Source organism: Quercus lobata, chromosome 11 (assembly GCF_001633185.2).
Source record: "Quercus lobata isolate SW786 chromosome 11, ValleyOak3.0 Primary Assembly, whole genome shotgun sequence".
NCBI lineage: Eukaryota > Viridiplantae > Streptophyta > Magnoliopsida > Fagales > Fagaceae > Quercus > Quercus lobata.
In genome coordinates this window covers 56,675,871-56,747,959 of record NC_044914.1, presented here as the reverse complement: position 1 = coordinate 56,747,959, position 72,089 = coordinate 56,675,871, and the positions used below count along the sequence as shown (strand labels likewise).

The 72,089-nt window shown below is 34.7% G+C and overlaps 5 protein-coding genes and 1 long non-coding RNA gene across 7 annotated transcripts in view; all 6 read left to right on the top strand.

The window, feature by feature from the left end:
* The window catches only part of LOC115968776 (aminoacylase-1-like), a 4,193-nt gene extending 2,056 nt beyond the window's left edge, over positions 1-2,137 (top strand). Inside the window, exons 3-5 of the mRNA XM_031088274.1 lie at positions 162-299; positions 1,121-1,360; positions 1,716-2,137. Of these exons, the coding sequence (XP_030944134.1) occupies positions 162-299; positions 1,121-1,360; positions 1,716-1,829 (492 nt within the window). The 3' untranslated portion in view covers positions 1,830-2,137. The remainder of the gene's footprint in view (positions 1-161; positions 300-1,120; positions 1,361-1,715) is intronic.
* Positions 2,138-19,206: 17,069 nt separating this feature from the next.
* LOC115967813 lies at positions 19,207-36,136 on the top strand. The gene is made up of 2 exons (XM_031086966.1): positions 19,207-19,809; positions 35,757-36,136. The coding sequence occupies exons 1-2, from the start codon at positions 19,517-19,519 to the stop codon at positions 36,010-36,012; spliced, it is 549 nt and encodes a 182-aa protein (XP_030942826.1). The 5' UTR covers positions 19,207-19,516; the 3' UTR covers positions 36,013-36,136.
* On the top strand, positions 33,700-35,746 carry LOC115967814. Its single transcript, XR_004086560.1, has 3 exons — positions 33,700-34,568; positions 34,659-35,042; positions 35,206-35,746. It is a non-coding gene; the product is annotated as an uncharacterized LOC115967814 (long non-coding RNA).
* Positions 36,137-47,039: 10,903 nt separating the features above from the next.
* On the top strand, positions 47,040-48,300 carry LOC115967226. The gene is made up of 3 exons (XM_031086283.1): positions 47,040-47,526; positions 47,675-47,907; positions 47,950-48,300. Exons 1-3 carry the CDS (start codon positions 47,040-47,042, stop codon positions 48,298-48,300), a joined length of 1,071 nt encoding a protein of 356 aa, XP_030942143.1.
* Positions 48,301-62,872: 14,572 nt separating this feature from the next.
* On the top strand, positions 62,873-66,828 carry LOC115969489 (aminoacylase-1-like). Of its 2 annotated transcripts, none has more exons than XM_031089147.1 (5): positions 62,873-63,541; positions 64,171-64,433; positions 65,087-65,224; positions 66,037-66,285; positions 66,651-66,828. In XM_031089147.1, the coding sequence occupies exons 1-5, from the start codon at positions 62,947-62,949 to the stop codon at positions 66,762-66,764; spliced, it is 1,359 nt and encodes a 452-aa protein (XP_030945007.1). In that variant the 5' UTR covers positions 62,873-62,946; the 3' UTR covers positions 66,765-66,828. The 2 variants fall into 2 exon arrangements, with proteins under 2 accessions (XP_030945007.1, XP_030945008.1); XM_031089148.1 differs by having other exon boundaries at positions 62,874-63,541; positions 66,046-66,285.
* A 2,840-nt stretch (positions 66,829-69,668) lies between these two features.
* On the top strand, positions 69,669-70,719 carry LOC115967225 (multiple organellar RNA editing factor 8, chloroplastic/mitochondrial-like; the record flags this gene model as incomplete). The annotated part of the gene is made up of 1 exon (XM_031086282.1): positions 69,669-70,719. A coding segment is annotated over one exon (705 nt), but the record flags the coding sequence as incomplete, so codon positions are not given.
* Positions 70,720-72,089: the final 1,370 nt, after the last annotated feature.

The following is a 72,089-nucleotide window of genomic DNA, read 5'->3' as shown; positions in this document are numbered from 1 at the left end:
AATTCTCACTAATTTACAAAAATATTGTTGGAATTATCCGTAATATAAATGGTTTAGAATATTGGTTGAACATATTTCTTTTCCCTTACTCTTATCATCATGACAGTGATGTATCTTATTTACAATCTAAAACATGCAAGTTTCCCCTTTTTGTCTATCAGGGTTTTGTCATGAATTTGCAGCCATCTGAAGCACAAGCAGGTTTTGATATTCGGGTGCCACCAACTGCTGATCCAGAATCTATGGAGAGACGAATTGCTGAAGAATGGGCTCCTGCCTCACGTAATATGACATTTGAGGTCGTACTTCACTCATTAAAACTTTATAGTTCTGATCCATATTAGTATGGGAAGAAAGAGACAGTTTTTGGTAATCACTTGCAAGCTTAAATAAATTTTGGCATAAGAGTGTAGGAAATGACAAATTATTTAAGACTATGTTTACAGGATATGACCGATTACTTTGTCTTCTATTTTCATTTCTTCTTTGGAATTTGTTTTGGTTACAAGATCTTTAGAAAAAGAAATAAGAAATTAAGTGTGAACTCCTAAAGAGAATCCATATCATTTACTTAACCTTGCATGAAAATAGATCTACAATAATTGGCATCTCAAGGAAAACAGAAAAATGAAAGGGAAGAAAATACAGTAATATTTTGATACTTAGTATATGGTAGGCAACAGCCATGGATCTTTTTCTGAATATTTTGACATGTACTCTGTAAAATTAGGATATGGATTAGGGATCATTGGTTGCAAGGGGTGGAATTTAAACAAAACAAATATGGTGTCAGTCGTAACATAGAATAAGTTTTATGCTGTAGTGTATGGTTGCTTCAATCAAATAAGAGACACAACCACTCTGGTTACCTATGGTATTTAAGTGGGACACTTGCGGACATTTTGAATTTTAAGCTTTCACCAGTGCTTTTTATGGGTCTTCTGTAGATGCTGAACTGCGTTTGATTGCTGGTTCTTGCTGCATGATATAATGTGTGCGGACATCAACATGATAATGAGGGTCATTAATTTAGGAAGTTAGGGATTGTTGTTGTGTATCCCCCCTCCCCCCAAGTGCACATCTATATCAGTTTCTCTAAATGTATTTGTAACTTGGGCAGTTCAAGCAGAAGGCTAATGTGCATGATAAGTTTGGGAAGCCACTTCTCTCTGTGACTGACAGTTCTAACCCCTGGTGGGACCTACTAGAAGAAGCTGTCAAAAATTCTAATGGAAAACTTGGTAAACCAGAGATCCTTCCTGGTGCAACAGATTCTCGCTACTTCCGGGAACTAGGCTTTCCAGCCATTGGCTTCTCCCCTATGGCAAACACTCCTATCCTTCTCCATGATCATAACGAGGTGAGTTTCTTATTCAATCTACCTATTCATCATATGAATATAAAATACTTGCTTAGTGCATGTTTACGTGGGCCATGGGTCTTCCTTTTCAATATGCTCGCATATATGTAAAATGTTTCATGATCATATTAATATTTGTGTGTGTGTATGAACACTCCATCTTTAAATCTGCATGAACCGAGCCAAACCATGTTGTGAGTATTCGAGATTTGTTCTTTTGATTTTAATTTTCAATACTGAGTGGACTCTGGAGCTTGAGTTTATCACCAACAGATTAAATATGTAAGCTTGTTCTTTAATCTTTCAATATGCAAAATACAAGCATGTAACTATCATATTTTCCATCCTATTGCAGTTTCTAAACCAAGATGAGTACTTGAAAGGAGTTGATGTCTATGTGTCAATAATCAAAGCTTATGCATCTTATGTTGAGCATACAAGAAAGGAAGGCTCCAAAGATGAGTTGTAAGGGAACAGCAGGGAGTCATTCCCTATTCTCAAAACAAAAATATTTGATATGAGTTTCTGCTTCATTTTATATAATGGGAGCTGAGATGTCCCAGTGATGCATTAATAAGCAGAGAAGCAGAGAGTTTGACTACCATTTATGCTCAAAAATGCTGATTGGTAACATTACACGCTTGATGTTTTGGCAAATGAATGCGATTTTAGTGCAATTTATCATTGTATACCTTTGTCATATTGCATTTAGCATTCTTTCTATTGAATTGAACAAAACATGTCCAATTAATACATGTACATCTGATTGCTCCTGAACACAGCTTTAGAAAGTTGCATTGTTGCTGGTCCACATCTGTACCCAAAATTAATTGTGATCATATCGTTGTGCTGCTGTGCTGCAGTGCTGCTTATTGTTTCTCACATTTGTGATTTAAGGTCTTATGCAGCTTTTGCAAAATGACTGTCTTTATTATGCAGTTAGCCTGGGAGCTGAGCAATTTTCTGGTCTCTTTACCCCTCCTTCTATTGACACCCAGCAGATGCAAGCAGCAAAAGCTATACTCTTCATATTCTATTACCAATAATCCCCACAAGAGCATACTCCATCCTGAAAATGATGGTACCGAATGGGATCTCTAATCACTATACTCCGCTGTTCCATCTTTGTTAACAGTTTTGCAAAGATATGACAGTCTCCGCAAATCCGAATGCTTTTCCTGATCCTGATAGTATTACCCCTTGACATGCTGATCATACCAAAGACACTTGCCAGTTTCTCACTGTGGTATCGAAGTGAGGTCTTCACTCTGTTCACCCTTGAGATCTTGCAAGACAAAATTAGTGTCTGGAACATAACCCGGCCCCATCAATCTATGAATCAACTGGTTTAGGTGACTATTGATCTCATCTATTTGTGGATGTGAGTTATCTCCTAAAATAAAAGCATGTATCTTTTTGTTCACTTCAATCCAGCTACACCCTGGTTCTTTCCTGACTCCTTTAGCTTTCATGGTCCTCCTAACTTCTGCAACCTCATCCCACCTTTGAGAATTGGCATATATACTAGATAACAATATATAGGTTCCTGCATCTTCAGGGTCCAGTTTTAAAATTTGTTTGGCAGCAAATATAGCTAGATCCACATTTCAGTGAACCCTGCATGCACCCAGCAAAGCTCTCCATGTCACAGCATCTGGTTCAAATCCCATTTCATGAATTAACTTAATTGCTCGATCAAGCTTCCCAGCCCTTCCAAGTAGATCAATAATGCAACCATAATGCTTTCTTCCTAGATTGATCCCAAAAAATTTCTTCATCGATTGAAAGTAGTACCACCCATCTTCTACAAGCCCAGCATGGCTATGGACATCATACTTGGCAAAGAAAAATATCGTCTCTCTTAGAAGAAAGGTTGAAATGAGATGAGAAATCGAGTTGAGATTAGATGCGACGAGAGTTAAATTTGATTAGGGTTCTGGAAATTGGGAATGAGAGCAACAAGTGGCAGATTCCTAAATTATATCCTTATATATGGGTTATGGTTAAAGTTAACGACAACGACTAAATTGACATAACACTGAAAATATTAAGGATTGAATTGACACAATTGAAAGATTAATGATTAAATTGAAATATGATGTAAAAGATAAGGCCAACTTTATAATTTATCTTAAATTTAAACAATCAAATGTATTATACAAAGATTTTACATTTCTTAGTGTTTTTGTCAGAGACATTCATAGTTTAATTTATTTACACTTCTTAGTGTTTTCAATTGATGTAGAGTTATATAAAGTTTTTTTGTTTCACCCAACAACCAAACTTTTTTTTTTTTTCACCCAAAATCATTCCCTATTATTAGTTCTTCATTCCAAACAGGATTAAGGCAACTATAGATAACCTTGGTCTTTGCAGTCTGATACAGTTAACCAAATAAGTTAATTTAAAAACATACGAGAGTCAAACAACAGAATGCAATATGAAGGAAGTCATTAACAAGCCCAGTGCCCTAAGCATTCAAATAGGTGCCTAAAAGAAGTTATCAAGTGATATTCTATGATTCTTTCAAAAAATTTCAAACCAGAGAAATTTGTTTACTATTGACAACAGAATACTTGGAAAAAAAAATTATAGAAACAAAGTAAGTAAAAAAGCCTGGAAGATAAATACGAGTCCAATCTTGGTTTATAAATAATTTACAACAACTCTGCCTGCTTCATTTTTTTTATTCGAACCATTAACTCAACCCATTAGATCTATCAATTCAATAGCTTCATCTCTCATACATTGATTAAGGAAACATACATGAGCTTTGAAATCATATGGTGTATACATTGCATAATAAGTGACAGCAAAGAATGTGTATCATCACTGATAATGAATTAAGTGAAAAGATAATATACTAACGAATATCAATAAACAAGCTTAGAGATCAGCAACGTAATTTCCAATAAGAGTAAAGTTAGAAATGCAAGTGCTATCAGATGAGCTAGCAGCTTTGATTTTAAAAAATCTCATTCACCTGGCAATTATTCGTCTCTAACTGTGATAAATATACAATCTTATTTGCATTTTTGGCAGATAAAGGTGTTGGATTGAAAGTTTCAACTACCACAAGGTTAGAAAGATTACAAATATTTGCTTAAAACTACTTTTGCCCAAGAGAGATATGGCTGTAAACCTCATAAATTTATAAATGATAAAATATACGTGTAGGTGTGCAGGGTTTCAATGGAGTTGAGCCAAGTTGAATGGCGAATGAGAGTTTGGCTTGAGACAAATAATAAAATGTTAATATTCTACTTGAGCTGGAGTTGAGCACGCATAAATGTTTCGTAGTTGAGCTTGCCAAAACTTTGAGTAGCTTGAGCTGGGGTTGATTTATTTAGTCAAGCCACGCTCCAGTTGAATCTCAAATCCAAGTTTTTGAGATTGAGCTCATGCCAAGAACCAACATATACCAAGTTTTAAAGATAAATATATCAAGCACATAATCAAAAAAACCTTAGAAATCGAGATTTAGTACCCGTTTGGATTCAACGTCCCACGTTCACGTTTTGCTGAAATCCGCGTTTTCCCTTTTTTTTTTTTTTTTTTTTTTTTGGTAAGCCCGCATTTGTTGACTTTTCCATGGTGAACAGTGTATCCATGCACTGTTTACGGACCCACAAATTACACTTTTTAACAATTTTTTCATTGAAAATGGGTTTCACGGTACTATTCATACATTTAAAAATTATTTTGCTACAGTGTTTTCAGTTTCAGTTTTCAATTTCAGTAAAAATAAGCTCAATCCAAATAGACCCTTAGTGGTTAGTGAGAAATACGTGATCTTATTACCACTTTTTGTAACAAGTCCACCCTAGTTCCTAGTGGTGCAGTGTTTACTTTAGAACCAATGGTGGTCCAGAATTTTTTTGAGAATGATCATTAAGAAACTTAAATTATACAATATTTAATAAAAAAGATAGCTATATCTCATTATCAATGTTCCAAACTATATCTTTTTCAAAATTTTAGTTAAATAAATTTTTTTTTTGGATTTTTATTTTTGTTAGTAAAGGCCTAATATATTGTCAAAAGGACCAAAGTTTGACTACAAATTTATTGTAGTCTAAGAGTACAACTTTTACTAAACAAATTAACATGATTACATATTTTGAAAATCTAACTGTTGAATTATATGTTTTTTTATGTTCTTAAAACACATGTTAAGTTTCATGTCAATTAGAAATTATTTACTATTTGATTCATAAACTTATTTTTTGCGTATAATTTTAGACTACAAAAACTCGAAAATTAAACATTTGATTGATGATATAAGCTTTTTATCTTTAATCTTCTTAAAGTTTTGTGAGTATAATAGATATAAGAAAAAAAAAATGTAATCAAATTGTGGAATTGTTAAAATTCATATCAAATAAAAAAAATATTTAATGGAGTTGTAGCCTTAATTTACAACCAAGTTTGTTGCTAAACTTTGTCCAAAGTTTAATTATATTGGACCTAAAAAACATTTAGGTTGGTCACACATTTTTTTTGAGGTAAAAAAATCATAAATTTTTAAATTATCTATATAATGATTTTTTTTTTTCCAGGCCAAGGTGGTCTTGTGACCACCCTGACTCTAACGTGGAGCCTCTAGTGCTTAGAACTACTTGCCCAAGAGGGTAGTTTGCATAACTCTAAGTTGAGCTTAGTTAGCAAATAATAGTGAATGATAGAGTTTGACTCATAAAGAAGAATGAAAAGTTCATGTCCTACTCAAGCTTGTCAAAAATTCAAGTATCTTGCACTTAGATTGATTTATTAGTCAAGCTAAGTTTGATTTATGTAATACAATTCTTGGTTGAATCTTTGACTGATAGGTTTGCTACTTAGAGCATTCGCATCCGCAACTTCCATCCTATTCTATTTTATCATCTCAAAAAGCTATTTTATCAATTATACCATACCATTTTACAACACAACCAACATCCTAACTTTTATTTTCCTATTCTACTTATTAAAATAATATATATTACCCACTAAAATAATTTAATATATAATTTTTGTGCTGCTGCTACAGTGCTATAGTGATCTTTTGGAATTAAAATATATTATAATTTTTACAATTGTGCTACAATGCCATCCTACTTTAGGATGGCACTCTAGCACAATTACAAAAAAATTTGCAATTCTCAAATTTTACAAGTCCCACTGCTGGGTTCTTTTTGTGCCTTAATGCTAAATTTTCCCTATATTTCCCTTTTACAATTGCCAATGGGAATGCTCTTATTATATTGCTTGAAGTAATTTGGGTAAAGCTAAAAGAAAATAAACTTATACCATTTTGGGAACATAATTTGAGCTTAGTTGACTAAAGTAGATGGAAGGATCAATCAATAATAATATTGAAAAAAAAAAGAAAAAGAAGAAGGTAAAAGCCAATAATATAAAGGGTGATTAAGAATCTAATAGCTCAATTAGTTAATACACTACCTAGGTTCAAATTTCCCTCCCCTAATTATTGATGTGTGTGTGTGTGAGTGTGTGTGTGTGTGTATACACGGTGCCCGTTAACTACAGCCCTTTGTACTTTTTTTTTTCAACTTTATGTTATATTTTTGCAGCTTTTAAATTGTGGGACCAGCTTTATAAAGAGAAAAAAATATTAAAATAAATTGTGGGATCGAATTTATGTCTTTTTTTTCTTTTTGTTTAAAATTTTTTATTAGATAGGACCCACGTTAGTGCAGCATTAATATGCACCACACGGTGCTTGTTAATATATGCATACTTATTAGGTGGTGTTTGGTATACCCACTCAAATACACATTTTTAATTTTTAAACAACATTACACGTATTTCTATACAATTTTTCACCTACATATATTTTTACGCATAGTTTTAAATAACAGAACACATATTTTTAAACACATGTACCAAACACCCTCTCTTATATTATGCCCAATACATGCCCAATAAAACGATGAATCTATGAGTTCTGCATAAGAAATAGTTGAGGGCTTGTTTGGTTAGTCAATTTTTATCACTCAGTTTTCGTCACTCAGTTTTCATTACTCATTACTTAAAATATCCCAATTTTCACTACTCACCTTTTGGACACTATTTTCACTTCACATAACTCAAATATTTCAACCTTTTTGTGGGACCCATAGCTGATCACCAAGTTAGACCCTTCTGTTAGCCTACCCGCGGAACCCATTTCTCATTTCCTTCACTTCTCATTTCCCCTTCACCCCTTCAACAGAGTGCCTCTTCCAAAACCCAAACCCATAAAAATTTCAGAAGCTCCCTTGCCTCATTAGGACTGTCCAGCTCCGGCCATCTCTTCCTCCACTCGCCATCGATCTCCCCTATACTCTTCTCCCTTTAATTTTCTTTCTTTCTTTTCGTTTCTTTTTTTCTTTTTAGATCAGCGTGTTGGTGTGTGGGTTGTGGGTATGGATTGGTTTACTGGGTTTTATGGGTCAAATCGGTTTGCTAGGTTTCATGGGTTAGATCGGCGTGTTGGTGTGTGGGTTGTGGGTATAGATCGGTTTGCTAGGTTTTATGGGTCAGATCAGTTTGCTGGGTTTCATGGGTCAGATTGGCGTGTTGGTGTATGGGTATAGATCAGTTTGCTGGGTTTTATGAGTCAAATTGGTTTGCTGGGTTTCATGGGTTAGATCGGCCTGTGGTTTGTGGCTAGTTATGGCTTGTGATGTGTTGATTGTGGCCTGTGATGGGTGTTGTGGATGAACGTTGTTGAGGTGGGTTTGTGGTGGTGATAATTATTTTATTTTATTTTAATTTAAGTCGTAGTAGGCTGGTTGTGGTTGCGGCAGTGGGTGGTGGGTGGTTGTGATTGGGTTAGTTGTGCTGATGGTATTGGCTGGGGTTGCTGGGTCTGTGTTTGGCTGATTTGGGGTTGTTGGGTTCGGTGCTGGAGCTAGCTCGTTGGGAATGAAGAGGGAAGTGAAAATGAGAAGAGGTTGGGAAGAGAGAAGTGAGAAGAGGGAAAATTTTCAGCAAAAAATTTAGGGAGAACTGAAATGGAACAGAGCTCCAATGATAATAAGCGCAAGCCTATTCCGGATGTGACAATGCACTGGCGAAGGGGCCCACAACTTCATCTAATTTACCGACTTGCCACTGAAACTCAGTTTTTGAGTTTTGAAAATAGGTGAAACCTATTTTCAGTTTTGGTCACTCATATCCATTTTATTGAGTCGAGTGATGAAAACCGTGATTCAAAACTAATCCAAACAAGTGCTAAGTGGTGGGACCCACACGATTTGGATGATAAAAATAGAAAACTGAGTGAAATCACTCAAAACTCTCTTCATCCAAACAAGCTCTGAATAGCTGAGAATCAATTATTACAAATAAGGCTTTCTTGATGTTTTTATGTTTTTTTTGGTAAACGGCTTTCTTGATTTTTGGGTTCACCTTTGTTGCTTTGCAAGGTTTAATTAGACTTACTGTGAAAGCAACCTTTCCCCTCTCAACGGTCAAATCAAAGTTCAAACCCATATCTTTTCCTCTATCTCATGTGATACGCGGATCTTCTTTGCTTGCGTTTGGGATTCTGCTTTTTCGTAAGGTAAGCAGTGCTGGAGAGAGTCAATTCAAAGGCTCTCTCACTCACCCTGTGACCCTGCATCCTCAGCCACTTCAAGTCTTCAATGCACTTTTGCATTCAACAAATTTGGACTCAAATTCTCTCATGCCCAAATGAATAGTTCTTATGTACTTTCGGGAGAGTACGCAGAATGATATTTTTTCTTCTTATATTCATGGTGTGGTCTATTAATTAAATTTATATAAATATTAAAAGATAAAGCACAATTTCTCTATATATAAGAGGTGCCTAAGAATTTTCCAACCCACGTTATCTTTTGCTTTCTACCTTCACGTCTATGTGAATCTTAATTGGCAGAGAGAATCAATTCCCCTGAATGCTCTCTCTCACACCCTTTTTCACTTTTATTTACAATATTTTTAACCAAAAAAAAAAAAAAGATAAAATGTTCTAAAGGTAAACTAAAGATTTTGTAAAAATTAAAAGTTTTTAAAAATAAAATTTACAACTATCATTTTCCTTTAAATAAAGAGTCTTGTTAACCAATCTCTTCTAACAATTAATAGATATCCAATCATTAGTTGTAAAGCGTATGTGGCGGGATAAAATAAGTCAAAATTTTTTTTTCTCACACTATTAATTTATAGAGATGAGATGTAAATCAACCTTTGATACTCTTATTTGAGTGAACTAAGCTATAAATGAAAGGATAAATGCTAAGTACAAGTATGAGACATGAGAATTGGTCAACAATATCCTCAGGTTGCTTATATTATGTCCTTCGAAATTGGTTCGAGATACAAATTACACTTGTTCTAAGAGTACAATGATGATTCTCTATTTCTATCTTTTCTTAGATCTTTTTTCTCCTCTCTTCACAGTGGCCTCTTTACCTTATATAGTCTTTTAGGTTGTATCTTGGCCTTCCACTTGTAGGGTTAAGGTTCATTTCCCTTGATACTTGTTCCATTAGAGAAGGTTTCTACACCAGGCTATAAGTTGTAATGACACTATTCAGGGGTCAGTTCCTCATTAATGCGGTCATCTAAGTGAGTTCAGAGTATTGAATGCAGAGGTGATAGATGTTTTATCTACATTCTTCTCTTTCTTACTTGACGACAAATCTTCCTCCTCTTCCTCGGTTTGTGCCCGATGGTCTTCAGAACTAGTCCTCGGTCCTTCTGAGGACACTTCAATATCCTTCGGGTCCTCAGGTATTGTAGTCTCCTTGTGCTTGTGATGAGTTGTCTATATTTTCCTGAGGATTTGCTGTCAGTGCTTTCTAGGGTCCATTTTTCTGACATTGGCCTTCCTTTACTTGTCCCTGTTCTCGGATTCTCATCCTCCCACAGCACATTTTTCAAAGGATAAAATATACTTGATAATTATTTATTGGCTTAAAAGCACAAATTATATATATAAATATATATATAACATAATATAATATAATATAATTGGAATCAAGTTATACCTAGTGTAACTCTAAGCAATATTACACCACCTAATAACTTTTATTATTTTAATATTTCAAAAATTACACCGTCGGATTATATGTTCTTCATGTTTTTAACACGCATATCAAGTTTTATACTAATTAGATGTCATTTACTATTTGATCTAAAAGCCTATATTTTATGCACAATTTTAAATTAAAAAACTCATGATTTAAACATATGTTTAATGACATAGTTATCAATTTTGGATCATTGTGAAATTTTGCAAGCATATAGAGTATAAGAAGAGAATCTAATCCATTGGTGGATTTATTAAAATTTGCATCCAATAAAGAAATACAAAGTGATGTAACATTATTACATCAAATATAACTTGAATTCCATTGGTGGATTTATTAAAATTTGCATCCAATAAAGAAATACAAAGTGATGTAACATTATTACATCAAATATAACTTGAATTCACTCTCTCTCTCTCTCTCTCTCTCTCTCTCTCTCTCTCTCTCTCTCTCTCTCTCTATATATATATATATATATATATATTGTAAGGACCAAAAAATCTAATAGCCCAAGCCCACTTAGAATAATGAGTTACACAGTTAAACTTTGGCCCAAATCAATAGAATTTGTAAGAAAGGGAAAAGAACAACAAGAGGGGACTTTGCTCGAGGATCAAGATGGAAAAGACCAGGTTCATCTTATAAAATAAAGGGATAAATCTCCCTCTACTAGCTCGCTCGAGAAGGCTAAGTTTGTACAAATAGTTATACTGTTCACTCTCATTTTTCTCCTTTTTCCTTCTCTTTTATGCTTCTCTCTTTTTGATACCTGTGCCTCGATCCCTTTTTTAATGCTCCTCCTTTTCCTTATATACTCATACCTCTATCATATCTTAGCCATCCATTCTCACCTAGCCCCTCTACTTTCATGACACTTGTTGCTTTTAACATTTGAAGAAGATGGTAGAAGGGATCTGTTTAGCTGTGACTTACACTGTTCAGGTCACTTCCTCATTAATATGGCTGATAAAGCTGTTGCTTGCCATTTAATGTGGATGCAACAGGCTGTCCCAGACTGGAAGCTTCCCTAATGTCCACTGACTTTCTTTCTCTTCAAATTCTAGCTCCCACTTAGAATACTATAGAGGATATTGACTCATTACTTCCTTTCCTCAGGCAGTTTTCTTCCTCAGGCTCGTGACCCGTGGCATTCCCACACCAATGCTGCAACTCTTTAACTTCATCCTCGGTCCTTGGGCACTCACAAATATATTAGGGGTGTCCACAGGTCGGGCCAGGTCAAGTTTGTGCCTAACCTGGAATCGACCCGAATTATTCGAGTGGAGGAAAATGTGGCCCGAAACCGACTCAGATGATCTTGTTGGATTTTCCAGTTTGGGTCTTGTTGGTTTTGGGTTGTATCGGTTCAGGTATCGGGTTTATCGCTTGGAACGATTTTTGGCCGGATCCGGTGAGATCTAGTCGGATCCGTCGAGATCTGGCTTAGATTTCGTCGGATAACAGCGAGATCTTGTCGGATTTGGTCTAGGATGCTTAATATTTCGTCGGAAACATTAAAGGTATCGGATATTTGGTCTGGGATGCTTAATATTTCGCCGGAAACGTTAAAGGTATCGGTTTAGGTTAGGCTTCACGGGTTTTGAAATGCAAAATTGACAATGGACCCGCTGGGGTCGTGTTTGATAGTTTGGAACCCGTGTTCGACCGCCGGAGTCATCGAATCGAGTTGCGGCGGGTCGGACTCGGGTGGGTTGGTCGGGTTGAGCGGTTCGGCGATTCTCCTGGACAACCCTAATATATATATATATATATATATAATGGTGATGCTACACTCTATTATGGTATTACTCACATGTGTGCTTATATATATATATATATATATATATGGGTGATGCTACACTCTATTATTGTATTACTTACGTGCGTGCGTAGAGGTGTAGACACCCAATTTTACAACTTGCGTTTAACCAACCGGTAGATCTTTAGATTTTTTTTTTATACAAAACAAATCTTGATACTCTAACGATTCTAATGGTATGTCATGGGTTTTGATTGGACCACTTGATCAAAAGTTATCATACAAACAATTTTCAATGATCATGGCTCACCTGCACAATGGGCCTGATCACGTTCTATTTTAAACACTTAATTTTGATTGGTTCTCACAAGAATTAATTTAAAATTAATTAAGTGTGATTTTTGATTGGATTTCATTTTATAAGAAATAATAAAAAATGTTTTCCTTTATGGCATCTTATTTGCTCTTTTGAAAAAATTTGGAGATAGAAAAGGATATGATCCATGAAAAATTCAAAAAATGCTCGAAAAAGATTATTATTTTCAGCAGCAATTTGAAATGCATTTTTGGCTTGGAAAACGTTGAAATTTGGTTTTCTCTATTTCTGAAAGGTTGTAGATAATTGAATTTCCTTTCAAAAAACATCAATCTTGAATCAATTGGAATTCTGAGCAGAAATTTAGAGCCAAAATACAAAGCAGGTGCAGCATCATCATCAACTTCCTTTCAAAATTCAAATGGAAATCAACACCAAATCCGTTCTAGCTCATTTAAACAGGTTATCTCCTCCCTTATCTTCAAAAGAAAGCTAATAACTTAGCTTTAAAGCTAAGCCATCTCTTCCCCTATACATAGAGAAGACCTTTTTCATTATCTGGACCCTTATTCCCTCTAAAGAGCTAGTGAGAAATCAAAAAAGAAAAACTGTTGTGCAACCATTGTTCTTACTTTGGTTGTAGTTTAGTACTTCCGTGCTTTCTCCCTAGCCCTTTAAGTGATCACTTCCCCTTTTTAATTTATGCTCTATGTTGGTAAGTAGTTAATTATGTTCTTAACTTTCTACACATGCTTGAATAAATGCTTAACAAGTTGTTATTTGTTTCTTTCATGATATGCTTGGATGAACATGCCTATATGTCTCATTGATATTCATTTTACATGCTTAGATGAACACTTCTAGGCTAATACACAATTTTCTCCTGAATGCTTAGATAAGTACTTCTAGGCTAAAACACGACTTTCTCTTCAATACTTAGATGAACATGTCTAGGTAGTTGTTTTACTTTTTTTAAATGCTTGAACAAACATGTCAAAGTATTTTAATTTTCTCTAGATAAACATGTCTAGGGATTTCCTTTACTTCTTTTCATAATTGCTTGGATGATCAAATATGCTCAAATGTTTTATTTTTATTTGTTCCTCTTTGCAATTATGTTGATGACAAATAACATGACAACTTTGTTTTTTCTTCACATGCTTAGATGAACATGTCTAGGCTAGGAATTCTTTGTTTACATTGATTTCTTGGATGAACATGCCATTACCTTAATACTTTCTTTACATTAAAATTGTTATCTAACAAGTTTCACTTTTCGTTTCTTTTTATATCTATTTCCCCTAACACATATTTGTTTACAATTCCTGCAAATTAATATGATTATATGACATATTGTTTGACATGACATGATATTGGCAACCTTAACTTAGGAGACCGGTTTTACCAGGCGAGATGGGTGCTTAATCCCTTCCCATCTAGTAAATTAGCCTCCGAATCAAGATCAAGGGTTCTAGACTATGCTCTTTGAAAGTTCAAAAACGTGTACAAAAACACGTTTGAACGTTTAGACCCCCAAATAACAACTTAATCAATTCAAGCAATATGTCAAACAACTAGTGTGCGGAAACTTAACATATGCTATCAAACGAAATTGATTAAATACTATCTAAGCCATAACAGATTAATATCCAAAGCAGATAAATATAAAGGCAAAGATAGAGAGGAAGGAAGATGCAAACACAAAGACAACACGCGATGTGTTATCGAAGAGGAAACCGAAGCCCTCGGCGAAAAACCTCTCCGCCGCCCTCCAAGCGGTAATCAATCCACTAGAAAATATAGTTGGGATACAAGGACAGCAATAGACCCTCCAAGCCTAATCTACCCAGTGCACCTAAGCCCTCCAAGCTTTTTGCTCCAACGAGGTTGCGCCGAACCTTTTTCTTTTCTAGCTTCCCGGATTCCGCTACTAGACCGTAGCATCAACCAATGAAGATTGGTTCCTTCCTAACTGCTTCCCAGAAATCCAAACAGCAGACTCACAAAGATGATGATGGTGAGAATCTGGTTTAGTATAATGTCTCTCAAGGATTTGACAATGGAGAGGAAGAGAGTTGAGGAATTTGAAGAGTCTCTAAGGTATAGATTGTGTGTGAATCAATCTAGTTTTTCTCTAGGGTTTCTCTCTCAAAATTCTCTCTGAAAGCTCTCTTTCAATCGTGGGTAATAGGGGTATTTATACTGGAGTGGAGAGGAATGTGAAACGTCAGGTTTTTACAAAACAGGGGTGGCTCGCGGCTTGACCTCGCGGCTTGACTAAGTCGCGAGATCCAGTCGCGAGATAACCGTATGGCCAGTTGTCCTGTAGTGCTCCAGCTAGCATGACTGTTCATCTTCCAGCATGCTTGGCACGTGTGCAGCTTCTGGCGGCTTGCAGCCGCGAGTCACCCGCGAGTCCCAGCCGCGACACTCTGTTTTCTTGCACACTCTTGAGCAAACTTCACTCTATCTCACTCACTACCCTTACATCAAACCCACCTAAATACAGGGTTACTAAATGCTGAATTACAAGCAAATTTGGCACGGAATAAAGCCAATAAGATGGTTGAATAAATTCAACCTTACACTCTTGTATATGTAATTTTACATTTTTTAGAATGTAACTAGGAAGTAAAGTAATGTAATTTACTTTTTTTAGATTGTATCTAGGACAAAAAAACATTGTAAATTTTTGTTACAAAATTTGATGTAAATTGTCATATACATTAATATAACAGAAGTATTTTTTATTGAAGATTTTCTTATTTTTCATTTTAAATTAAATAAGTGACGACTTCATGGAAAACCCTCGATTTAGGCGGGAGTACATTTTACAAGAGGTTTTTATATTTTTTTGGATAAAGGTTAATAATTTGCATTTATTATAATTTAAAAATATATATATATATATTTATATATTTCAAACAAATAAAAATGATAAACTGTAAAGATAAGCCATAATTTCTTTTTGAGCGTGAAGGAAAAAAATAAAAAATTTTAGGAATTCTATTTTTGAATTCAAAATGAAATTTGTTATTTGACTTTTATGACCTTATTTCTAAATAAAGTTACTCTTCATTAATGAAGATATTTTTGAACCATATAAAAGTATAGTTAAAAGAGGAGAATTCTTTTATATATAGGGTCCGTTTAGATACAACTTATTTTGCTGAAAACTAAAAATTAAGAATATTGTAACAAAATAATTTTTAAATGTGTGAATAGTACCGTGAGACCCATTTTTAATATTTTTTCTGATTAAAGTGGCGGTGGGTCCTATGAATAATGCGTGAATAGTGCGTAAATAGTAACTTTGTCTCCCATACAATGTAATCACGTGCATGAACAGTGCCAGTTACTGTTCATAAGCACTGAAAAAAAAAAGAAGAGAGAGAAAATGCAAAACGTGCAAGTACACAAACGCAAACGCAGATCCAAACCGCACTATAATATAGATATAGATATAAATTATATAATAACTTCTAGTTTTGAAAATTGGTAGAGGAAAATTATAAAATTTCATTTTTTTTTACCTCGATTTATTTAAATTTTTTTATATGAAAATTTGATTAATTTAAATATCTTAATAATCTTGAACCGGCATGAGATTTATAATTTATTTATCTCCTCTTATATAGGTCGAATGACTCGAATCAGAGTTTCAAACCCAATATATCTTTTCTCTCTAAGTAAAGAAAAAAAAAAAAAAAGCTGGATTTTTCATAAAATTAAAGTAATAAGAAATTAAAATACTTTTTTTTTACTGAATGGGTAGAATTTATATTATAATAATGAGAAAGGTAAAAGAGTAAAGAAATGGTCTTGAGATGATTCAGGACTACCAAGACTAGCCTGACATCCAAAATAAAGACATATACAGGAAAACATCAAATCACCTATCCTCTCAAAGCCAAATTTTGCCAGTTGGTTTCCACTAAACCCTCTTGATAACTCCATGCAGAGGGTATCCTTCACGAAATAATAGCTCCAGGATGCACACAAGAAACATCATTTACACAGCCCCCTAGAGCCTATACCGTATATTGTAACGTGTTCTCCCGCTCATTTGTTTCAGTCCGTGCGAATCTTGTAGACTCTCATCATTCACTTCACAGCCTCTTTAATCATCTTCAGTGCTTTTCAGTTTTCACCTATTCACTGATGAAACCTCTCACGCCTGAGTAAATGTTTGGATCCGGATAAAAGGCGTTTCTTTTTTTGTTTTTATTTACTTTTATTTTTTTATGCACAGTATAAGAGACATTATACATTATTTACACACTGTTTATAAGATTTACAATTACTTTATTTCAAAAATTATTAAAAATAAATCTTATAATACTATTTATTTATTTAAAAATTATTTTATAATAATATTTTTAATTTTTAATTTTTAATAAAAATAAACTGCATCAAATATACTCAACACTTTCTCATGATCCACACCCCAATAACCTGTTTCTGTCCGTGCGAATCTTGTAAGCTCTCATCATTCACTACACAGCCTCTTTAATCATCTTCAGTGCTTTTCAGTTTTCACCTATTCACCGATGAGACCTCTCACGCCTGTGTAAATGTTTGGCTCCGGATAAAAGGCGTCTCTTTTTTTGTTTTTATTTTTTTATGCACCGTATAAAAATTATTTTGTAATGAAATTTCCAGATTATAGTTTTCAATGAAAATAAACCGCATCAAAACAGACTCTCACCTCTCTTTATATACTCCTCAACACTTTCTCATCTTCCACACCCCAATAACCTCAAAGAGAAGAAGAGGCTTCATATGTGTGAGGCTCGAACTCGATTGTGCAATATGAAGGAAGGTAAAGCCTTTTCAACGCTCGAAAAGGTACTCATCTGTGGGCCGTTTCTTTATGTTTTTGTTGATTTCATCGTCATAATGCACTAGAATTTTTATTCAAAAAAAAAAAAAAAATCTTATGAGATTATTTATTCATTTAAAAATTATTTTACTATGTTATATCAGTTTTTAGCAAAATAAACTCTATCACGGACCCTTGACTCTCTTTATATACTCCTTTTAACACTTTCTCATCTTCCACACCCCAATAACCTCAAAGAGAAGGAAGAGCCTTCATATGTGTGAGGCTCGATTGTGCAATATAAAGAAAGGTAAAGCCTTTTCAACGCTCGAAAAGTTACTCATCTGTGGGCCGTTTCTTTATGTTTTTGTTGTTTTCATCACCATGATGCACTAGAATTTGTACCACCCAAAAGCTTCAATTTTTGTCGGATCTATATTTAGTGTTTGTTTAGATAGAATCTATTATTCGGTTTGTTTTTGGGATTAAGCATGTGTATTATTGTTTAACCCAAATTTTTATTAATTTTTGATGCTTTCCCTTTATATTCTGCATAAGAAAGTTCCTTGCTCTTTCTTCAAAAGTTTACGAAATTTTTAAACTTGTTTTTCGTCAACAAAAATCATGTTAAATTTGTATTAATATTTTAGTTATAAAGGTTTTGATTATTGGAGTTTCATATTGTACTTAATATTTAGCTAATTAGTGCTTCCTTAAACTTTTATTTTTTGAAGGATTGAGCAATAAAGAGCAAAGACTGGTGTTTCAAGTTTGGGAGGGGGTGGAATAAAGAATGTTTACTCCTAAGCCAAGGTGTTATATTTGGTGGAAGTTGAAAGAAAACACGTTTATTTTGGAATGGAAGGATTTGGAAAGAAGGTAATTTTCCAGTTTAAAATTACCTTCACTTCACGTCTTAGACTCTAGTCTTTATTATTCGTTTTTTTTTTTTTTCGTCTTCATATTTTTTGACTCTATGATTTTATCTTCAATTACGTTTTGGTACCAAGATCTGGATAATAAGGTTGCTTTTGACATTGTCTGGTAAAGACAATTTATTTTTACAATTTAGCTTATTTATACTAATTATTTATCACTGAAATTTTTTTTTGGATAATTATGGCAATGTCATTGCCGAAAATGCGAAGGGGAATAATGGAATGGAATTGTGACAATGTCACAGGTAATTGGTTATTATTAGTTCAAATTTGTCACAGGTAATTAGTTATTATTAATTTAAATTTGAATTTATTACTGAGATTACATTTTTAATTTAACGATAACAACTTCCACTTAAAATTTATTGTAAAAATATTGTAAAAATTATGTGTACCTATAATTTTTTTTTAAAAAAATAGAAGGTGAAATGGATTTGTGGCAATGGTATTGTCGAAATAGGAGAAAAAAATTGTTCCCACTTCCGAAATAGAGGAAAGAGATAAAAAAAAATACGCATATTATTCTTTCAATATTTTTTTGATTGAATTAGTTTGGTTTGTCATCTTCCTTTAGAAATAGATAAGGATGGATTCAAGTACACTCTCTGGTACATTGATTCTTATTCTAAAGTGCACGTTGTAAACAAAAACAAAAAAAAATACATAGATTCTTATAAAAGAAAAAAATGACTGATGTGCATGCTGTAAACAAAAAAAAAAAAAAAACAAAGAAAGTATATAGATTTTTACAATAGAAAAGAAAAAATGATTGATGTGCACACTATAAGACAAAAAAAGCAAAGAAAGTATGTAGATTTTTACAATATGGAAGAAAAAAATTATTGATGTGTATACAGTAAACCAAAAAAGTAAAGAAAGTACATATATTCTTATAATACGGAAGAAAAAAAAATGATTAACGTGCACGCTGTAAACAAAAAAAATTTAAGAAACTACAAATTATTATTTTCGCTTTTTCAATAATACTGCACTAATAAATGTTATTTTCCTTTTTTTGCGGCAGCAAACTGAGGTCAATAATATGTTAAATTTAGCTATTGCAAACCAACAGAAGAATGATCTCACAGCACAACAAGTCCTTCCACCAATAGTAGAGGGCTTTACTCGATTGAAGTTATCAATGAAAGTAAATATTTCCTCCGTCCCTATTGAGAGGGTAATAACTTTCGAGCAACGACAAAGGCACCAAGGAAGACAACCGCAAACCTATACTGAAACCCGCTCGTCCATCTCTGCACAACGTGGACAGTGCAGAAATAATGATGCCGGACTGGTCCACCTCCGCACAACACAAATTGTACAGCTCTACCCAAGCTAAGCTATCAACATTTGCTGGTAATGAGCCAACCACCTTCAGTGAGTATAATCCAATTAATGTCGACGAGTATTGCATAAATTTATATCAACAAATTGGGTCATCCACTTCTATAGGACAAGGATTTGAGGGTTTGTTTAGCTATGATTATTATCCCCAACCTAATTCAACACCTCCCTCTTATCACCTCTCGCCACCTCCATCTTATGTTGGGCAATGCAATTATGGCCAAGATAGTTAGTTCAACTATGATTTCTGCACAACACAACCTTCTCAACCATCCCCTCATGTTGGTGATTTTTGCACGCCACAAAATACAAGGGCATGTGCTCCAAACTTTGAGGAAAAGGCCTTCGTAACAGACTTTGAGGAAGATGCTTCAAATGAGGATAGTAGGGAAGATGCAGAATATAGCCAACATATGGAGGTGTCTTCTGATAATGAAAATGACGAATGTGGTAATTATCAAACAGAGGTTGATATTAGAACACAGTCGGGGTACATAGGGAGAAGTCCTCATAGGGAGAAGTCCTGTGCAAACACGAAGGTACCCACAACGAGTAAATAGGCATCCTTCATGTTGTGGAACACAACAAAAATTGAATGTACCCCATCGTTGCAATCACTAATCAATGTAAAATAATTGTTTATTAAAAATATATTAAAGTATTATCATTATTTATGCATCATTGTAGCAAAAAATATTATGCCTAGATAGTATACATATCACATTATACTACTAACCGTAAGACGTTTGTAAAAATAAGAGATGTGTACTTATTTTTTGGCATTTGAAATTAGTGCCCAATTAATCTAATCATACATCTATTTGCTATAATTTTTCATTCCTAATCTGACATAGAATCTATATGTGTACCCACAACTGTAGGCGCATAGTAGGCGGAATACAAAATGTGTCAAACTTCTATTTTTATAGTTGATCTTTTTTCCTTTGCATGATGCCTACTATGGTGTACATTTTTATTTTCATTCTTCACAGCCTCTCTTCCAAACCCTTGTAAAAGTGTCAAAGAAAAATAAAACTTTCATTGTCTAATTTTTGTCCAAATTTATAACAGCAACTTGTGAGTTAATTCTGACCATTAAAACTCATGAATTTCAAAAAGCTCAAAACATAAAAGTTGTAAATATTTAAGTCACGGTTTCAGCACATCCAGCCTTGAGTCAATTGGATTTTTGAAGAGAGAGATACGTCTAAAATACTGATTGATGCTCAAATTTGATTTTTTTCCTCTTCAGATTGTGGCTCTTTGATTTCTTTCCTTATTTGAAACTTTCAAACATGGTAAATGACCCAAGCATTCCATAAAAAGTATACATTTTAAGATGTTACGTTGACAATATTTTTATAATATTTTCACAATAAATCACAGGTAATTAGTTATTATTAGTTCAAATTTGAATTTAACATTAAGATTACTTTTTTAATCTAACAATAACAACTTCCACTTAAAATTTTGAAAAAATATTGTAAAAATTGTGTGTACATATCATTTCTTAAAAAAAAAATGTGGAATGGATTTGTGGCAATGACATTGTCGAAATAGGAGAAAAAAAAATTGTTCCAATTGGTTTGTGACAATGCCATTGCCGAAATAGAAGAGAGATATATAAAAAAAGTACGCATAATATTCTTTCAATATTTTTTTGACTGAACCAGTTTGGTTTGTCATGTTCTTTTAGAAATAAATAAGGATAGATTCAAGTACACTCTCTCGTATATTGATTCTTATTCTAAAGTGCACGCTATAAACAAAAACAAAAAAAGTACATAGACTCTTATTGAAGAAAAAATGACTGATGTGCACGTTGTAATTAAAAAAAAAAAAACAAAAAAAGTATATAGATTCTTACAATAGAAAAGAAAAAATGATTGATGTGCACACTATAAACAACAATAAAGTACATAGATTCTTACAATACCGAAGAAAAAAATGATTGATGTGTACACTGTAAACCCAAAAAGCAAAGTACATAGATTCTTACAGTATGGAAGAAAAAAAATGATTGATATGAACGCTGTAAACAATAATAAAGTACATAGATTCTTACAATACCGAAAAAAAAAATGATTGATGTGTACACTGTAAATCTAAAAAAGCAAAGAAAGTGCATAGATTCTTATAATACGAAAGAAAAAAATTGATTGATGTGTACGCTGTAAACAAAAAAAAGCAAAAGAAATACATAGATTCTTGCATGCACGCTGTGAACAAAAAAAGCAAAGAAAGTAAAAAAAAAAAAAAAAAAACAAAGAGTCAATCAACTAATTACCTCAACTCTTCATCTCATCTGGTTTGTGGCAATGGCATTGCCGAAATAGAGGAGAGAGATTAAAGAAAAGGTACGCATATGAAGAAAAGTACCCTATAAGGATAGATTCAAGTACAATGACATTGCAGAGATTTTTTTCAGTATTTGTGGCATTACAGAGATTCTTTCAGTATTTTTTTGTTGTCGAAATAGAGAAGAAAGATATTAAAAAAAGTACTCATATAAAAAAAAGTACCATATAAGGATAGATTCAAGTACAATGGCATTGCAGAGATTCTTTCACTATTTATGGCATTGTAGAGATTCTTTCAGTATTTTTTTAACCGAAGGAGTTTTGTTTGTCATGTTCTTTTCTGGTAAAAGTACCCTATAAGGATAGAATCAAGTACAATGAGTACATTGATTCTTATTCTAAAGTACACGCTGTAAACATTAAAAAAAAAAAAAAGTACACAGATTCTTATAGAAAAAAAATGATTGATGTGCATGCTATAAATAAAAAAACAAAGGAAATATATAGATTCTTACAATATGGATGAAAAAACTGATTGATGTGCACGCTATAAACCAAAAAAAACAAAGAAATTGAGATTTTTGCAGAGATTATTTGTAGTGAATATATGTTTATAGTTAAGTAAGTTATTTGTATCAGAGTGTCATATCTGTGTTGTGTTGTATTTAGTCAATTGCGTATCTAATTATATAGTTTAAAATCTAAGAATTTAACTGATATGAAACTTGCATCCTATTTAAACAATACTAATGTTATTGAAATTTCCACAGTTCTTATTTTCTACTCTTTTTCCCCTATAAATTCCATCAACCTTCTTCTCCACTCTTGTTCCCCTTTTAATTTTACCAACCATTTTCAAATCATGCATGCCATACATTCTACAAACAACTATAAGTAACAACACTTACAAATATCTATCCGTTCGTTATTTCTTAGAAGGTGAGTTATATTTCTTAAGTAAATACTTTTCTTTTTATAATATTCATGTTGATATGTTTTAGGGGCATAACTAAGCATGGAAATCTTGTTTTTGTTAAATTATTTGTTTATGCAGATCTTGTTTTTGTATTATGTGTTTTGCAACATAAACTGATTTGTATGATATGTTTTAAATTATTTGTCCATTAATTCTTGCCTAAATTTCAAAATTGACGTATATTTCCTTAAATAAATACTTAGTTTGTTAGCCTATAATATACACGTATGTTATAAGAAAAAAAAAAAGAAAAGGTTAGCATACATTCATAAACCTAAATAAAAAATAATTTAATACTATTATTATCAGTGAATATTTTTAATGGATTACCTTCTTGAATTGCATTGTAATGGTTATGTAGTGTTAATTTATTAATACTATTGTTATGTTTTAGTGTAGATGGCAGAAAAATTGTTCATTTTTCTTATCTATTCCGGTGGAATAATTAAACATGGAGAAAATGAGGTTTATTACGAAGGGTCACCTCTTTCTATGCTTCCATTAAGTCAGGGTGTTATATTTGAAGATCTATGTGATGGAGTAGCATCCACGCTTCATATAAACAGAGAAGATTTAAAATTGACTATTTGGTATAGATTTCCATTTCAATGTCATCCACATCCTATGACTTACCAGCAAGATTTGGTAGCAGATGATAATGGTGTCAATGTAATATTCGATATGTTAGACTGTCAATATGGAATTGTAGGTGCAGAGTTATACGTGGGTGTAGAGCCTACAAGAAGTGACCGAGATGTTTTTCCCATTTGATATGCCAACGAAGGACCAAGTGCATCGTTTAGTTATTCACATGACGGACACTTCCATGATCCATATGCTACTCATATTGGTCATTATTCTCAAAATGCGGCTCATTCTCCAATCAACATTGGCGGTGCTGACTATCATGCTCTATATACCCATGTTGCAATTGAGGATTAACATGTTCCTTCTCGGCCAATGAACAACAATGATGCTGACTATGAGAATCCAACTGAGTATGTCATACAAGAGACTACTTATGTTGAGTTTGAAGTTCAGTATGACCAAACCGTCACTCAAAGAGCTGCTAATGATTCCAATGTTACACATCGCATAGCTGCTACTACTGAAAATGCGGTCCATACATTATCAAAAAGGATGCGAACCATGGATAGTGATGACGAACTTGATGGCGATGAGGTCCTTGATGGTATTGGAGATGAACAGGAGCCTCCAAATGAAGGTAATTATGAAAGCAGTCCAACTATGGCAGTCCATCAACCTTCATCACTGAGTTTTTCACAGAACACATGGGATAATATGATTGATCCAACCCCACCATTTGAAAAGCCCACTCAGAGTATTTAGGACCCTGCCCAAGAGTTTTATGTGGGCTTGCTTTTTGCCGATAAGGATGAACTACAAGTTGCTGTTAAACGCTATCACATCAAGAGGAACCAAACATTTTGTGTAAGAGAGTCAGATCCAGAATGTTGGTCTGTAAGGTGCAAAAATTGTTTTTAGCGTCTTCGAGCATGCTTCTGGGCTACATATGGTTGTTTAAAGTTAGGAAACACAATGGTCTACACACATGTACAGAGTCCACGCTCACACAAGATCACGATCAATTAAACACCCATGTTACTGAGAAAGAGTTGAGGGATGTTGTCAAAAATGATCCAACCATAAAGATTGCTTCACTTCAACAGACTCTTTATAATAAGTACCAATACAGCCTTCTTATTTTAAGGTGTGGGAGGCAAAAGAGAAAGCAATTGGTAGAGCGTTTGGTGATTGAGACAAATCTTACGAATCATTGCCAATTGAAGGTTTTCAACATTGTAGGCCAGTGATTAGTATAGATGAAACTTTCCTATATTGTAAGTACAAAGGTACATTACTGATTGCATTAGCGTGGGATGGTGACAACAGACTTTTTCCACTTGCCTTTGCCATTGTGGAGAAGGAAACTAATGATAGCTGGTATTAGTTTTTGCGTTGTATTCAGATTAATGTCACTAATCTAGGAGGGTTATGTGTCATATCTGATCGTCATCCTGGTATAATGGCAGCGATACCGACTATATGTCAATCGACACCAAATCCATTCCAGCTCATTTAAACAGGTTATCTCCTCCCTTATCTTCAAAAGAAAGCTAATAACTTAGTTTTAAAGCCAAGCCATCTCTTCCCCTATACATAGAGAAGACCTTTTTCATTTTCTGGACCCTCATTCCCTCTAAAGAGCTAGTGAGAAATCAGAAAAGAAAAACTGTTGTGCAACCATTGTTCTTACTTTGGTTATAGTTTAGTACTTCTGTGCTTTCTCCCTAACCCTTTAAGTGATCACTTCCCCTTTTTAATTTATTCTCTATGCTGGTAAGTAGTTAATTATGTTCTTAACTTTCTACACATGCTTGAATAAATGCTTAACAAGTTGTTATTTGTTTCTTTCATGATATGCTTGGATGAAGATGCCTATATGTCTCATTAATATTCATTTTACATGCTTAGATGAACACTTCTAGGCTAATACACAAATTTCTCCTGAATGCTTAGATAAGCACTTCTAGGCTAAAACACGACTTTCTCTTCAATGCTTAGATGAACATGTCTAGGTAGTTGTTTTACTTTTTTTAAATGCTTGAACAAACATGTCAAAGTATTTTGATTTTCTCTAGATAAACATGTCTAGGGATTTTCCTTTACTTCTTTTCATAATTGCTTGGATGATCAAATATGCTCAAATGTTTTATTTTTATTTGTTTCTCTTTGCAATTATGTTGATGACAAATAACATGACAACTTTGTTTTTTCTTCACATGTTTAGATGAACATGTCTAGGATAGGAATTCTTTGTTTACATTGATTTCTTGGATGAACATGCCATTACCTCAATGCTTTCTTTACATTAAAATTGTTATCTAACAAGTTTCACTTTTTGTTTCTTTTTATATCTAATTCCCCTAACACATATTTGTTTACAATTCTTGCAAATTAATATGTTTATATGATATATTGTTTGACATGATATGATATTGGCCACCTTAACTTAGGAGACCAGTTTTACTAGGCAAGATGGGTGCTTAATATCTTCCTATCTCGTAAATTAGCCTCTGAATCAAGATCAAGGGTTCTAGACTATGTTCTTGTATATGTAATTTTACATTTTTTAGAATGTAACTAGGAAATAAAGCAATGTAATTTACTTTTCTTAGATTGTATCTAGGACAAAAAAACATTGTAAATTTTTGTTACAAAATTTGATGTAAATTGTCATATACATTAATACAACAGAAGTATTTTTTATTGAAAGTTTTCTTATTTTTCTTTTTAAATTAAATAAGTGACGACTCCATGTAAAACCATTGATTTAGGCGGGAGTACATTTTACAAGAGGTTTTTCTATTTTTTTGGATAAAGGTTAATAATTTGCATTTATTATAATTTAGAAATATTTTTTTTTCAAACAAATAAAATTGATAAACTATAAAGATAAGCCATAATTTCTTTTTTCGGCATAAAGGAAAAAAATAAAAAATTTTAGGAATTCTATATTTGAATTCAAAATGAAATTTGTTATTTGACATTTATGACCCTATTTCTAAATAAAGTCACTCTTCATTAATGAAGATATTTTTGAACCATATAAAAGTCTAGTTAAAAGATGAGAATCCTCTTATATATAGGGTCCGTTTAAATACAATTTATTTTGCTGAAAATTAAAAACTGAAAATAATGTAGTAAAATAATTTTTAAATGTGTGAATAGTGTCGTGGGACCCAGTTTTAATATTTTTTCTGAATAAAGTGGTGGTGAGTCCTATGAACAATGCGTGAACAGTACATGAATAGTAACTTTTTCTCCCAACAGTGTAATCACGTGCATGAACAGTGCCCATTACTGTTCATAAGCACTAAAAAAAAAAAAAAAAAAAAAAAAAAAGAGAGAAAAAATGCAAAACGTGCACACACAAACACAAATGCGGATCGAAACCGCACTATAATATAGATATAAATTATATAATAACTGCCTGTTTTGAAAATTAGTAGAAGAAAATTATAAAATTTCACTTTTTTGTAACTCGATATATTTAAATTTTTTTGTATGAAAATTTGATTAATTTAAATATCTTAATAATCTTGAACTGTCATGAGATTTATAATTTATTTATCTCCTTTTATATAGTCGAATGACTCGAATCAGAGTTTGAAAGCCAATATATCTTTTCTCTCTAAAAAAATTTAAAAAAAAAGCTGGATTTTTCATAAAATTAAAATAATAAGAAATTAAATTACTTTTTTTTTTCCTGAATGGGTAGAATTTATATTATAATAATGAGAAAGGTAAAACAGTAAAAAAAGGGGTCTTGAGATGGTTCAGGACTTCAAAGACTAGCCCGACATCCAAGATAAAGACATGTACAGAAAAACATCAAATCACCTATCTTGTCAAAGCCAAATTTTGCCCGTTGGTTTCCCACTAAACCCTCTTGATAACTCCATGCAGAGGGTATCCTTCACGAAATAATAGCTCCGGGATGCACATAAGAAAAATCATTTATGGCCTGTTTGGATGTTTAAAAAAGGAGGGAGATTAGAGTAGAGGGAGGGAGAGTAATCTAATTACTTTGTTTGGAAGTTTTTTAAAGAATGAGGGGAGGGGTTTGGAGGGGTTTCAACCCCCTCTAACCTCTCATTTTTAATACTCCCAAATTGGAGAGATTTGGAGGGAGATTAGAGTAGATAAATTATTGTCCAAGTAAATTCTCTAATTTACCCTTTCTAAATTAACAAAATTACACACAGATTATTCTTTGTCTGTTTCCTGAGAAAATTTAAGTTGAATGAGAAAAAAAGACCTGAGATTAATCAATGTTCCGTGCTTGCTTGTGCTGCAGATTTAGAGAAACCAAACAGAAAGCAAAAAAATAAGATTATAAAAGCAAAAAGAAATAATGGGTCGTTCAACGAACTGGTTGTCTTTCTCACGGTCTCCGATGGAAATGCTGAGGTCCTTTGAGTCTCAGTTCATGAGCTATGAGAACTCCTCCACTGACTCTCCTCACTACTTGATCGATAACTTCTATACCAACGGTAAAAATCCCAACTTTTTTTGTTTCAGTATTTATAAGAAAGAACCTTATGTCCTATTTGGTTGCTGAGAAGTTGCAGGAAAAGGGATATACATGTTGATACTTTTGTGGAAAGTATATACAAAAAAATATGCTTCCTGTTATGGGGTTCGCAAAGTTTTTATTTTTATTTTTTTTTTCTCAACGGTCAAGAGGAACGATTTTTGCAAAATTTAAGGAGTAGTAGCCATTATTTTTTTAAAAATTTTATTTATGCTTCAACCAAAAAAAAAAAAAAAAAAAATTCACTAACATATTCCAAGATTTGAACAATGATGGTCAAGTTCAAGACTTTATAAAACTGATAAATTAATTATAAACTAATGTTGTAATTTTTTTTTTTTTTGATGTGGCAAGTCCATTTTCAAATAAGGATAAATTTGTCTATTTAAATTATTTCTTCTCATTTTCATCTTAATTTTTAAAACGTCCAAACAAGAGGAAGGGCCAATTACTCCCTTCCCCCTTACTAATTTTAAAAATATCTCCTTTCCTCTACTCCCCTCCCCTCTCTTCTCTCTCTAAACTTCCAAACAGATAGTTACACAGCCCCCTAAAGCCTATACCATATATTGGAACGTGTTCTTCCGCTCATTTGTTTCAGTCCGTGCGAATCTTGTAGACTCTCATCATTCAGTTCACAGCCTCTTTAATCATCTTCAGTGCTTTTCAGTTTTCACCTATTCACCGATGAGACCTCTCACGCCTTTGTAAATGTTTGGATCCGGATAAAAGGCGTTTCTTTTTTTGTTTTTATTTACTTTTATTTTTTTATGCACAGTATAAGAGACATTATAGATTATTTATACACTGTTTATAAGATTTACAATTATTTTATTTAAAAAATTATTAAAAATAAATCTTATAATACTATTTATTTATTTAAAAATTATTTTATAATAATATTTTCAATTTTTAATAAAAATAAACTGCATCAAATATACTCCTCAACACTTTCTCATGATCCACACCCCAATAACCTGTTTCTGTCCGTGCGAATCTTGTAGGCTCTCATCATTCACTACACAGCCTCTTTAATCATCTTCAGTGCTTTTCAGTTTTCACCTATTCACTGATGAGACCTCTCACGCGTGTGTAAATGTTTGGCTCCGGATAAAAGGCGTCTCTTTTTTTGTTTTTATTTTTTTATGCACCGTATAAAAATTATTTTGTAATGAAATTTCCAGATTATAGTTTTCAATGAAAATAAACCGCATCAAAACAGACTCTCACCTCTCTTTATATACTCCTCAACACTTTCTCATCTTCCACACCCCAATAACCTCAAAGAGAAGAAGAGGCTTCGTATGTTTGAGGCTCGAACTCGATTGTGCAATATGAAGGAAGGTAAAGCCTTTTCAACGCTCGAAAAGGTACTCATCTGTGGGCCGTTTCTTTATGTTTTTGTTGATTTTATCGTCATAATGCACTAGAATTTTTATTCCAATAAAAAAAAAAATCTTATAAGACTGTTTATTCATTTAAAAATTATTTTACTATATTATATCAGTTTTTAACAAAATAAACTCTATCACGGACCCTTGACTCTCTTTATATACTCCTTTTAACACTTTCTCATCTTCCACACCCCAATAACCTCAAAGAGAAGGAAGAGCCTTCATATGTGTGAGGCTCGATTGTGCAATATAAAGAAAGGTAAAGCCTTTTCAACGCTCGAAAAGTTACTCATCTGTGGGCCGTTTCTTTATGTTTTTGTTGTTTTCATCACCATGATGCACTAGAATTTGTACCACCCAAAAGCTTCAATTTTTGTCGGATCTATATTTAGTGTTTGTTTAGATAGAATCTATTATACGGTTTGTTTTTTGGATTAAGCATGTGTATTATTGTTTAACCCAAATTTTTATTAATTTTTGATGCTTTCCCTTTAGATTCTGCATAAGAAAGTTCCTTGCTCTTTCTTCAAAAGTTTACGAAATTTTTAAACTTGTTTTTCGTCAACAAAAATCATGTTAAATTTGTATTAATATTTTAGTTATAAAGGTTTTGATTACTGGAGTTTCATATTGCACTTAATATTTAGCTAATTAGTGCTTGCTTAAACTTTTAATTTTTGAAGGATTGGGCAATAAAGAGCAAAGACTGGTGGTTCAAGTTTGGAAGGGGGTGGAATAAAGAATGTTTACTCCTAAGCCAACGTGTTACATTTGGTGGAGGTGGGAAGAGAACACGTTTATTTTGGGATGGAAGGATTTGGAAAGAAGGTAATTTTTTAGTTTGAAATTACCTTTACTTTTTAGGCTTTAGCCTCTATTATTCGTTTTTTTTTTTTTTTGTCTTCATATTTTTTGACCCTATGATTTTATCTTCAATTTTGTTTTGGTACCAAGATGTGGGTAATAAGGTTGCCTTTGACATTAACGGGGAAAGGCAATTTATTTTTACAATTTAGCTTATTTATACTACTGGACATGAGTCTTTTGGCTTAATACCATTTGCGTTATAGATATTATTTGAACTTAATTGGTGAATTGAGGAAAGAGAGAGAATTTCGGCAACAATGTCGTCGAAATACAAGAAAAGTAGGAGAGAGAAAGAGAAAAAGTTGGAAAGAGAAAGATTTTGAATTTTGGCAACGTTGTTACCAAAATTCCTCTGTCCAAATTCCCTGCCCGAGTCTTGTATCCTGTGTGCTTGAGTGTGGAGTGCTCAAAAAAAAAAAAAAAAAAAAGCAATTGCGGCAATGTCATTGCCGAAATAGAGAAAAAAGAAATTTTTTTTTTGGTAATTGTGGTAATGGCATTGTCGAAAATGGGAAGAGAAAAAAAAAATTGTTGTTGTCGAAATTTGGGAAGAAATTTGAAAGAAGTTGTTACATTCACAATATTTTTATAATACTTTCACAACAAATCACAAGTGGTTAGTTATTATTAGTTCAAATTTGATTTTAACACTGAGATTACTTTTTTAATCTAATAATAATAACTTGTCACTTAAAATTTGTTGTAAAAATTGTGTATCTATAATTTTTTAATAAATTAATAAATAAATAATAGAATTGTGGCAATGGGATTGCCGAAATAGGTGGAGAAAATTTTCACCTATTTCGACAATGTCATTGCCAAAAATGTGAGGGGGGAAAAAAGACAGAATAGAATTGTGGCAATGAGATTGCCGAAATAGGTGGAATAAGTTTTCTCCTATTTTGACAATGTCATTGTCGAAAATGTGAGGGAAAAAAAAATGAGGAATAGCATTGTGGCAATGGTACTGCCGTAATAGGGAAATTTTTATTTTTTGGGTAATTGTGGCATTGCTGAAAATGGGAGGGAGGAGAATTCAATGGAATTGTGGCAATATCATTGTCGAAAAAATTTTTTTGTCGGAAGAATTAAAAAAAAAGGTATTACGTTTATAATATTTTTATAATACTTTCACAACAAATCAAAAGTGAGTAGTTATTATTAGTTCAAATTTGATTTTAACACTGAGATTACTTTTTTAATCCAACAATAACAATCTGTCACTTAAAATTTGTTGTAAAAATATTGTAAAAATTGTGTGCACTTATCATTTCTAAAAAAAAAAATAGAATTGTGGCAGTGAGATTGTCGAAATAGGTGGAAAAAATTTTATGTGAGGAAAAAAAAAAAAAGAGAATAGAATTGTGGCAATGGGATTGCCGAAATAGAGGAGACAAATGTGAGGAAAAAAAAATAGAGAAATAGAATTGTGGCAATAGTATTGCCGAAATAGATGATATTTTTTTTGGTAATTGTGGCAATGCCATTGTCGAAAATGTGAGGAAAAAAAAAAGAATTGTGGCAATGGTATTGCCGAAATAGGCGATTTTTTTTTTTTTTGGTAATTGTGACAATGGTATTGTCAAAATATGTGAATTTTTTTTTTTTTTTTTTATTTTTTTTTTTTTTTTGTAATTGTGGCAATGCAATTGCCGAAAATGGGAAGGGGAATAATGGAATGGAATTGTGGCAATGCCATTGCCGAAATAAGTGAATTTTTTTTTTTATAAAAATCTGGTTGTCGAAATCTGGGGAGGAATTTAAAAAAAAAGTGTTACGTTCACAATATTTTTACAATATTTTCACAATAAATCACTGGTAATTAGTTATTGTTAGTTCAAATTTGAATTTATCACTGAGATTACTTTTTTAATCTAACAATAACAACCTCTACTTTAAATTTGTTGTAAGAATATTGTAAAAATTGTGTGTATCTATCATTTCTTTAAAAAAGTAAAATTTGGAATGGATTTGTGGCAATGGCATTGTCAAAATAGGAGAAAAAAAAATTGTTCCCATTGCCGAAATAGAGGAGATAGAGATAAAAAAAGTTCGCATATTATTCTTTCAATATTTTTTTGACTGAACCAGTTTAATTTGTCATGTTCTTTTAGAAATAGATAAGGATAGATTTAAGTACACTCTCTGGTAAATTTATTCTTATTCTAAAGTGCACGTTGTAAACAAAAACAAAAAAAGTACATAGATTCTTATAGAAGAAAAAAAATGACTGATATGCACACTGTAAACAAAAAAAAACAAAGAAAGTATATAGATTTTTACAATAGAAAAGAAAAAATGATTGATGTGCACACTGTGAATTAAAAAAAGCAAAGAAAGTACATAGATTCTTACAATATGGAAGAAAAAAATTATTGATGTGCATACTGTAAACCAAAAAAGCAATGAAAGTACATATATGCAAAAGAAAAAAAATGATTGATGTACATGCTGTAAACAAAAAAAAAAAAAAGCAAAGAAAGTATATAGATTTTACAATGCAAATAAAAAACAAAAAAAAAAAAAAAAAAAAGCAAAGAAAGTAAACCCAAAAAAACTAAAATTCAATCAACTAATCACCTCAACTTCTCATCTCATCTGATTTTTATTCTCTGCAGGAAATATATTACCAATTGAAGAATAAAACAACAAAAAAGAATCATGTTGGAGATTAAGGCAAGTGTAATGCAAGACAAGTTGCTTAAGAATTAGAATTGCATCTCATCACAGTTCCTTAGGTTGCAAAGTTACTTTTTTACTCTGCTTCAGTGTGCCATAACTAAGGATTGTAAGTTTTTTGTTAATGTAAGTTTTTTTGCTTTGCATATTAACTTATAGCTCTAGAAATTATCAGATTTATTATTATTGTATAAACATGTACTTTGTAAATATTAAAAGCTAATATATTGTAAAATATTATGTATTGTTGTAATTGCAGTTAATATTATTTGTATGCCATGATTATGATTATTATTGTTGTTGTTGTTCTTGTTATTCAAATTTTAGATTAATGAATTATTTTTTATGGTTATCTAATTATGTGTTTTTTTAGTTTCTTTTTGCAAGTATCACTCTATAATTCTCACTTTTTTAGTTGGCATCACAATTGTGGTAAACATTTCAATTATAGTTAATACTAATTATTTTGCGTATAATTATTTTTGCTAAAACTATTATTATTATTATTATTAAAAATTTTGCTTCATAAATCATTTATTTGAGTTTCTTTCAATTTTATTGTAGGATATATTTGAAATGGAGTAACAAAAATATCACATCTCTAATGACGCAATGGAAGGCAATGTACGTTACAAGATCCAAATTTATTAATGTTCTAATAATATCTACAATTATTCAATTTACATGAAAAGAAGTTAAACATTAGCAATATAACATTGTATATTTAAAAAAAAAAAAAAAAAAGAATTCAAGTTTCCACCTTACAAGTGAGACCACAATCGTTTGCGCCCCCCGGCAGTTAGGCGAACATATCACCCCATATTTGCATCAATGTAGATTATACCGTGTTACCCGCCTACCACATATAGATATTGATTGGAGTCTCATCACTTCTTTGGTGGAGCGATGACAATCTAGTACCCATGCATTTCACCTACCTAATTGTGAAATGACTATAACTCTACAGGATATAGCAATCCTTACAGGATTGCCTATTGATGGCAATGCAGTGTGCGGGCCAATAAATTTGAATTGGAATACAATATGTCGTAATTTACTTGGGGTGACACCACCTGCAGTAGCATTGAATTTTGGTGGCCTTAAAATAACATGGGTAAGGGATACATTCTCAAACCTACTAGAGGGTGTCAATGCTGTAACAATTCAACAGTATGTTAGGGCATACATGTTTCAGGTTTTGGCTTTACTATTTGGAAATAAGAGACAAAGTATATTGTATTGCTGCTTTCTCAAGCTGTTAGATGACTTTGGTGAAGCTGGGGAATATAGCTGGGGTAGTGCTACACTTGCTTACCTTTATAAAGGGCTGTGTATTGCTGCTATTAAAAAAAGCACGGAGATTGCAGGTCCTGTTTTTATATCACAATTATGGGCGTGGGAGCATCTTCCATATCTGACCCCAATTCCAATAAATCCAACAAATTTAAATGGTGACGACCCATACGGTCGCATGTATAATATTTACTTTTTATTTCTATACAATTTTGTAATCCTTGAAACTTCCAAACCCTAAATATTGTATGACAATCATTAATTGTGTATAGGTGGGATACCAAGAAAATGTTTATTCACACACCAACACATGTTCTGCGTGCGTACCGTTCTAATCACGACACACATAATAATGAACAGGTAATATATCACAATGCATCAATGGTTAATTTACTAGTTATATTATTGTTTTGATTGATTATAACATAGTTATTGTAATTGGAATTGCAGGTTGTTTGGACACCATACGATAAGAATTTGCATCCATGGTGTCTTGTAGAAAAAAATATATGGACTACAATAGCGCCATTGTTGTGCTTCCAAATTGTAGAGTATTACCACTCAAAAAGAGTCATGCAACAGTTTGGGTTGTTGCAAAGATATCCAAGGTGGTCTACTGACAATTTGGATAAATCTGTGCATTGTGTAAAGTTGACAGAAAAGTCCACTGTCAATTGTAAAATGCAGCATGAACAATACTACCAGCGTTGGAACATGCGAGCTGAACTTCTAGGTTGAGATGAACATTTTGATTCAAGTGTGGACTACACAACATGGTACTAGCAAAATGGTCACCTATTCACGACACCAGAGACGGTTGCCCATATGTACCAGGTTATTATTTTAACTTTTTCAATAATACTGCACTAATATTGATAACAAATTATTTACACATCCAAATGCTGCACTAAAATTGATAAAAGATTATTATTTTCGCTTTTTCAATAATACTGCACTAATAAATGTTATTTTCCTTTTTCTATGGTAACAAACTAAGGTCAATAATATGTTAAATTTAGCTGTTGCAAACCAACAGAGGAATGATCTCACAGCACAACAAGTCCTTCCACCAATAGTAGATGGCCTTACCCGATTGAAGTTATCGATGGAAGCAAATATTTCCTCCATCCCTACTGAGAGGGTGACAACCTTCGGGCGACAACAAAGGCGCCAAGAAAGACATCCGCAAACCTATACTGAAACCCGCTCGTCCACCTCTGCACAACGTGGACAATTCGGAAATGATAATGCCGGACCATCCACCTCCGCACAACACAATATGTACAGCTCTACCCAAGCTAGGTCGTCAACATTTGCTGGTAATGAGTCAACCACCTTCAGTGAGTATAATGCTGGTAATAAGCTAACTACCTTCAGTAAGTATAATCCAATTAATGTCAACAAGTATTGCATGAATTTATATAAATGGATTGGGTCATCTACTTCCATAGGACAAGAATTTGAGGGTTTTTTTAGCTATGACCATTATCCCTAACCTAATTCAACACCTCCGTCCTATCACCCATTGCCAGCTCCATCTTATGATAGTCAGTACAATTATGATTTCTGCACACCACAACCTTTCCAACCGCCCCTTCATGTTGGTGATTTTTGCATGCCACAAAATACATGGGCATGTGCTCCAAACTTCAAGGAGGAGGCCTCTGTAACAAACTCTGAGGAAGATGTCTCAAATGAGGACAGTGGGGAAGATGCAGAAGATAACAAAGATATGGAGGTATCTTCAGATAATGAAAATGACGACTGTGGTAATTATCAAATAGATGTTGATATTAGAATATAGTTGAGGCGCGTGGGGAGAAATCCTGTGCAAGCACAAAGGTACCCACAACGAATAGGCATCCTCCATGTTGTGGAGCACAACAAAAATTGAATTTACCCCATCGTCGCAATCACTAATCAATGTAAAATGATTGTTTAATAAAAATATATTAAAGTATTATCATTATTTATGCATCATTGTAGCAAAAAATATTATGCCTAGATAGTATACATAGCACATTATACTACTAACCGTAAGACCTTTGTGAAATTAAGAAATGTGTACTTATTTTTTGGCATTTGGATTTAGTGCCCAATTAATCTAATCATACATCTATTTACTATAATTGTTCATTCCTAATTCGACATAGAATCTATATGTGTAGCCACAACTGTAGGCGCATAATAGGCGGAATAAAAAAGGTGTCAAACTTCTATTTTTATAGTTGATCTTTTTTCCTTTGCATGATGGCTACTGTGGTGTACATTTTTTTTTCATTCTCCACAACCTCTCTTCCAAACCCTCGTAAAAGTGTCAAAGAAAAATAAAACTTTCACCATCTAATTTTCGTCCAAATTTACAGCAGCAACTTGTGAGTTAATTCCGGCCAACAAAATTCGTGAATTTCAAAAAACTCAAAACATAAAAGTTGTAGATATTTAAGTCACGGTTTCAGCACATCCAGCCTTGAGTCAATTTGATTTTTGAAGAGAGAGATACGTCTAAAATACTGATTAGTGCTTAAATATGATTTTTCCTCTTCAGATTGTGGTCCTTTAATTTCTTTCCTTATTTGAAACTTTCAAACATGGTAAATGACCCAAACACTCCATAAAAAGTATACAATGTAAGGTGTTACGTTCACAATATTTTCACAATAAATCACAGGTAATTAGTTATTATTAGTTTAAATTTGAATTTAACACTGAGATTACTTTTTTAATCTAACAATAACAACCTCCACTTAAAATTTGTTGTAAAAATATTGTAAAAATTATGTGTACATATCATTTCTTTTAAAAAAAAATGTGGAATGGATTTGTGGCAATGGCATTGTCGAAATAGGAGGAAAAAAATTGTTCCATTTGGTTTTTGGTAATGCCATTGTCGAAATAGAGGAGAAAGATATAAAAAAAGTATGCATATTATTCTTTCAATATTTTTTTGACTGAACCAGTTTGGTTTGTCATGTTTTTTTAGAAATAGATAAGGATAGATTCAAGTACACACTCGTACATTGATTCTTATTCTAAAGTGCACGCTGTAAACAAAAACAAAAAAATGTACATAGATTCTGATAGAAGAAAAAAAATTACTGATGTGCACATTGTAAACAAAATAAATAAATAAATAAATAAAGTATATAGATTCTTACAATAGAAAAGAAAAAATGATTGATGTGCACACTATAAACTAAAAAAAAAAAAGTAAAGAAAGTACATAAATTCTTACAATATGGAAGAAAAAAATAATTGATGTGTATACAATAAACCAAAAAATCAAAGAAAGTACATAAATTCTTGCAGTATGGAAGAAAAAAATGATTGATGTACATGTTGTAAACAATAATAAAGTACATAGATTCTTACAATACCGAAGAAAAAAATGATTGATGTGTACACTCTGAACCCAAAAAAGTAAAGAAAGTATATAGATTCTTATAATACGGAAGAAAAAAATTGATTGATGTGCACACTGTAAACAAAAAATAAGCAAAAAAAGTACAAAGATTATTACGTGCACGCTGTGAACAAAAAAAGCAAAGAAAGTGAAAAAAAAAAAAAAAAAAAAAGAGTCGATCAACCAATCACCTCAACTCCTCTTCTCATTTGGTTTGTTGCAATGGCATTGCCGAAATAGAGGAGAGAGATATAAAAAAAAGTACGCATATAAAAAAAAATCCTATAAGGATAGATTCAAGTACAATGACATTGCAGAGATTCTTTTCAGTATTTGTGGCATTGCAGAGATTCTTTCAGTATTTTTCTGTTGCCGAAATAGAGGAGAAAGATATAAAAAAAAAGTACCCTATAAGGATAGATTCAAGGACAATGGCATTGCAGAGATTCTTTCAGTATTTGTGGCATTGCAGAGATTCTTTCAATATTTTTTTGACCGAAAGAGTTTTGTTTGTCATATTCTTTCAGTTTTGTTTGTTATGTTCTAAAGTACACATTGTAAACAAAAACAAAAAAAAAGTACATAAATTCTTATAAAAAAAAATGATTGATGTGCATGCTGTAAATAAAAAAACAAAGGAAATATATAGATTCTTACAATATGGATAAAAAAATGATTGGTGTGTACGCTATAAACCAAAAAGAACAAAGAAATTGAGATTTTTGCAGAGATTATTTGTAGTGAATATATGTTTATAGTTGTAAGGACGCGTTTCGTGGCGGACCGTAACAGTGTCGGGTTCGCGCGTGAAAAGGCCCCTAACAATATCATTTGTAGAGCGTGGGTTTGGAAGGCTAGGCCTTGGTTGACAGGCGGTGGGCTTTTCGTGGTGTACATACAAGTTTCGGTTTTCCTTCACCCCTGGAGTCTTTCTCCTGGAGGTGGGTTGGGAGGCTCTGGTTTCTGGCCATTTTTCCCAACCACCTCTTTGGTGTGCCTTCCCTTTTATTATATATCCGTCTTGGTTGATCCTGACCCTCCACTTGTAGGTCAGGCAGGGGCTCACTTCGGTATCCATCCCATCAACTGTCCCATCTAACTTTCTATTAGTTGCATGGGTCGACGTTTGCACTGCCCAAACGTCTTTTCTCATTAACCAGCTCTGGGTATTGGCAGGTGCATTTACTGATGGGGGTGGGACGCGCTTTCCTTGGTTCGAGTTCACGCCTTGCTTCCCTATGGGCCCCTTTCCGTTCACATCCCCTCGAGGGGGCTGTTTGGGGATTGCCTATATCAGAATGTTGGTCTTCCTGTTGGAGCTATGGAATGCCGAGGACAGGGTAAGTCCTCAGCCGTCTCCCTTGCTACCTCGGCCACTGATCACTCGTCTTCAGCAAGGTACCTCCTCGGCACGGGCCTTGGGCCCAGACAGGGTTTGGGCCGGACGGCAGAGTTCTCGGACCCACAATAGCCCCTCAAAATCCTGCTATCCGTCTCCTCGGACGGATAGGAGGGTTTTGATGACATCATGGATCTGCCAACGTCCATCAATCCTTGTCATCTAGCGATTCCCGAGGTTTTTCACCTGCCCAAGGCACGTTCCTAGAGCCGTTAGAAGGCGAAACGTGGCCTCATTAAATACGGGCGGCTTGGTGCCTCCCACGTTCAACGGTGTGATGGAAATCCTACGGCGGTGATCTCCTGGCTTCTTTGGGTGGGAAAAAGGGCGTGCAGTTTACCCTAGAAAGTATAAAAGATTTTTTGGAGATGGATCCGTCTCTCCAGTTCTGTACTTAAGAGTTTTAGTGCGTGTATCCAGGACTCATCCGAACTTCCGCCCAAATTCAAGTCTATCTCGAGCACATATAGCCCATCCGAAGCGTAGTTCTCTTTTTATGTAAGTTCCCTACCTCTATTAACTTACGTTTTTTCTTTTCTGGATTTATTTCTCTTCGGCTCCCTTTCTTTTCCATCGCGGGTTAGGTTTGTTTTAGTGAATGGCGAAGGCGGCTAAATTGAGATTGAGGAAGTTGGTCGATACTGAAAAGGCGATGAATAAGTTCATCGTTGATTATAGGATTCCCCCCAACGTAAGTCTGGAACACTGTAAGATGGGGGAATGGCACACTAAGAGGGGAACGGGCGCGGTTGTAATTCCCGTCCTCGCCTTTGTAGAGGGAGGTATGAGAATCCCTATGGGACCAGTGACAAGGGGTTACCTCAGGCACTTCCGTTTAGCCCCTACCCAGTGCGCCGGCAACGTTCTTAGGATTTTGGGTTGTGTGGACGCTTTAAACGAGAAGATGGGTTTAAGACTGACCCATCATGATGTAAACTGGTGCTATAACCTCCAAAAATTGAAAGGAAAAACCTACTACATGAGATCGAGGGATGATAGGATTCGGTTGATCCAGTGCCTCCCTGATTCCAACAAGGGACTGAACAAGGATTTTCTTATTGTCTCTGGGGAGTGGCATGACGGCGATCCATGCCCCGTAGTAGAAGGAGAACCAGGTGGGGTATTAGGAATGGCTGGGGGATAACCCTTTAAATCGTTCTGACCTAACTTCTTTCGATAACTAATTATGCATGTATGTTTGTTGCTTTTGTAGATGAACGCGCCTATAAACGACATTTTCATTTAGTCAATCGGGCAGACTTGGAAACCGTTTTACAAGCGGCCGTTTTTGTGAACGACAGTGATGGCCAGGTCCGTGCAGCTCACAAAATACTAGGGTACCCCCCGGTTCAGAAGTCGTTCGGGGACGCGAAGCACGTGATCAGTGCCCGCCGTCCCTGGCTTCCAAAAATTACAGTGGTAGAGAAGGGGTTTTTGATCTCGCGGGAGCCAGCTGTCCCCAAAGACATCCCCTTGGCGGGCCCCTCTTCGTCTCATCAAGCAGCAGAGGACGAGGGTGAGCCAGATCAGCCAGAGGAAGGGTTCGGGGTATTTGACTTAGTCTACCAATCCGAGGATCCTCCGGGTGACCTAGGTGACCCAGCCTTGTCCGAGGCGGAATTATCATTAATAGGCACCTCTTCTCAAGCCGAGATGGGAGTCAAAAGAGTACCTTTAACCCCCCTTCTCCAACTCCTCGAGGACCAACCAGGGAAGGATACCCAGGAGGCACCACAACCCAACGCTCCTCCTCCACCAGCTCGGCCCCTCACAATCCAAACCAGGTCGTCCTCCACCAAGTCCCAACCACAATCCACCCGGTACGAATCTCCCACCTCCTCCCAACCAGCTCGGTCTCCTCGACCTGAAGGTGCTGATTCCAAGAGGAAGAGGAGCCCCAAGGGCAAGGACATCGTGGACGAGAGAAAATCCCACCCTCTTAAGGAGAAGGATGAGACTCCGCCCACAAAACAACTGAAGATCGGATCCCAAGGCAGAGGCAAAGGACCCGCAGTTCAAACCCCTCAAGGAAAAGGAAAAGGAATTGACTCCCAATCTCCACCGAGCGCCTGGCTCCCTGCCCCAATGCTTCACGGGGGTCCATTACTAGAAACTGCTTCTCTGAGGGACCTTGGAGACGGCGAAGGTGGATACGTGGCAGATGCATTAGGGAGAACCATGCTACTCCCTAATGACATGGAAGAGCTGAAGAGAATGAGGATGCAGGAGGTTTTTCTCAGTACTAAGAGGTACTTGGGCATGGTAAGATTTCTTGGAACCTAACACATTACTAATTCTCACTTCCAGTTTGTCATTTACTACACGCTCATCTTTCTTGACAGGCTCTCCAGGCAACCTACAGGATGGAGGACGAAGTGCATGACAAGAGTAAGGCGGCCGAGAACGAACGCAAGAGGCGCATAACGGCCTCAAAGACTCTCGAAGCTTCTGAGAAGGAACTTGCCAGAGTCAAGGATGACTTAACGATGACTACTCGCGAGAGGAATAACGTCTCGGCGGGCCTTGCTAGTGCCCAAAAACAGGCCATGGACCAAACCAAGCGCGCAGTGGAAGCCGAGGACCAGCTGCAAATAGCCAAAACCCTGATCGAGGATTTAAATAAGCAGCTGGCCACGGCCCTGCATGAGAAAGGAGTGGCAGAATATGCCCGTGATGAAGCCGTAAGGGCAAAGCAGGAGGCCGAGTTTGCCAGGAATGAGGCGGAGGCTGCCAAGAATACGGCCGAGGATGATGGCTACAACATGGGAGTAGCCGAAACCCAGGCCACCCTTAAGGCGCAGATCCCTGGTGTGTGTAGGTTTTATTGCTCCCAGGTTTGGGAGGAAGCATTGAAGCGAGCTGGGGTGGATGCGTCGTCTGATTTGTGGAAGGCGGAGAGCATATTTTACCCGGCGGCCATCCGTGAGGCCACCTCGACCAGCCCCATGGCTACGTGTGATCAACCCGAGGGAGAGATTCCCCCGTTGGAAGACTTGAAGGCCGACGGTTCTTCTAGCAAAGCACCCAAAGAAGGAGAACTTCAGGATGCGACAGTGACATCCCAACACACAGATTCTGAGGTACCTAAAGAGGTTGCTGAGGCCGTGGTTGGCATTCAGGGGCCTAATACAGAGGAACCCCCCACACTTGCGGAGGCGCCACAGGCCACTTCCCTTACTGTGGTTCTCCAGAGCACCAGTGCTGGTCCTGTTCAGCCTTCCCCAGAAGGGATCATCCTTCCAGGCACCGAAGCTGAGTCTACTCCCATCTCCCAAAATGTTACCGACAAAAAAGCAGAAAAGTAGAAACCTTCGTTGGGCTTTTTGTATTCATTTCTGTTTGAACGATTAACTTGTCCCTTTTCCTTTCACGAACTTTCTAATTTATTGATGGTTTACAAGCATTTGAACATGTATATATGAAATTTTGTTTTTCCTTTTTCCTTCTGACTACATCGTTAACCGCCCTTGTTGATGCGCACTATTTGCTTACGAACTCTGTGCTGATTTATTTTAATATGTACAAATAGCTATGTATGTAATACATCTATCATCATGTTCCCCGAACCCTAATTTACTTGCGCCCACAGAGGCCTTAGATTTATTCCTAACCTTCGTCTCACGAAGATATAAGCACCATTTTTAACGTTACGCATAATAACTAAAACCTGCTTAGTGCCTGGTTTTCTCCATCCAAGTAGTTGGTTTCCCCTGAGGCTTGGGTCCGAGGACCATGCAATGCCTTGGTTCTGTCCAAAACCTAGTTTTCATTACATCCAGGTAGTTGGTTTCCCCTGAGGCTTGGGTCCGAGGACCATGCAATGCGGTTCTGTCCAAAACTAGTTTTCATTACATCCAGGTAGTTGGTTTCCCCTGAGGCTTGGGTCCGAGGACCATGCAATGCCTTGGTTCTGTCCAAAACCTAGTTTTCATTACATCCAGGTAGTTGGTTTCCCCTGAGGCTTGGGTCCGAGGACCATGTAATGCCTTGGTTCTGTCCAAAACCTAGTTTTCCACATCCAGGTAGTTGGTTTCCCCTGAGGCTTGAGTCCGGTGGACTATGCAATGCCTCGGTTCTGTCCAAAACCTAGTTTTCATTACATCCAGGTAGTTGGTTTCCCCTGAGGCTTGAGTCCGGTGGACTATGCAATGCCTCGGTTCTGTCCAAAACTTAGTTTTCATTACATCCAGGTAGTTGGTTTCCCCTGAGGCTTGAGTCCGGTGGACTATGCAATGCCTCGGTTCTGTCCAAAACCTAGTTTTCATTACATCCAGGTAGTTGGTTTCCCCTGAGGCTTGAGTCCGGTGGACTATGCAATGCCTCGGTTCTGTCCAAAACCTAGTTTTCATTACATCCAGGTAGTTGGTTTCCCCTGAGGCTTGGGTCCGAGGACTATGCAATGCCTTGGTTCTGTTCTGTCCAAAACCTAGTTTTCATTACATCTAGGTAGTTGGTTTCCCCTGAGGCTTGAGTCCGGTGGACTATGTAATGCCTAGGTTCTGTCCAAAACCTAGTTTTCATTACATCCAGGTAGTTGGTTTCCCCTGAGGCTTGGGTCCGAGGACTATGCAATGCCTTGGTTCTGTCCAAAACCTAGTTTTCATTACATCCAGGTAGTTGGTTTCCCCTGAGGCTTGAGTCCGGTGGACTATGCAATGCCTCGGTTCTGTCCAAAACCTAGTTTTCATTACATCCAGGTAGTTGGTTTCCCCTGAGGCTTGAGTCCGGTGGACTATGCAATGCCTCGGTTCTGTCCAAAACCTAATTTTCATTACATCCAGGTAGTTGGTTTCCCCTGAGGCTTGGGTCCGAGGACTATGCAATGCCTTGGTTCTGTCCAAAACCTAGTTTTCTCTTTGTGCGGGATCTTGGCCTTAGGGGAGTTAGCTCCTCAGCCAAGCCCCTAGAGTTTATCCATACAGTTAACGTTACAAAGTGCCTAGTTTGCTCTTTATGGGGGATCTTGGCCTTAAGGGAGTTAGCTTCTCAACCAAGCCCCTAATCAAGAAACGTAGTTCCTAACGGAACTTTATACTAGAATTTTATAACTAACGGTTAGATACAACGAAGAAACTCTACCGACCCACTTCCTATACCAATACACAAGCCCTTCCCACAGACGGCGCCAATTGTAAGGACGCGTTTCGTGGCGGACCGTAACAGTGTCGGGTTCGCGCGTGAAAAGGCCCCTAACAATATCATTTGTAGAGCGTGGGTTTGGAAGGCTAGGCCTTGGTTGACAGGCGGTGGGCTTTTCGTGGTGTACATACAAGTTTCGGTTTTCCTTCACCCCTGGAGTCTTTCTCCTGGAGGTGGGTTGGGAGGCTCTGGTTTCTGGCCATTTTTCCCAACCCCCCCCCTTGGTGCGCCTTTCTTTTTATTATATATCCGTCTTGGTTGATCCTGACCCTCCACTTGTAGGTCAGGCAGGAGCTCACTTCGGTATCCATCCCATCAACTGTCCCATCTAACTTTCTATTAGTTGCATGGGTCGACGTTTGCACCGCCCAAACGTCTTTTCTCTTTAACCAGCTCTGGGTATTGGCAGGCGCATTTACTGAAGGGGGTGGGACGCGCTTTCCTTGGTTCGAGTTCACGCCCCGCTTCCCTATGGGCCCCTTTCCGTTCACATCCCCTTGAGGGGGCTGTTTGGGGATTGCTTATATCAGAATGTTGGTCTTCCCGTTGAAGCTATGGAATGCCGAGGACAGGGTAAGTCCTCAGCCGTCTCCCTTGCTACCTCGGCCACTGATCACTCGTCTTCAGCAAGGTACCTCCTCGGCACGGGCCTTGGGCCCAGACAGGGTTTGGGCCGGACGGTAGAGTTCTCGGACCCACAATAGTTAAGTAATTTATTTGTACCAAAGTGTCCTATCTGTGTTATGTTGTATTTAGTCAATTACGTATCTAATTATGCAGTTTAAAATCTAAGAATTTAACTGATATGAAACTTTCATCCTATTTAAATAGCACTAATGTCACTGAAATTTCCACAGTTTTTATTTTCTACTCTTTTTCCCCTATAAATTCTATCAACCTTCTTCTCCACTCTTGTTCCCCTCTTAATTTTACCAACCATTTTCAAATCATGCATGCCATACATTCTACAAACAACTATAAGTAATAACACTTGCAAATATCTATCCGTTCATTATCTCTTAGAAGGTGAGTTATATTTCTTAAGTAGTTACTTTTCTTTTTATAATATTCATGTTGATATGTTTTAGGAGCATAGCTAAGCATGAAAATCTTGTTTTTGTTAAATTATTTGTTCATGCAAATCTTGTTTTTGTATTATGTGTTTTGCAACATGAACTGATTTGTATGATATGTTTTAAATTATTTGTCCATGAATTCTTGCCTAAATTTCAAAATTGACGTATATTTCCTTAAAGAAATACTTAATTTGCTGGCCTATAATATACACGTATGCTATAAGAAAAAAAAAAAAAAAGGTTAGTATATGTTCATAAACTTTAATAAAAAATAATTTAATACTATTATTATCAGTGAATATTTTTAATGGATTACCTTCTTGTATTGCATTGTAATGGTTATGTAGTGTTAATTTATTATTACTATTATTATGTTTTAGTGTAGATGGCAGAAAAGTTGTTCATTTTTCTCATCAATTCTGGTGGAATAATTAAACATGGAGAAAATGGGGTTTATTACGAAGGGCCACCTCCTTCTATACTTCCATTAAGCCGGGGTGTTACATTTGAAGATCTATGTGATAGAGTAGCATCCACGCTTCATATAAACAAAAAAGATTCAAAATTGACTATTTGGTATAGATTTCCATTTCAATGTCATCCATATCCTATGACTTACTAGCAAGTTTTGGTAGCAGATGATAATGGTGTCAATGCAATATTCGATATGTTAGACCGCCAATATGAATTTGTAGGTGTAGAGCCTATAAGAAGCTACCGAGATGTTTTTCCCATTCGATATGCCAACGAAGGACCAAGTGCATCGTTTAGTTATTCACATGGCGGGCACTTTCATGATCCATATGCCACTCATATTGGTCATTATTCTCAAGATGCGGCTCATTCCCCAATCAACATTGACGATGCTGACTATCATGCTCCATATACCCATGTTGCAACTGAGGACCAACATGTTCCTTCTTGGCCAATGAACAACAGTGATGCTGACTATGATAATCCAATTGAGCATGTCACATAAGAGATTACTTGTTTTGAGTTTGAAGCTCAGTATGACCAAACCGCCACTCAGAGAGCTGCTAATGATCTCAATGATACAAATCGCATAGCTGCTACTACTGAAAATGCGGTTCATACATTATCGAAAAGAATGAGGACCATGGATGGTGATGACCAACTTGATGACGATGAGGTCCTTGATGATATTGGAGATGAACAGGAGCCTCCAAATGAAGGTAATCATGAAAGCAGTCCAACTATGGTAGTCCATCAACATTCATCACTAAGCTTTTCACAGAACACGTGGGATAATATGATTGATCCAGCCCCACCATTTGAAAAGCCCACTTAGAGTATTTGGGGCCCTACCCTAGAGTTTAATGTGGGCTTGCTTTTGGCCGATAAGGATGAATTACAAGCTGCTGTTAAACGCTATCACATCAAGAGGAACCAAACATTTTGTGTAAGAGAGTCAAATCTAGAATGTTGGTCTGTAAGGTGCAAAAATTGTTCTTGGCGTCTTCGAGCATACTTTCGGGCTACATATGGGTTGTTTGAGGTTAGGAAATACAATAATCCACACACATATATAGAGTCCACACTCACACAAGATCACGAGCAATTAGACACCCATGTTATTGAGAGCGAGTTGAGGGATGTTGTCAAAAATGATCCAACCATAAAGAGTCCTTTACTTCAACAGACTCTTTACAATAAGTACCAATACAGGCCTTCTTATTTTAAGGTGTGGGAGGCAAAAGAGAAAGCAATTGGTAGAGCATTTGCCAAAATGGTTGAAAGTTTTGATTGATTCAAACTCGGGCAGCACGGTTATTTGGAGAACAATACCTGCTACTATGCCAGGCTGTGCGATATTCGAGAGAGTGTTCTGGACTTTTGGTCCATCAATTGAAGGTTTTCAACATTGTAGACCAGTGATTAGTATAGATGGAACTTTCCTATATGGTAAGTACATAGGTACGTTACTGATTGCATCAGCGTGGGATGGTGACAACAAACTTTTTCCACTTGCCTATGCCATTGTGGAGAAGGAAACTGATGATAGCTGGTATTGGTTTTTGCATTGTATTCAGATTAATGTCACTAATCGGGAAGGGTTTTGTGTCATATTTGATCGTCATCCTGGTATAATGGTAGTGATACGGACTATATGTCAGTCAACACGTTGGTATCATCGTTTTTGCCTTCGCCATATGGCTAGCAATTTCAATCAACAAATTGAGAATAAAAACTTGAAGGCTATAGTAATGTGGGCAAGCATGGAGAATCAGTTACGAAAGTATCAAATCACCAGGGATAGAATTACTCAATTAAGTGCAGATGGTGAGAAGTATTAAAGGGAAATGCCGGTGGAAAAGTGGACATTAGCATACGATGGCGGACATCGTTATGGGGCAATGACCACAAACTTGTTTTGAAAGCTTCAACGGAATTCTAAAGAGTGCTAGAAATCTGCCCATAATTGCATTAGTTGAACTTACATACTATCGTTGTGTCGCCTACTTTGTCGATCGGTATACTAAGGCATGTGCAGAGGTTACTGCCGGTGACTGCATTACGGCCTATGCAAAGAATAAATTCAATAAATGGGAAAAAAAGGCACCAAAGCATTCAGTTCCTATGTTCAGTCATGAAGATGGTCTGTTTGAAGTCAGAACACCAATAAACCCTAACTCTGCATATAGGGGTAATCATCGTCATGAGGTAAATTTGAGGCAGAACACTTGTAGTTGTCAAAAATGGCAGGTTTATAAGATTTCGTGCTCACATGTCATTGCCGTGTGTAAATATCAAGGCATCTCTGCAATGCGATATATCGACCGCTGCTATCATTTGGAAGAACAAGTTGCTTGTTATGCACCTAGATTTCGCATGGTTCCAGACAGTGTACATTGGAGTGAGCCTAATTTCCCGGTCTTGTATCCTAATGTCAAGCTACGCCGTGAAAAAGGTCGACCAAGAATAACTCGGTTTCGAAATGAAATGGACGAAGGGGCAGAGCATCAACCAAGGCCATTGTGTAGTTTCTGTAGGCAAGAAAGCCATAATAGAAGTACATGCCCCACTCGAACTGTGGCTGGCTCCACTAGTGGCTAAACTGAATGACCCAACATAAGTATTCAATCTACTTCAGTGGATTGGATGGACTGTTGTTTTTTTTTTTTTTTACTTATGTTTTTAGGAGTTGGACCATATTGTTAGTTTGTATTATTTGAAAGAACATGGTACTAATTCCATATGCTATGATGTTTTCTAGCACTGCAAGTTGGATTGGGGTGTACGTTTATTTATTTTGTGTTTGTTTGTGTCTATATATATATTGTGTATTATAGTTTAGGGTTTCGATAACACCTTAAAATGTATACTTTTTATGGAGTGCTTGGGTCATTTACCATATTTAAAAGCTTCAAATAAGGAAAGATATCAAAGGGCCACAATCTGAAGAGGAAAAATCAGATTTGAGCACTACGTACTTTAGAATAAGAATCAATGTACGAGAGAGTGTACTTGAATCTATCCTTATCTATTTCTAAAAGAATATGACAAACCAAACTGGTTCAGTCAAAAAAATATTGAAAGAATAATAAGCTTACTTTTTTTATATCTCTCTCCACTATTTCGGCAATGGCATTGCCACCATTTTTTTTTCTCCTATTTCGGCAATGCCATTACCACAAATCCATTCCACATTTTTTTTTTAAAAAGAAATGATAGGAACACACAATTTTTACAATAATTTTATAACAAATTTTAAGTGGAGGTTATTATTGTTGGATTAAAAAAGTAATCTCAGTGATAAATTCAAATTTGAATTAATAATAACAAATTACCTGTGATTTATTGTGAAAATATTGTGAACGTAACACTTTTTTTTTTTAAATTCCTCCCGAGATTTCGGCAACCACTTTTTTTTTAAAAAAATTTCACCTATTTCGGCAATGACATTGCCACAATTCCATTTCATTATTCCCCTCCCATTTTCGGCAATGGCATTGCCACAATTACCAAAAAAAAAAAAAAAATTCCCCCTATTTCGGCAATACCATTGCCACAGTTTTTTTTTTTCCCCACAATTACCAAAAAAAAAAGAAATTTCATCTATTTCGGCAATCCCATTGCTACAATTCTATTCCTTTTTTTTTTTTTTTTTTACCTCACATTTTCGGCAATGGTATTGCCGAAATAGGTGAAAATTTTTTCCACCTATTTCGGCAATCCCATTGCCACAATTCTATTTCTTTTTAACACAATTTTTACAATATTTTTACAACAAATTTTAAGTAATAGGTTGTTATTGTTGGATTAAAAAAGTAATCTCAGTGTTAAAAACAAATTTGAACTAATAATAACTATTCACTTGTGATTTGTTGTAAAAGTATTATAAAAATATTGTGAACGTAACACCTTTTTTTTAAATTCTTCCCCAGATTTCTTCCAACAACAATTTTTTTTTCCTCCCATTTTTGGCAATGCCACATACCGAAAATTTTTTTTCCCTATTTCGGCAATACCATTGCCACAATTCTATTCCTCTTTTTTTTTTTTTTTTCCTCACATTTTTGGCAATGGCATTGCCGAAATAGGTTTTCACATATTTCTCTATTATTTTTTTTTTTTTAAGAAATGATAGGTACACACAATTTTTACAATATTTTTACAACAAATTTTAAGTGACAGGTTGTTATTGTTGGATTAAAAAAGTAATCTCAGTGTTAAAATTAAATTTGAATTAATAATAACTAATCACATGTGATTTGTTGTGAAAGTATTATAAAAATATTGTGAACGTAACACTTTTTTTTTTTTTTTTAAATTCTTCCCCAGATTTCGACGACAACAATTTTTTTCCTCCCATTTTCGACAATGACAAGGCCACAATTCTGTTCGATTTTTTTTCCCCTCCCATTTTCGGCAATACCATTGCCACAATTACCAAAAAAAAAAAAAATCCCCTATTTCGGCAATACCATGGCCACAATTCTATTCCTCTTTTTTTTTTTTTTTTCCTCACATTTTCGGCAATGGTATTGCCGAAATTGGTGAAAATTTTTTCCCCCCTATTTTAGTAATCCCATTGCCACAATTCTATTCTCTTTTTTTTTTTCCTCACATTTTCGGCAATATCATTGCCGAAATAGATGAAAATTTTCTCCACCAATTTCGGCAATCCCATTGCCACAACTCTATTATCTATTTATTTATTTTTTAAGAAATGATAGGTATACACAATTTTTACAATATTTTTTACATCAAATTTTAAGTGGCAGGTTGTTATTATTAGATTAAAAAAGTGATCTCAGTGTTAAAATCAAATTTGAACTAATAACAACTAATCACTTGTGATTTGTTGTGAAAGTATTATAAAAATATTGTGAACGTAACACTTTTTTTAAAATTTCTTCCCAAATTTCGGCAACAACAATTTTTTTTTCCCCTCCCATTTTTGGCAATTCCATTGCCACAATTACCAAATTTTTTTTTCTTTTTTTCCCTATTTCGGCAATGGCTTTGCCGCAATTGCTTTTTTTTTTTTTTTTTTTGGGAGCACTCCACACTCGGGCACACAGGACAAAAGACTTGGGCAGGGAATTTGGGCAGAGGAATTTCGGTAACAGCGTTGCCGAAATTCAAAATCTTTCTCTCTCCAACTTTTTCTCTTTCTCTCTCCTACGTTTCTTGAATTTTGGCAATACTGTTGCCAAAATTTGCTCTCTTTCCTCAATTCACCAATTAAGTTCAAACAGTACCTATAATGCAAATAAATTTCGGATTTACCAATATTATGCCAAAAGACTCACTAGATATTGTTTCAGTTAATTTTTAATTTTATTTATGGCACTTTTAGCCAAAAAAAAAAAAAAAATCTTCAATTTTTGGCTATATATTCTTATAATCTTTAGCATATATTCTTATAATCTAAACAACCCCAAACAGACTCTTATGGGGGTGTTTGATACATGTATTCAAATCATTTTTTAAATAATATTACATGTATTTTTATACAACTACCTGCGTGTATTTCTAAAAAATACAAATAATATTACTAAAATAATATTACCAAATGGGCTCTTGGTTGTTTTTTGTTTTTTCTCAAATTAGAGAGATATGTACCACATGATCACATCATAGTTCCCATTTGCCATTGTTTAGGTTCGGAACTCAAGTGGTATCTAACACCTTACTCAACCCACAAAAAGAAAGAAATGTTTTTGTTGAGAGGCGTTCAGTTCAGTGGTGACTTTATGAATTTTTTTAGGATGTTCCTTAATAAGTATAAATTAGACAATCTAATAAAAAGAAAATTTTATTTATTGACAACAACAACAATAAAAAAAACATGCAAATACATAAAATTTACAATTGTCTTTTACGAGTTTTCATATTTTGAAATCGTTACATGATACTCTCATTATCAATGCTACAAGCTATATTTTTTTAATATATATAACCAAGCAATCATTCATCAACTGATTTCCCATTCGATTGCGTAGTTCATTCTTTATATATTCGATTACTACAAGCTAAATCTTTTTCAATATACACATCCAAATAAATTATAAGTTCATTTGAAATATTAATAAAATTATTAATTATTGTTGTTCAGTTGTTTCATTAATAAATTATAATTTGTTATATTGTTGTTTCATTAATTATAAAATTATTAATAGTTGTTTAGTCTAACATAATTTAATTTGTTTGTCTTTTATAATGTATTGGTTTATTATACTGCTTTGATTATTGTTGTTTAGCATAACAATAAACTATATTGTTTTAATTTATTTGTCATTAATTATATTGCTTTAATTTGTTATATTGTTTAGCCTCATGTGCTGATGTGCACATTACACTAAAAGAGCCACTGACGTGCACATTATTTACACATCCCATATGTAGCACAATAAATAAAGCAATGTGCAACCCAGCTCCATGTGCCCATCCCACCCCACCCGATTCAGCAGACAAGCACACCTAATGATGCCCGATGCCCCTTACCAATCAGAAAATTTCACAATCACACATTACACTAATCTAAAAGATAATTAATATCAATACCAACACACTACACACACCAACCCAACAGATAAGATGTTAAGATAAACTGACAAACACGCTACACATGAAAAGCAACACATTCAAAAAGACAAATGTCAAAAACAGACAAAAAATTAATAAAGGTGAAGTTCGGTACGACCAATGAGAGACACAGTTCAAATTTCAAAAGACTAAAAGAGAGAGTTAGTCTTATTAAAGAATAAAGAGAGAGAGAGTGTAATTCATTTTATAATTTTCATTTAATTCAACGGAGAGAGAAAAATGAAATACCTTGAGGGAGGGAGCACTGGAGTAGTCGACCAGGGAGGGCTGAAGGTTGAGGTAGACTCGGTGATGTGGCGACGTTGCGATGACTGACGAGCGATCTCCGACGGCGATGAGGGCGAGCGACAAGCAACGATGATTTTGACTACAGATCCTCGACAATGATCTGGACTGGATTCAATTTGCGGCAGCGTCCCTCTTGCTATGATGGACTGGGGCCTAACGGCGTTGTTGTCTTTAGGTTTGCTTTAGGCCTTTAGAAGTCTAGTGATTTCTTTTTCTTTGATAAAGCCTTTAGTGATTTCTGATTTAGAAGTGATTTGCTTTGTTACCTGTAGTGGGGTTTGTGTTTGGATGGAAAATGGGAACATCATCGGTGGTGACTGTGTCATGCATCAAGAAGAGAATCCATTGCCCATGAGTGGGTATCTGGGTTTGTTTGAGACTTGTGCGACTAAGTTTGTTCACATTTGTGTGACTAAGTTTGTTCAGATTTGTGTATCCTTACTCTTGTTCTGGGTTTGTTTGTGTTTGTGTTTTTTTGGAGAGAACATGGAGTTGTTTGCTTTTATGGGTTTTTTTGTGTGTTTGTTTCTAAAGAAAAATTCTAGGCTTATGGGTTTGCTAGAGATTGAATTGGTTACTGGGTTTATGGGTATATTTCTTTGATTTATTTATGGTTTAGTTTGGTTTCTTGGATTTATTTATTGTTTTTTCTGGATTTGATGGAGTAGATTTGGTTGCTAGATTTGGATTTGGGGTTTGCTGGAGATTGGTTTATTTCATGGATTTAGGAAAAACATGAAGAACAACTTCAGTTCTTACGAAAAAATAATGAAAGTAAAAAAAAAAAAAAAAAGTTTTGTTTTTTAATTTATATTCTTTTTTGGTTTAAATTTTTTAACATGGCTTTAAAAAAGAAATTAAAATGCTAACGTGGCATATAAAAATGCCAAATAATCGCCACATCAGCGCTACGTCAGCTAGTAGGGTGTTCCGTTTGCCACCTAGGACTTTGCCGTTAGGGCACTGACGGTGTGGACAAAAACGAGATCGCTCTTTTGATTTTAGGGACTAGAAGCGGTGGAAAAAAAATTTAGGAACTAAAGTGGGAATCGCATGAAATTGTATGGACAAAAATGAGTTTTTCACCTATATTTTATATGCCTCATTCTTTGAGTTCTCTCTCCGTGTCCATCTTCTCTCCAGAACCAGAAATGCTCCTAGCTTGTCTCTTCAGTCTTATCTCTATGTGTCCATCTTCTCTCTCTGTACCCATGGTAGATTATTTTTAGGCGTGGGCTTGGGCCGGCATAGGTCAAGTGGCAGCTTGGGTCTTGTGGCTTGGATTTGGTGGCGTGGGTGTGGGCCTGACGGTGTTATCAGCTGGTGCTAATCGATGGCCTGGGTTTCTAAGTGGCAGCTTGGGTTTGCTGATCGGTGGTTGGGGTTTGGGTTTCACGGTGGAGATAGAGAGATGAGGGAGGAAGGAAGAGAGAAAAAATTAGAGAGAGGAGATTTTTTTTTTGGTTATATATTTTACTGGATAATATATATTATTTTAATGAGTACAATAGGAAAATAAAATTTGGGATGTTGGGTGTGTTGTAAAATGATATAGTATAATTAATAAGGTAACTTTTTGAGATTGTAAAATAGGATATGATACAATTTCCCTTTGTGAATGCTCTAATTGCTTTAAGTAATTTGGGTTTTGGGTCAAAGCTGAAAGCAAAAAAAAATAAACTTATACCGTTTTGGGAACATAATTTGAGCTTAGTTGACTAAAGTAGATAGAAGGATAAATGAATAATAGTATTGATTTTTTTTTTTTTAAAAGCGTAAAAACTAATATCTCAATTAGTTAATACATTTCATATGGTTCAAATTTCCCTCCCCTAATTATTGATGTGTGTGTACATGCACGCACACACGGTGCCTGTTAACCGTAGCTTTTGTACTTTTTTTTTAGCTTTATCGCAGTCAGTTTTGTCTTTTTCTTTTTTTTTTTGTTCAATTTTTTTATCAAATGGAACCAATGCAACATTAACAAAGCACCATGCGGTAATATCAATTCAGCATTTGTTTTGGTATTTTCTACCCAATAAATGAGTGACACCTGTTTCAAAAAACTATATTAGACTACTCTAATAAATTAATCACAATCTTCTATACTATCGGGAAGATAAATTAATCATTTATTGGAGTAGTCTGATGTGGTTTTTTTAAACAAGTTTCACTCATTTATTGGGTAGAAAATACCAAAACAGATGCTGAGTTGGTATTATCAAAATACTAGTCGCTAATCTGTGTGATGCACGGGGTAAGTAAAAAAAAAAAAAAAATAGTTATTATTTTTTTGGAGCAAAAATTAAAAATATTTATTTTTCTTAAAGGTTTATGACTTGCCTTAAAAAAGGTATGACTTGAAAATGATTGAAATTGAATGAAAATAAGTAATTTTATTCAAAATAAAGGTTTAGAAAATTCTTTTTCTTTCATTTTATTGGTTCCACATAACATATATCAGCGTGGCTCACAACATTTTCGCTATTCTATGGTGATGACTTCAAACATATAAAAAAAAAAAAAAATCTAAGACAGTCACTTTTCTATTTTTTTCATTTATTTTTTCCAGATTGTGAGTTCTTTAATTTTGTTAACATTAAACTTGATAAAAAACTTACATACCTTTTTGACAAAATAAATCCAAAACCCAAGTTTTGAAGGCACTCCAAAAACCAAATCAATGCAATACTTTACCAATGTGAGCAAAGAGGAAGAGGACATGCGGCATATGAAGAGACTAAGAAAAGAAGTAGTGAATGGTGGGAGTGTGTTATTGTATTTGGCTAGAAGTCAAACATACAACCATGTTGATTACCACATAACAATACATTGCAGAACAATATGAATTGCAAAACACAAACATAGAAAATTCATCAAATATTAAAACGTGAAAACATATTAAATAAAGAATAAATACATCGACAATATAAAAGACTATAAATAAATTTATTGTGTTTATCTAAAAAGCCAAACAATCATCATTAGAACAACCAAACATCCTTAAAAAAAAAACAACAATTCCATTCAAACTATGAAGAGAAAGTACCTTTAGAAATTACAGTAGATGAAGAAGAAGTAACAGCGAGAGCCATTTGGTTTTGAGAAATTTTCACTAACAAACTTTGTTTAAGGATTTGGGTTTGTGGGTTTTAGATTTTTTTGTTTCGATTTAAGTTCTCAAATTTCAGTGTGTGGTGGTGAATAATGAATTTGGATTAAATAAGGAACCAAGGGGGGAAAGGTGTGTTTCAATTTGTTTATGTGATCTAAATTACTCTTGCAGAAGCCATGTAATTATGGGTGTGAAAAATTGTAAACATGAGTCCTTGTAGAATTTTAGTTGAAGTAGAATTTCAAGCTCTTGAAACATATATTTGATAGAGTTTTACTTAAACTAAACTATTGTAACACTTGATAAGATAATTACACGTTGAAGAAAAATAATAAATATATAAGATATAAAACATAAAATAAAAAGAAAAAGAAAATAGCGATGACCTGGAAAATTGTGGGAGCTTTAAAGGTTTCAGTTTTATATATATATAGATGATATACTTTCTCCCCCTCAAACGCACACGTGTGTATATATATATATATACACATATATACAAATAAATAAAAGAGTGGGAAATGAAAATGGGCCAAGCTAAAGGAACCAAATCATGATTTAGTTTTATATTGGTAAATTCCTTTCTTTTTGTGGGATGAGTCAGGTGTCAAATACCACTTGAGTTCCGAACCTGAATAATGGCAAGTGGGAACTGTGATGTGATCATGTGGCATATATATCTCCACTTGAAACTTCCTCTCCATTTGGCAGAATTGGTAATGAAGAAGAAGATGACACTAAATCTGATGACACTAAATCTTTTTGTCCTTCTGATTCTGATTTTCCTCCTATTGAAAACCCTGTTTACCAAAATCAATTAAGAGTTTTGACTATTTTGGATGAAAGCTTTGAAGTTGATTTGGTTTCTTTGTATGATGAATTTATGCTTGCAAAGAATAGAAACAAAAGAAAATATTTCCAAAATAATTTTGCTCAGTCTGAAAAAAACCATGTTAAAAGAAAATGGTTAGAAAAGATGAATCAATTAAAGAAACGTATTTTGTTTTTTGATTTTCTTGAAAACCATTATGTTTCAAACGATGAAGTTTCAATACAACATTTAAATGTGATAAAAAAAAATCAAATTTTGTTAAAGCTGATAAGACTATTGTCAAGTCTGCTCATCCTCCTCTTGAAACAATTTTAATAACTACTAAGAAGGATGGAGTGACAAAAGAGGAAGTAAAGGCCTCTCCTTTTAATATTGTTGATGATCAAACTCCCATTGTTAGTCTTATTGAACAAAACAATTTTACTAATCAATCATTGCATATTATTGGTCAACAGCTTGACCGTATTGACGAAAATATTGTTGAAAAACCTGTTTCTGAAAAACCTGTTTCTGAAAAACCTGTTTCTGTTAAAACTAAGAAACCTTTGATTGATTTACCCAGTCAAAGAGAAAAAGTTATGTTTAAAACTTCTCAGTCCAAGACTTTTGAAATTGTTGAAAAAATGCTTTGTGGTTTAAAAGTTAAAACTGAGGGTACTTCTACAAGTACTTTGGCTGCTCGAACCGCTACGAGTACTCTAGCTGCTCGAACTATTTCTAAAAAAGAATTTGTTTCTGAAGAAAATATAGATTCTGATACTGTTTCTTTTGTTTCTGCAAAACGAATCTTTGATGATGATTTACTAGAAATTAAGAGATTTGATGGAAACTCCAAACCCATGTCTTTTATAAAAAATTGATATTTAAAACCCACTCCTCTTGATATGCAGTTTGAAGAGAGATCTTTTCAAACACAGTTTTCTGTTTCTGTTGACAAGCTTTATGAATGGAATATTGATAGTTTGTCTGAACAAGAAATCATTAATAAAATGAGTTATATGTCTATGGTTGGTATTGCTTATCAAAATAACCATGATCTTGATCAACCTAAAATTGTTAATTTACTTGTTACTGGTTTTTCTGGTACTCTTTGTGGATGGTGTGATTCATATATCATTGAAGAATCCAGAGGGTCTATTAAACATACTATTAAAAAGAATGATGAAGGTTTGCTTATTTTTTATGAAAGTATTGGTCGTGGTATTCCTGATGGTGTTAATACCCTGATCTATACTATTCTCAAGCATTTTGTTGGTACTCCATCCAATATTTCATCTCGAGTTTTTGATTATTTGAATAATTTGAGTTGTCCTACTATGTCTGATTATAGATGGAATCAAGATGTTTTTACTTCCAGAATGATGCTCCGGAAAGACTGTCATAAGCCTTATTGGAAAGAAAAGTTTATTGACGGTCTGCCTCCTATCTTTGCTCATAAGGTAAAACAATAGTTAATGGGGAAAAATTATTCTATTGATTATAATAATTTAACCTATGGTGATATTTTCAGTACTATTAAAAAACTTGGTATCAATATTTGTGATGATGAAAAATTGTTAAAACACCAATTAAAAAATAAAAGGAAAGCTAAATATGAAATGAGAAATTTCTGTGAACAATATGGTTTGCCTCCTATTGCCCCTTCCAGGCAAAAAAGTAAAAAACATGATAAAAGCCATAAAAAATATAAAAAATACAGAAATAACTTTGTTAAACCTAATGATTTCTATGCTAAGAAGAAAAATGTTTCTAAAAAATATGTTAAGCAAAGATCAGGTAAAGGTAAATGCTTTAACTGTAGTAAACCGGGACACTTCAGTAAAGACTGTAAGGAAAAACCTGGTAAGTTAAAAAACAAATTTAACATGTTAAGTATTGATGATAAAGGGCAAGAAGAATTATTCAGAATCCTTGAATCAAACAACTCGTCTGATTCTTTGGAAGATGATTTTTCTTCTTTATCTGATTCTTTCTGTCAATCTGCTGATGATTCTTTTGATTCTCCTAATATTAAAATTAGTTGTAGAGATTCTTGTTGCAATGTTGTTAAAATTGTTAATGCTCTCACCAAAAGTGAAGAAGATGAAAAATTAATAATTCAACTGATAAATCAAATTCAAAATCCTGAATTACAAAAAGAATATTTGGATAAGTTTAAGAAAAATTTGATGAAAGAAGAAACTGTTAAAAAGCTAAAATCAACTATAAGTTTTGAAGAAACTTTGGAAAGATTTAATAAAAAGAGATCTAAAGAATTAACTGTTAGTGATCTCCAACATGAAACTAATATTGTTAAACAAGAGATAAATTAATTAAAACATGAATTTAAAAGCATGAAAAGTGATAACAATAATCTCAAACAAGAATTGATAATGTTAAAAATTGATAATGAACAAGATGAGCACAAAGAAGGAGCTGAATCCAGTTAACAGGCTCTTCTTTCTGATAAAGGTATTGTTGATAATTCTCAACTTAATCTTGTTAATAAATTGCTTCCTCCAAAATGGTTTATAAAAGTTAAAATTGTTGTTTCTCCTGATTATCATTTCACTGTTATTGCTATGATTGATTCTGGTGCGGATATGAATTGTATCCAAGAAGGATTGATTCCTTCAAAATATTTTGAAAAATCAATTGAAAGTTTGGTTTCTGCTAATGGTTCCCAAATGAAGATTAGATATGAATTAAACAATTCTCATGTTTGTCATGATAATGTCTGTTTTAAGATTCCTTTTGTTCTTGTTAAAAACATGACTAATAAAGTAATTCTTGGTTTGCCATTTATAAGTGCTTTGTATCCCTTTCTTGTTGACCACGATAGAATTACTACTAATCCTTTTGGATAGAAAGTAAAATTCAAATTGCTTCAACATCTGAAATTGATGTTGATGCTTTAACTCTAATTCATGCAAAAATCAAACATCTCAATTTCCTTCAGCAAGAAGTAAAATACAAGAAAATTGCTGAACAAATTTCCAACAAATTGTTGCAATCCAAAATTGATAATTTTCAAAAAATGTTCATTGATGATGTTTGCTTTGATGCTCCCAATGCTTTTTGGCATAGGAAGAAGCATATTGTTAACTTGCCATATGTTAAAGATTTTGATGAGAAAAACATCCCAACTAAAGCTTGTCCTATTCAGATGAATGCTGAAATTGTTGAATTTTGCAAAAAAGAAATCCATGATTTGTTAGAGAAAAAATTGATTAGGAATAGTAAGTCTCCTTGGTCTTGTTCTGTTTTTTATGTCCAGAAAAATGCTGAGATTGAAAGAGGAACCCCTTGATTGGTAATTAATTACAAACCCTTAAATAAGGTTTTGGAGTGGATTAGGTATCCTATTCCCAATAAGAATGACCTTGTTCATCGATTGAGTGAAGCTGTAGTGTTTTCCAAGTTTGACATGAAATCTAGGTTCTGGCAAATCCAAATTAGTGAGAATGATAGGTACAAAACAACTTTTACCACTCCTTCTGGGCATTATGAGTGGAATGTTATGCCATTTGGTCTTAGGAATGCCCCGAGTGAGTTTCATGAATGATATTTTTAACTCCTTAAATCATTTCACCATTGTTTATATTGATGATGTTCTTGTTTACTCTAGCTCCATTACTGAACACTGGAAACATTTGCATTTGTTTTCAGATACTATAAAAAGAAATGGTCTTGTTGTCTCTGTTAAGAAAATCAAGTTGTTTCAAACAAAAGTTCGTTTTCTTGGGTATGACATCTCTGAAGGACAGATTTGTCCTATTGATAGAGCCATTCAATTTGCTGATAAATTTCTTGATGTTATCACTGATAAAACACAACTCCAAAGATTTCTTGGGTCATTAAATTATGTTGCTGATTTCTACAAGGATATGAGGAAACAATGCAAACCCTTTTTTGATCGGTTAAAAAGTAATCCCCCTACTTGGTTTGATGTTCATACTTCCCTTGTTAAACAAATTAAATCTCATGTTAAGACATTGCCTTGTCTTGGTATTCCTACTATTGGTGCTTTCAAAATTGTTGAAACTGATGCCTCTGACATTAGTTATGGTGGTATTCTGAAACATAGAGTTTCTCCTGGGTCACCAAAACAAATTGTTTGTTTCTATTAAGGGATTTGGAATAATGCACAGTTAAATTATAGTACTATTAAAAAAGAAATTTTATCTATAGTACTATGTATTTCAAAATTTCAAAGTGATTTTTTAAATCAAAAGTTCTTGTTACGTATTGATTGCAAAAGTGCTAAATATGTTATTGAAAAAGATGTTGAAAATATTGCTTCAAAACATATTTTTGCTAGATTGCAAGCTATTTTAGTGTTTTTGATTTTGATATTGAATATATTAAAGGATCTCAAAATACTATCCCTGATTTCCTTACTTGTGAATTTCTGCAGTATCACAATGGCAAGTAAAAGACCCAAAGATAATCATCCTGCTGAAACCTCCAAACAAATTGTTAAAAAGAACCTGCTTCTCCCCTTGAAATTACTAATCGCTTCACCACGCTAGGAACCAACCCTAGGCCCAATTACTCCACTGTTCTTGCCTCGTCCTATGACCTTTATGCCATAACCCCTGTTAACCAGCCTATTAAAATTGCTTTTCCCAAAAATTCCAATAACCCTCAATACGTCAAAAAACAATATTTCTAATACTTGTTTTATATTGAACTTAACAAAGTCTCCATTTTTGATCCTCTCAAACTTGCTAAAAGTTATTTCCCTCCAATGTTACACTGGATTCGTGAGTACAGAGAAAAGAATTTAAGTTATTATTCTGATCTTCTGCATCATGAAAAATCTATCATTATTAACACCATATCTGACAAAGTTGATACCTCCAAAATTATTTACCATAATGTTTACTTGGTCAATTTTATTTCTGAAGAAAAATGGGGCTTTTCCCTTACTTCTACTAGAACAGTGCCAAGTTCCCCCATTTTCTATTCATATTATGATTATATAACTGCTTGGTCGAGATTCATGCTGCACCAGAATGAAAACATGTCTCATTCCTGGTTTGTTAACTTTTACAAAAGTTTTACTGGTTATTAGCCTCTTTGGTTCAACCATTGGTGGACCCAATTTGGCCCTATTGTTGATATATTTCCTGAGCCATTGCTTGATGCTTTCGAATGTTTCAAGAAATGTTATCGGTGTGATGTTTATGGAGCTAAATTCCCTACTTTGCTTCATTTTGTTAAAAAACATAAAATACCTTGGATATTAAAACGGCAATATGAAAAAGAAGGTGATGTTCTCTCAAGACATTGGTATGTAAAATGGTGGGGCAAATTCCCTCACACTCAGCGTATTATTGCTACTATTTTCTGAGAATTTTTATCTACTGCTGCTCTACCCATTGCCAAAGATCATTCCCCAGTTCAAACCTCGACCCTTACTGATGCTCCCTCTTCTTCTTCCATCAAGAATGCTAAGCCTCCAACAAAGAATAAGAGCTCCCCTATTGACAATCTGAGAAAAAATCCTGACGCTCTTTTGGCTTTACTCAAGTGAGCAGAAGAAGCTGTTGCCAATCAAGAAGAATCCAAAGCCTCTTCTGAGGAATCTGTTGCCCACAATGCTTATTTCCCATATGACCAAGAACTGTTCGGACATGATGAAGATAATACTCCAGATCTTCAAGATGATTGATCTTATTTGCCTGGCTTGCACAAAGGTCAAAAGTGCTACAATGTTTACTTACTAGTGAAATTTCACTATTGTTTTCCACTACTGATGATAATGTTCTGAAAAGGAGATTCTCCATGTTTCCCGCGACTTTTAGTCACACCAAGATTGCTTTCAGCAAATTATTACTGTTAACTTTTACTTTTCACTCTTAACTTTTACTATTCACAAGTACTGTTCACTTAGAATTTTGCCTATTTAGGGGGGGTTGTCCCTTATGTTTAGAACAAGTTTTACTTCAGAATTTTCTTTCCATAGAACTCCTTCTCTTAGGAAGCCTTCTCGGAAAGAAAATTTCTTATTTCTACTACTACTACCTTATTCATTACAAACCTTGTAATTCTACAAACCTTGTAACTAGGATTAGTTCAAGTTTTGTAACTATCAACTTGTTCTGAGATCTTGTATTAACTACTACTACTGCTTTAAGTGTTTTGTATTACTTTCAATAATAAATATTTTCAGTTTTATTATTTATTGTTCTACTTGTTGTTACCGCCATCTTGGACAGATTACCATCATAACGGATAGTTCTAAATTGCTTTCATTTACTTTCAACTATTACTTTCATTTACATTGAATTATTTTTGATATATACTGTTAGGCTGGTTTTACTGTATATATATATATATATATATGATACTATCTGACACATATCTGAAACAAAACCCAACAAAAAGTCTCACACTTCTCCCTCCCAGTCCTTCCTACTACAAAAAAAAGATGGAGCTGAGTTACAGAACCATCATATCTCTACTACTCTTGTTCCTTTCTTCATCAATAACAATAACAAACGCTGAAGATTTAGAAGACCCATCATCATCAATCATCTCAAGATTCCAACGCTACCTTCAAATCAACACTGCTCAGCCAACCCCCAACTACGAAGAATCAACCCAATTCATTCTCTCTCAAGCCAAATCTCTCTCCCTCGAAGCCCAAACCTTCGAGTTCGTCCAATCCAAGCCTTTCATCCTCCTCAAATGGCCAGGCTCCAATCCCAACCTCCCTTCCATCCTCCTCAACTCTCACACAGATGTCGTTCCAGTCGAGCATGAAAAGTGGTCCCACCCACCCTTCGGGGCCCACCTCGATTCTCTGGGTAATATTTACGCCAGAGGCTCCCAGGATATGAAGTGTGTTGGCATGCAATACCTTGAGGCCATTCGAAAGTTGAAGGCTTCTGGCTTTCACCCACTTCGCTCTGTTTACTTGTCTTTTGTACCTGACGAGGAGATTGGTGGCCATGATGGTGTTGAAAAGTTCGTCGATTCCGACGTTTTCACCAATATGAACCTGGGGATTGTACTTGACGAAGGTGTTTTTATTTATTTATTTAGTTTTTATAAATTATCAGTTGTTTGAAAGTAGGACTAACTGTTCTGATATCATGATAAGATATAAGTGGCCACGAAAGCGTGGTTAGGGAATGATGAATTTAATCATTTGGCTTTTTAAGATTTTTCTATATGTGATTTGATTGGGTAAAAATCAAGTACAGTTCTTTAGGTGCTAATTTAATTATGTGGTTACATCGACCCATGAATAACATGGTTGATTTAAATGTTCTTCGGAAGTTTCCAATAAAATCATGTAGTTGAATTCAATTGAGGAATCTAAGTTACAACACATAAAGGAATAGTACTTTGTTTTGTCTGGTTTCATTTAGTATTTGGTGTTGTTTAAGATTTTCCTGTAGATGATTTAATTAGGGTACAATAATTTAGTTTTCTAGGTGCTGTAATTTAGGTTCTTTAATTAAATTCAACATGCGGTCGCATTGATTGATGAACCGCATGGTTGAATTTAATTGTCCTTAGAAAAGATAATTTAGTTTTGCGAAATTTTGCTTTAGTATTTGATGGTGTTTAAGATTTTTCTGTAGATAATTGTTACTTTGTTTGTACCATGTTAATTAGTTAGGGCGTAATGTAATGTTGGAAACAGGGTTGGCTTCCCCAAGTGAGGATTACAGGGTGTTTTATGCTGAGAGGAGTACCTGGTGGCTAGTGATTAAGGCTACTGGACAGCCAGGCCATGGGGCAAAGTTGTATGACAGTAGTGCTATGGAGAATCTATTCAAAAGCATTGAGAGTGTGAGAAGGTTCCGGGCTTCGCAGTTTGATTTGCTGAAGGCTGGTTTGAAGGCCGAGAGTGAGGTTGTTTCAATTAATATGGTGTTTTTGAAGGCTGGCACGCCGTCTCCAACTGTATGTTAGAATTCATGTTGTTTAATTGAGAAATCAGGTTATTTAAAATTTGGATTATTGTTAGGACCTAAAAATTCTTGTTAATATTCATGGCCAACATTTGGTTACATGAGAGTTTCAAGTGTGCAAACGACTTTCTTGTGCAATATGCTTGACTGACATATGAATCCAACTGCCACTGCCTATATTCTGGTTGGCAATTTTCATCATAAATATTCCCCATGTGGGACTTGTGAAAGTTGTTTGCTCTATGAGCATTATATCTCTTGTGTGTGGTACTACATAGCTCTGTTGAGTTGAAATCACACCCATCATTAGAGATCTAAACTACATAATACCAGTGAGTTTGTGACATCTGAGACTTATATAATGATGGGAGGTGTTACATGAAGACCCTAACCCATAAGCCTGAGTCCTTGGAAATGGAATGTGCCCAAGGTGAGGTGTCAGCCTCAGGACATAGGGCACCAGCCTCATTTGACAAACACCCTAATTCTCACTAATTTGCAAAAAATATTGTTGGAATTATCCATAATATAAATGGTTTAGAATATTGGTTGAACATATTTGTTTTCCCTTACTCTTATCATCATGACAGTGATGTATCTTATTTACAATCTAAAACATGCAAGTTTCCCCTTTTTGTCTATCAGGGTTTTGTCATGAATTTGCAGCCATCTGAAGCGCAAGCAGGTTTTGATATTCGGGTGCCACCAACTGCTGATCCAGAATCTTTGGAGAGACGAATTGCTGAAGAATGGGCTCCTGCCTCACGTAATATGACATTTGAGGTCGTACTTCACTCATTAAAACTTTATAGTTCTGATCCATATTAGTATGGGAAGAAAGAGACAGTTTTTGGTAATCACTTGCAAGCTTAAATAAATTTTGGCATAAGAGTGTAGGAAATGACAAATTATTTAAGACTATATTTACAGGATATGACCGATTACTTTGTCTTCTATTTTCATTTCTTCTTTGGAATTTGTTTTGGTTACAAGATCTTTAGAAAAAGAAATAAGAAATTAAGTGTGAACTCCTAAAGAGAATCCATATCATTTACTTAACCTTGCATGAAAATAGATCTACAATAATTGGCATCTCAAGGAAAACAGAAAAATGAAAGGGAAGAAAATACAGTAATATTTTGATACTTAGTATATGGTAGGCAACAACCATGGATCTTTTTCTGAATATTTTGACATGTACTCTGTAAAATTAGGATATGGATTAGGGATCATTGGTTGCAAAGGGTGGAATTTAAACAAAACAAATATGGTGTCAGTTGTAACATAGAATAAGTTTTATGCTGTAGTGTATGGTTGCTTCAATCAAATAAGAGACACAACCACTCTGGTTACCTATGGTATTTAAGTGGGACACTTGCGGACATTTTGAATTTTAAGCTTTCACCAGTGCTTTTTATGGGTCTTCTGTAGATGCTGAACTGCGTTTGATTGCTGGTTCTTGCTGCATGATATAATGTGTGCGGACATCAACATGATAATGAGGGTCATTAATTTAGGAAGTTAGGGATTGTTGTTGTGTATCCCCCCTCCCCCCAAGTGCACATCTATATCTGTTTCTCTAAATGTATTTGTAGCTTGGGCAGTTCAAGCAGAAGGCTAATGTGCATGATAAGTTTGGGAAGCCACTCCTCACTGTGACTGACAGTTGTAACCCCTGGTGGGACCTACTAGAAGAAGCTGTCAAAAATTCTAATGGAAAACTTGGTAAACCAGAGATCCTTCCTGGTGCAACAGATTCTCGCTACTTCCGGGAACTAGGCTTTCCAGCCATTGGCTTCTCCCCTATGGCAAACACTCCTATCCTTCTCCATGATCATAACGAGGTGAGTTTCTTATTCAATCTACCTATTCATCATATGAATATAAAATACTTGCTTAGTGCATGTTTACGTGGGCCATGGGTCTTCCTTTTCAATATGCTCGCATATATGTAAAATGTTTCATGATCATATTAATATTTGTGTGTGTGTATGAACACTCCATCTTTAAATCTGCATGAACCGAGCCAAACCATGTTGTGAGTATTCGAGATTTGTTCTTTTGTCTTCTTTTGATTTTAATTTTCAATACTGAGTGGACTCTGGAGCTTGAGTTTATCACCAACAGATTAAATATGTAAGCTTGTTCTTTAATCTTTCAATATGCAAAATACAGGCATGTAACTATCATATTTTCCATCCTATTGCAGTTTCTAAACAAAGATGAGTACTTGAAAGGAGTTGATTTCTATGTGTCAATAATCAAAGCTTATGCATCTTATGTTGAGCATACCAGAAAGGAAGGCTCCAAAGATGAGTTGTAAGGGAACAGCAGGGAGTCATTCCCTATTCTCAAAGCAAAAATATTTGATATGAGTTTCTGCTTCATTTTATATAATGGGAGCTGAGATGTCCCAGTGATGCATTAATAAGCAAAGAAGCAGAGAGTTTGACTTCCATTTATGCTCAAAAATGCTGATTGGTAACATTACACGCTTGATGTTTTGGCAAATGAATGCGATTTTAGTGCGATTTGTCATTGTATACCTTTGTCATATTGCATTTAGCATTCTTTCTATTGAATTGAACAAAACATGTCAAATTAATACATGTACATCTGATTGCTCCTGAACACAGCTTTAGAAAGTTGCATTGTTGCTGGTCCGCAACTGTACCCAAAATTAATTGTGATCATATCGTTGTGCTGCTTATTGCTTCTCACATTTGTGATTTAAGGTCTTATGCAGCTTTTGCAAAATGACTGTCTTTATTATGCAGTTTGCCTGGGAGCTGAGCAATTTTCTGGTCTCTTTACCCCCCCTTCTATTGACACCCAGCAGATGCAAGCAGCAAAAGCTATACTCTTCATATTCTATTACCAATAATCCCCACAAGAGCATACCCCATCCTGAAAATGATGGTACCGAATGGGATCCTAATCACTATACTCCGCTGTTCCATCTTTGTTAACAGTTTTGCAAAGATATGACAGTCTCCGCAAGTCCGAATGTTTTTCCTGATCCTGATAGTCTTACCCCTTGACATGCTGATCATACCAAAGACAATTGCCAGTTTCTCACTGTGGTAGCAAAGTGAGGTCTTCGCTCTGTTCACCCTTGAGATCTTGCAAGACAAAATTAGTGTCTGGAACATAACCCAGCCCCATCAATCTATGAATCAACTGGTTTAGGTGACTGTTGATCTCATCTATTTGTGGATGTGAGTTTTCTCCTAAAATAAAAGCATGTATCTTTTTGTTCACTTCAATCCAGCTACACCCTGGTTCTTTCCTGACTCCTTTTGCTTTCATGGTCCTCCTAACTTCTGCAACCTCATCCCACCTTTGAGAATTGGCATATATATTAGATAACAATATATAGGCTCCTGCATCTTCAGGGTCCAGTTTTAAAATTTGTTTGGCAGCAAATATAGCTAGATCCACATTTCAGTGAACCCTGCATGCACCCAGCAAAGCTCTCCATGTCACAGCATCTGGTTCAAATCCCATTTCATGAATTAACTTAATTGCTCGATCAAGCTTCCCAGCCCTTCCAAGTAGATCAATAATGCAACCATAATGCTCTCTTCCTGGTTTGATCCCAAAAAGTTTCATCATCGATTGAAAGTAGTACCACCCATCTTCTACAAGCCCAGCATGGCTACGGACATCATACCTGGCTAAGAAAAATATCGTCTCTCTTAGAAGAAAGGTTGAAACGAGATGAGAAATCAAGTTGAGATTAGATGCGACGAGGGTTAAATTTGATTAGGGTTTTGGGAATTGGGAATGAGAGCAACAAGTGGCAGATTCCTAAATTATATGCTTATATATGGGTTATGGTTAGAGTTAATGGCAACGACTAAATTGACATGACACTGAAAATTTTAAGAACTGAATTGACACAATTGAAAAGTAAATGATTAAATTGAAATATGATGTAAATGATAAGGCCAACTTTATAATTTACCTTAAATTTAAACAGTCAAATGAGTTATACAAAGATTTACATTTCTTAGTGTTTTTGTCAGAGACATTCATAGTTCAATTTATTTACACTTCTTAGTGTTTTCAATTGATGTAGGGTTATATAAAGTTTTTTTGTTTCACCCAACAACCAAACTTTTTTTTTTTCACCCTAAATCATTCCCTATTATTAGTTCTTCATTCCAAACAGGATTAAGGCAACTATAGATAACCTTGGTCTTTGCAGTCTGATACAGATAACCAAATAAGTCAATTTAAAAACATACGAGAGTCAAACAACAGAATGCAATATGAAGGAAGTCATTAACAAGCCCAGTGCCCTAAGCATTCAAATAGGTGCCTAAAAGAGGTTATCAAGGGATATTCTATGATTCTTTCAAAAAATTTCAAACCAGAGAAATTTGTTAACTATTGACAACAGAATACTTGGGAAAAAAAATTATAGAAACAAACTAAGTAAAAAAGCCTGGAAGATAAATATAAGTCCAATCTTGGTTTATAAATAATTTACAACAACTCTGCCCGCTTCATTTTTTTTTATTCGAACCATTAACTCAACCCATTAGATCTATCAATTCAATAGCTTCATCTCTCATACATTGATTAAGGAAACATACATGAGCTTTGAAATCATATGGTGTATACATTGCATAATAAGTGACAGCAAAGAATGTGTATCATCACTGATAATGAATTAAGTGAAAAGATAATATACTAACGAATATCAATAAACAAGCTTAGATATCAGCAACGTAATTTCCAATCAGAGTAAAGTTAGAAATGCAAGTGCTATCAGATGAATATGATTGAATTCATTTGGCATTATCAAAATTTCAAAAGGAACTCATGTTATTGTCTGTAGTGAAATATTTGAACGATAATTTCCTTGCCCATTGAATTTGATTGAATCAACTTGCTGTTATTGCAAGTTTTTTTTTTTTTTTTTAAAGAAGCAAACTTACTTCGTTGGCCTAGTTCTCATGATTTTAAAATCTTGTCCATTTCTTCGGTCTATGTGACTAGGTCTGTCTTTTCTTTTCTTTTTTTTTTCCCTGGGCAAGTGACTAGAACCGTGTCTTTTGAATTCTATACATGTTTTATTGAAGGACACATCTAATGATGTAAAATATTTTGTTGGTTGTTGACTACCATCTCTATTAGGACCATGAGAAAGAGAAAAATGCAAAGTAGGTTTTGCATAAATTTTCGGTTGAGCTTTACATAAAACATGATTTTCTGCTAACTGGCCCTTGCTTTGGTTTTTGCAGGCGAACCTTTCATCAACGGGCAAGCACTTCCTTACGACCCTAAGTACTACGAGGAATGGATACGAAACAATGCTCTAGCAAATGAGAGAAATAGGCGCAATGATAGACCTCGTAACTTTGATAGATCAAGAAATTTTGACAGGAGGAGGGAAAATGTGCAGAACCGAGATTTTCAAAATAGGCCTCCTATGCAGAATCCAGGACCTGCTGTGGCTGGAGCGCCTGATTTTCAAAACAGGCCACCTATGTCTAATCAGACTATGCAGAATCCAGGGCCCAATATGGCTGGAGGGCCTCCCAACAACATGGGAATGCCTCCCCCCAACAACATGGGAATACCCCCAAACAACAATATGAGTGGAGTCCCTCACAACAGCTTCAGCAATATCCCACCTAACAACAATATGGGCGGCAATAACTATAATGGGATGCCACCCAACATGTCGCCCAACAACTATAATGGGATGCCACCCAACTACAATGGGATGCCACCAAACAACATGGGAGGAGTGCCTCCAAACAACATGGGAGGAGTGCCACCAAACATGGGAGGAGGACCCCCAAACAACATGGGAGGAGGACCCCCTAATCCAGGATGGTCTAATAACATGCCTAACAGAGAATACCAGAATAGCTACCCTCCAAACATGGGGCCTGGTGGACACCCTTACTCATCTTGAAATTTGCCCAGAAGAGAGATATGCCCAAGCCCCCAAGCTGAGTCTTGTTGGCATGCTGTAGATAAGTAAGAAGGCTTCCGATGTTGTCTAGGGTTTTGCTATTATGTTCATGGTTTGGAAGATACTAGAGTATGTTACTTAAATGTCGTTTCCTTGGCACGGTGCTGCTTAGAGACCGTGTCTGTTCAATTGAATATTATTACAAGTTCAATGTAGATCTGATGAGTTACATCTTGTTTTGATAACCTGCTCTTTCTATTTCATTTGGCATTGCCTTTGTTTCCTTTGGATTATAAGTTACTCATATTTTATAGTGTATGGGGTCGTGCTAATTGGTTTTTCAGTCTGTTTTTTCTTTGTTTTGGGCTTACTTTGTTCCATCGATAGATTCTACAGTATTCTGAATGTTGAGAACATTGTAAATTAGAAGGGGTCTGTGTGGTGCACTCTTAGCAAGTTTGTTTACTCTCTTATAAGAAATATAGATGTTGAAGATGGCTGGACCCTTGCAGCTTTGATTTTAAAAAATCTCATTCCCCTGGCAATTATTCGTCTCTAACTGTGATAAATATACAATCATATTTGCATTTTTGGCAGATAAAGTTGTTGAATTGAAAGTTTCAACTACCACAAGATTAGAAAGATTACAAATATTTGCTTAAAACTTCTTTTGCCCAAGAGAGATATGGCTGTAAACCTCATAAATTTATAAATGATAAAATATACGTGTTGGTGTGCAGGGTTTCAATGGAGTTGAGCCAAGTTGAATGGCGAATGAGAGTTTGGCTTGAGACAAATAATAAAATGATAATATTCTACTTGAGCTGGAGTCGAGCACGCATAAATGTTTCGTAGATGAGCTTGCCAAAAATTTGAGTAGCTTGAGCTGGGGTTGATTTATTTAGTCAAGCCACACTCCAGTTGAATCTCAAATCCAAGTTTTTGAGATTGAGCTCATGCACAAGAACCTACATATACCAAGTTTTAAAGATAAATATATCAAGCACATAATCAAAAAAACCATAGAAATCGAGATTTAGTGGTTAGTGAGAAATACGTGATCTTATTACCACTTTTCGTAACAAGTCTACCCTAGTCCCTAGTGGTGCAGTGTTTACTTTAGAACCAATGGTGCGCCAGAATTTTTTTTCAGAATGATCAATAAGAAACTTAAATTATACAATATTTAATAAAAAATATAGTTATATCTCATTATCAATGCTCCAAGTTATATCTCTTTCAAAATTTTAATTAAATAAATTTTTTTTTGGATTTTTATTTTTGTTAGTAAAGGCCTAATATATTGTCAAAAGGACCAAAGTTTGACTACAAACTTATTGTAGTCTAAGAGTATAACTTTTACTAAACAAATTAACATAACTACATATTTTGAAAATCTAATTGTTGAATTGTATGTTTTTTTATATTCTTAAAACACATGTTAAGTTTCATGTCAATTAAAAATTATTTACTATTTGATCCATAAACTTATTTTTTGAGTATAATTTTAGACTACAAAAACTCGAAAATTAAACATTTGATTGATTATATAAGCTTTTTATCTTTAATCTTCTTAAAGTTTTGCGAGTATAAAAGATATAAGAAAAAAAATGTAATCAAATTGTGGAATTGTTAAAATTCATATCAAATAAAAAAAATATTTAATGGAGTTGTAGCCTTTATTTACAACCAAGTTTGTTGCTAAACTTTGTCCAA

Excerpts from the sequence above, each read along its gene's own strand:
- LOC115967226 (XM_031086283.1), top strand. The coding sequence starts at position 47,040 with ATGCCAGGCTGTGCGATATTCGAGAGAGTGTTCTGGACTTTTGGTCCA. Across the intron at positions 47,527-47,674 it reads TACTCAATTAAGTGCAGATG|TTGAACTTACATACTATCGT; the intron begins GTGAGAAGTATT and ends TAATTGCATTAG. Across the intron at positions 47,908-47,949 it reads GGGGTAATCATCGTCATGAG|GTTTATAAGATTTCGTGCTC; the intron begins GTAAATTTGAGG and ends CAAAAATGGCAG.
- LOC115967813 (XM_031086966.1), top strand. The coding sequence starts at position 19,517 with ATGATGCCGGACTGGTCCACCTCCGCACAACACAAATTGTACAGCTCT. Across the intron at positions 19,810-35,756 it reads TGCAATTATGGCCAAGATAG|TCAGTACAATTATGATTTCT; the intron begins TTAGTTCAACTA and ends ATCTTATGATAG.
- LOC115969489 (XM_031089147.1), top strand. The coding sequence starts at position 62,947 with ATGGAGCTGAGTTACAGAACCATCATATCTCTACTACTCTTGTTCCTT. Across the intron at positions 63,542-64,170 it reads GGGGATTGTACTTGACGAAG|GGTTGGCTTCCCCAAGTGAG; the intron begins GTGTTTTTATTT and ends TGTTGGAAACAG. Across the intron at positions 65,225-66,036 it reads CACGTAATATGACATTTGAG|CTTGGGCAGTTCAAGCAGAA; the intron begins GTCGTACTTCAC and ends ATGTATTTGTAG.